This window comes from Heterodontus francisci, chromosome 30, assembly GCF_036365525.1.
Source record: "Heterodontus francisci isolate sHetFra1 chromosome 30, sHetFra1.hap1, whole genome shotgun sequence".
NCBI classification, from domain to species: domain Eukaryota; kingdom Metazoa; phylum Chordata; class Chondrichthyes; order Heterodontiformes; family Heterodontidae; genus Heterodontus; species Heterodontus francisci.
In genome coordinates, this window is record NC_090400.1 from 35,425,872 (window position 1) to 35,497,960 (window position 72,089).

Sequence of the window (72,089 nt, forward strand, 5' to 3'; positions counted from 1 at the left end):
CTCATGATGAAATATATCACGCCATCATGGGATTTATTGGGGGTGAGCAATGACCGAAGGTAACGGGTGGCCTAGATACAGCCATGCATCTGTCATATGAGGTTATAACCTCTCCGTCATCATGCTGGTAGTGACACCCTCACCATGTCACACACCCTGCCGTGTAGTCACACAAAAACCCCAAAAAGAGCATTGAAACAGAGCACTCACCTTGGCTAAACTCAAGGAGGTCACTGATCCTCTACCTGCCCTGGACCCAGTTGTGTCGAGTGACCCCACGGCTACTGACCTCTTCTGCAATCTCCACCCAGGCTTGCTTGGTCAGGCGGGAGGACCTCTTCTTGCCGTCATTGGGAAAGAGAACATCTAGCCTTCCCCTTGCAGCCTGGAGGAGAATCTGCAGGGAGGCATCACTGAAGCGTGGGGCCATCCTTTGTTTGGCTTGTCTTGGCCATCCTGTCCACTCTTCCAGGTGGGGGAGGGGGCAGTATAGGAAATAATGCTGTAAATTCTTATGCTTCAGAGTACACAGGGTGGAGTGATTTCAGGTTTGGCAGTCTTTTAAAGATGGCGGCAGAACCTGATCAGCTATCATCTGACACCGTAATCTGCATCGCACCTCCTGTCCCCACCACGTTATTGGGGGTGACCTGAGCCTCCATTATGCCAAATAGCTGCCCGCCACATAATCGTAGCGGCATAGCCGCATATGTGAGGTACAGGAATCCCGCCCATTTTCGAGTCCCGGCAGCGGGATCATTAAATTCAGCCCATACCTTCATGTATTAAACACAAAATGTTTTGTTCTTTTTTATAAATTTATCTACGTGAGCTCACACTTTCAAAGAATTATATGTTCGAACCCTTAGTCTCCCTGTACATTCATAAGCTTCCACTATCCATTATCAGAATATTCCTATTCAATTTTTTCCCCTGAATGTGTTATCTTACATTTCTCTGCATTACTTCTGTTGCCAGCCTGACCAGTAAGCAAGTCGATAATGGCCATATTTAGCAGTAAGTTGACAATCTCATTCAGAAAAGCTACAGCTATAGTCATCTGAGAAATGGAAAGTTCATACTGGAGTAATAAGGCTCAGAAATTTAGTGCCCTTCTGTGATTGAGACAAAAATACATTTTTGGTTGAGAGCTTTCTCTGGAAATAATCTGCACCACATTTGACCTGGGAGTGCCTGATGCTGATATTGTGAGTTCAATATGCATGAACCCTCCATTTTCCAGTAATGACATTCCTCACTTTGATAATCAGTAAAATGTGCTTCAAACATATTAAAATATGGAACACCTTCATAATTTATCTGAACAATGTGTTGCTAGATACCCTGAAATATCAAACATTTATCAATCTATATATAGCTGAATATTATGCTTTAACAGTGAAATGTTTGATAACAAAATATTAGTTCAAATTAATTTTTTGAAGGTGTAACAGTAATTTGAAAACCCTGATCTGTAATCACGTTGCTCAGACTTCTGCTCTTGATTTTTGAATGGCTTCTACTTAGGGAAGTAGGAGTTATATGGAAGCACTTATGTACAAATTAACCTAGGCACAAAATGTTCATGTTAAATGACTGAAGATTATTTTTGATAAGGCAGCAGGAATAATTAATGCCCTCACCTGAATGTCAACAAGGACTAGGAGTACATTGACTGTCACTGACAGTGTGACATAAAATCTGTACCAGTTTTCCCAGAACATTTGTCACAAAAGATTTTATTTCTTGGACTTCTATGTGCTTCAAAAAAAAGAAAAAAATGAAAAAAGGATTTTGCTCAGTGAAAGACATCAGCAAAAATAATTGGAATTCCTGCAATGTTTTGAAAGGAAGTTCAGAACAAGAGTTAAACTTTATGGGTGTTTTGAAAGGAAGTTAAACTTGTAAAAGGACAGGAAGGTCAGCAGTTTCAAGGAAATCACATGGGTTTGCCCTTTCAATGAGCAGCTTTTGAACCGGGAGAGACACTATATCTGGGCATGTGACCATGTTCAAGAAGGTTCTTTTTTCACTTTGGACCCTTTAAAAGCCTGTGAATTGGACAAAGGGCAGGCATTTAAAATCTTTGCTTGGCGTGCCTGGAGCAAGAGAAAAAGACCCAGAAAAGTGTTACCTCTCTCTGTAAAGGAGACTCGCACCTCTTGAAAAGGAATCCTGCATTTGATAGGTGGCAGATTCCTGTTGCCTCCGGTCTCTGAAGAATTTCTGCATCCAGTGAGATTCCTGCTGCCTCCTGTGTTCTAAGAAATACTGAAATCTGAAGAATTCTTCTACTGCTAGACTGCTGGAGAGACTTGGAGTGGCATCTGACTATTCAACTCTGGGACACCTCACCATACCAAAAACATTCCACCAAAATGTGAACCTCAATTTTTTTTTTATTATTCCTTCTATTCTTAAGAAATAGTTGTAATGCAAAACACCCTTTTGAAACCAGTTAACTGTTTCCCTTTGAATGTATGTGTGTGTGCATGAGGGTTAAGGGATTAAGTTTTCTCATACATATAGATTTATCTCATTAGTAGTTAAGACCTATTATTTCTTTTCTAATAAATAGTAAACATTGTTGTTGTTGTTTAAAGAAACCTGGTATGGTGTGCTTTATTCTGGGGAAAATACAGTGGGCTGAATTTTACTGGCCCCTCGACGTGGCATTCTGGATGGGAGGAGGAAGGGGAGGATATGCAGGGGTCTAACTCTGCCTTCTTAAAGGGAGGAGGGTGGGGGGATATTCAGGGATCTAACTCTGCATTCTTCAATGGAGGAGGGACTAGGATTACTGGAAGAAAGCTGTGCTGGTATGAAGGGAGGTACTGTGTACCATCCCTCCATTAACAGTGTATGCTCTGTGTTTGTGAGGGGGCAATGGCACACTAGGCACCCTGTGTGCGGTGAGGGTGCCAGAAAGGGCAGGAGCATTAAGGTTATATGGATGGTGGGAGCAATTGATTCAGCTGGTAGGATTTTGCTGTGCCACTCTGAGTGTTGGCCAAGATGGGCAATGCCGTGGCACACCACATAGTTGATCCAGGAAAGCAGCTGATGTACCCGTCAATACCAATCCCTGCCCTGTTAGGAACCTTCGAATACATGCAGGGTTCAACTTTATTTATTACATAGAAATAGGTATGGCTCATCTTACATTGTGTGATCCTCTGTACGTGAGGATCCGTATCCGCCAGAGGCAATACCAACAGGCAGGTGCGATCCACGTAGAGGCCCCAGATCGTGAGCAGCAACATCCAAGGGGAGCTCGCCATTATGTTTGCCATGCATCTGCTCAAGGATGACCTGCAGCCCATGGGCTCTGGTGGACACCCCATGCCTTTGTTCCTCATAGTGGCAACGGTTCTCAAGCCTGACGCCTCTGCAGCCTTTTAGAGGCCCAACAGAGACCTTTGTGGGGTCACACAGTCAGCAGTGCACCGCTGGATCAGGGAGGTCACCAATGCCCTGCATCGGAGGGCCAGTGAGGATGTCCACTTCAGGACGGACTCTCACAGCCAGGCCCAGAGGGCCATTGGTTCTGGCATCACCGCAGATGCTTGCTGCGAGTGTGTGATGGCTTCTCAGGCAGCTGCCATGACATCTGGGTCTTGTGCCAGTCCCAGCTGCCACTGCTGTTCACTGAACTGGCTCAAATGAAGGGGTGGCTTCTTGGAGATAAGGGCTATCCTTTGCGGACATGGCTCCCGACACCAGTAAGAGACCCCCCCCCCCCCAACCACTGCTGCAGAGGAGACATACAATGCCAGCCAATGAGCTACATGAGCCACCATTGAGCAGGGGATTGGCTTGCTTAAAGAGCGCCTCCAATGCCTGTATAGATAGGGTAAGGCCAGCTCCTTTCTTTGCTGCTCTGCACAACTATGCATCCAATAGGGGGCAGGCCTGGCAAGATGAGGAGAGACATCAACAGGAATCTTTCTCAGAATATGAGGACGCTGAGGACCTAAAACATGAAAGATGCTTGGGAGGGCAGATGGCATCCAGGCTCTGCACGCAGGGATAGCAGTGAGCTAGGGATGTACGGAAGTGGCTTATCAGACAAAGGCTGTCTGCTCCATAGGAACCGACATAAGCTCTGCAAGCCACACATCACCCTCACTCACCTGCTGTACACCAGTCTACATCTGCAGCATCCCTGTATAAACCATAAGAGGCAGCAGCTGACTGAGCCAATGTCCATGTCACTACATCCGTGGATATGCTCATGAGTAATTGTGGCATGGCAATGATGTTATTGCATATGTTGGCTCTCCTGAAGGGCTAACGGTGCAAAGGGATGTGACATTGGCGCTACATGCTGGCACACATCATTCGCACAGAGAAAAGAGCACACATGCTGGTGAAGAGTATTTAGTGAAAGACGTATTTACATTGTTGTAACACCCATGCATTTCCATTTGCTTCAGTGTGTAAACCTCTATAATACCTACTATGGTCTATTTAAGTCTCATGGGAATGTGCAAATGTACAATTATTCACCCAGAATAATTGGTACGCCTACAAGAAGGAATATTACACTTGAGTGGGAGAAGAGGATCACAACTTCACAGGACACTGGGACACAGCAGGGTCAGTATATGGCGGCAAAGCAGAAAGTGCTGGGGTCACTCAGCAGGTCAGGCAGCATCTGTGGAGAGAGAAGCAGAGTTAACTTTCAGGTCTGTGAACTTGGACAAGTTAACTCTCTCTCCACAGATGCTGCCTGACCTTCTGGATTTCTGCAGCACTTTCTGCTTTGCTGCCAGATTGACAGCAGCCCCACTCTTCAGCAGTCAGGTAAGTATTCTTTGACAGCTGTCAGGAACCAGGTGCTGAGACGCTTAAAATAGGGCCCCAGCTCCTGCTGCACAGCTGTCAAAACTCTCGCTGTGCCGAATGTCCCGCTTCTCCCCACGTAATATGGGGGGCTGGGCAGCGCATGGCCTCTATGGAATTGAGCCCCCTCGATTAATATCACGGGGGCTCGGCAGCGGCCGGCGAATGCGGGCGCACCACCGAATTCAAAGGGCGCTGCCGTGGAGCCCCAATAAAATTCAGCCCAGTGTTTAATTTGGTTGTTCTTCGGTAGGTGGGAAACTTTATTTGATATGCTATGTCCTATGGAGTAGTGGGACTGAATTAACTCTCACCTTGGTCATAACACATTTACAAACCCATAAAGGCTTACAGCTAATTTGCAAACCCTAGGAAATTTGTACAAGCACTTTACGACTTATCTTTCCACACAAACATAAAAACTAAAAAAAAGATAGGTAAAGTGTACATGATGAGTCAGTAATCCTAGTTGCCCATGGTGCACTCTCAGAGTTTAGCATTTTAAGGTGAACTCAATTAGATCACTTGTATTTTATACCAGGCATGTGGGCAGCACACTGTTGATTTATTTGAGGGGTTTATGCCTCCACTGAACCACCATCAAGGCTGCAGCAATCTTGACAGAGATTCAGTTTTTCTGAAAAACACTAACTATTCATATTTGTTACAAGGTCATCAACCTGAAAAGTTAACTCAATTTCTCTATCCACAGCGCTGCCTGACCTAATGCACGCTTCAACAACAACAGCTTATATTTATATAGCACCTTTAATGTAATTAAAATGTCCCAAAGCACTTCACGGGAGCATTATGAAACAAAATTTGACACCAAGCCACATTAGGCAATATTAGGGCAGATGGTCAAAAGTTTGGTCAAAGAGGTAGGATTTAAGGAGCGTGTTTAAAGAGGAGAGAGAGGCTGAGATGTTTAGGGAGAAACTTCCAGAGCTTAGGGCCTAGGCAGCTGAAGGCATGGCCACCAAGCGATTAAATTGGGGATGGTCCCCAATTAGAATTAATTGAGCACAGATATCTCTGAGGTTTGTGGGGTTGGAGGAGATTACTGAAATAGGGAGGGGTGAGGCTATGGAGAGACTTGAAAACAGGGATGAGAATTTTCAAATTGAGGCATTGCTTGACCAGGAACCAATGTAGGTCAGCAAGCACAAGGGTGATGGGTGAATGGGACTTAACACAAATAAGGACATGGTCAACAGAGTTTTGGATGACCTCAAGTATACAGATGGTGGAATGTGGGAGGCCAGCCAGGAGTGCATTGGAATAGTCAACTCTGAAGTTAACAAAGGCATGTTTCCAACATTTTCTGTTTCTACTTCAGATTTCCAGCATCTTCAGTAACTTTAACTTTACCATCTGTTTAATTTAAATCATTTTATTCACAACATATTTTAAATATATCCCTTTTTCTTACTGTTGGCTTTGGACTACTTTCCATGACGTCATTAAGTCTGTCCCTCCCCAGTCCCTTATTAGCTGCACTTGCAAGTCCACTTAAATCAGTGAAAATCTATATTTAAATTCCTAAAATATATTTTAACTCAAAAGTGATGTATGGATACCTGTTAGATAGTTAACATGAAAAATAAACCACGCCTTTACAGATTTAGTGCCATTAATTACCATGGACCACTTATGATAAATTATATATTCCAGAATTCTCTACATCAAACAAACAGTAAAACCTCTGCCTACTCCATCATTTTGAAGCATCGCCATGGTTTCACCCACAAAAACTCTTATCACTCAGCCTGAGGTTCATGTAATGGGAGTATTGGTTGCTTTGCACAGTAATCCCTGTGCTGTCATTTTTGCCCCTAAATCTTTTTTCACAATAACTATTAGTTTCTTAAACGGCTGGCAAATTTGCTTTCTAATCTGAAAAATAATCCTAGTTATATTCATCTGTGAAACGATAATCTTAAAATCATTTCAGAATAATCACTTAAAATCTCCAATCAATATTATTTCAGCACCACTTTGTGCAATCATTAGCATCGCTTGTGTTTTACAAAAACATAATTAAAAAAAATTAATAAATGGTTGAGAAGAAATTATAGGTTATAAATTAACCTCATGGTTCAAACAACATCCATAAATCGCCCAAGCTTTGCTGTTGTGATGTATGGCAACATGATTTCAGTTAAATAAGAGCCTTGTTATCCCTTAGCAAACATCAATAATCAATGTTTAGAAAAATGTAAATATATATTGTTTTCATTCTTTGGATGTTCAGTGAATTAACATTGTAACTGCTGCTGTTCATATACAGCAGCAATAAACATTACTCATTGCGACTCATTTTTCTGCTGTGGTCATGCTCTCAGACAAAAATAGAAGAAACAACAGTCTCCTATAATCATCTTCCTGCTTATTTCATACTCTCTAATTCAATCTGCCTCCCCTCTCTTTCTGTTGGAATTACAGTTTTCTCTCTTTTTCTTTGCATGGCTCTCACACACTTTCCCTCACTGTCATCTCTGTACACAACCTAAGCTCTTTCTCAATCTTATTGTAAGAAAAATAGGCACTAATACCTTTTTTAATCCATTGTAAAGGGACAGGGGGAGTGCCTGAAGAAACAGATGGGCAATTGGCAGCGAGCATTGTGTGGAGAAGAGGAAGTTGAATGGTCAGGAGTTGTGTTGAAGGGAACAGGTGGCTTCTTGGAGGAAATGGGCTGGGCTACAGATGGGAGAGAAGTTTTGAAGAAAGCTACACAGAAGGAAAAACTGCATAGTATAGAGGGAACTGGGGCTGTTTCAGGAGGCAGGCTAGTAGCATTGGGGGAGGGGAAAAGAGCAGACAGCCAGAGGGCAGCTTCAAGATTGAAACAGAAAGGTTGATGAGAATCAGAGGCGAGAATCAGAGATAGAGAAACCTGAAGAGGTGCTTACTGGTGGAGTTCCCCCTCAGTTCCCCCGAGTTCCCCCGAGAGTGCAGTACCACAGGACATGCGCGATGCCAATATCATCACCCTCCATAAGAACAAGGGTGACCGCGGTGACTGCAACAACTACCGTGGAATCTCCCTGCTCAGTATAGTGGGGAAAGTCTTTGCTCGTGTCGCCTTAAACAGGCTCCAGAAGCTGGCTGAGCGGGTCTATCCTGAGGCACAGTGTGGCTTTCGAGCAAAGAGATCCGCCATTGACATGCTGTTCTCCCTTCGCCAGCTACAGGAGAAATGCCGTGAACAACAGATGCCCCTCTACGTTGCTTTCATTGATCTCACCAAAACCTTTCATCTCGTCAGCAGACGTGGTCTCTTCAGACTACTAGAAAAGATTGGATGCCCACCAAAGCTACTAAGTATCATCACCTCATTCCATGACAATATGAAAGGCACAATTCAGCATAGCAGCGCCTCATCAGACACCTTTCCTATCCTGAGTGGCGTGAAACAGGGCTGTGTTCTCACACCTACACTGTTTGGGATCTTCTTCTCACTGCTGCTCTCACATGCGTTCAAGTCTTCAGAAGAAGGAATTTTCCTCCACACAAGATCAGGTGGCAGGTTGTTCAACCTTGCCCGTCTAAAAGCGAAGACCAAAGTACGGAAAGTCCTCATCAGGGAACTCCTCTTTGCTGACGATGCTGCTTTAACATCTCACACTGAAGAGTGTCTGCAGAGACTCATCGACAGGTTTGCGGCTGCCTGCAATGTATTTGGCCTAACCATCAGCCTCAAGAAAACGAACATCATGGGACAGGATGTCAGAAATGCCCCATCCATCAATATCGGCGACCACACTCTGGAAGTGGTTCAAGAGTTCACCTACCTAGGCTCAACTATCACCAGTAACCTGTCTCTCGATGCAGAATTAAACAAGCGCATGGGAAAGGCTTCCACTGCTATGTCCAGACTGGCCAAGAGAGTGTGGGAAAATGGCACACTGACACAGAACACAAAAGTCCGAGTGTATCAAGCCTGTGTCCTCAGTACCTTGCTCTACAACAGCGAGGCCTGGACAACGTACGTCAGCCAAGAGCGACGTCTCAATTCATTCCATCTTCGCTGCCTCCGGAGAATCCTTGGCATCAGGTGGCAGGACCATATCTCCAACACAGAAGTCCTCGAGGCGGCCAACATCCCCAGCATATACACCCTACTGAGCCAGCGGCGCTTAAGGTGGCTTGGCCATGTGAGCCGCATGGAAGATGGCAGGATCCCGAGGACACATTGTACAGCGAGCTCGTCACTGGTATCAGACCCACCGGCCGTCCATGTCTCCGCTTTAAAGACGTCTGCAAACGCGACATGAAATCCTGTGACATTGATCACAAGTCGTGGGAGTCAGTTGCCAGCGATCAGGGCAACCATAAAGGCGGGGCTAAAGTGTGGCGAGTCGAAGAGACTTAGCAGTTGGCAGGAAAAAAGACCCAAGTGCAAGGAGGGAGCCAACTGTGTAACAGCCCCGACAAACAATTTTATCTGCAGCACCTGTGGAAGAGCCTGTCACTCTAGTATTGGCCTTTATAGCCACTCCAGGCGCTGCTTCACAAACCACTGACCGCCTCCAGGCGCTTACCCATTGTCTCTCGAGACAAGGAGGCCAAAGAAGAAGAAGGAGGTCTCCTGACCCTCCAAATGATGCTGAGGTTTTAGAAGGATTTGATCACACAGAAATGTTATGCACGGTGGTCATGCCAGAACCCGTGATGAACGGCCAGTCCACTTGTAAGCCACATGCACTCTAGTCTTCAACCAATAGACTTCGGACCATGAAAGTAGCAGTTATACTGGTGCAGCATGAAGTGGGGGAAAACACAGTGTCTGTTGGGAACAAGGGCTTCAAATATAGAGGCAGGATTTAACAAAAAAAAACAGAAAATGCTTGAAACACTCAGCAGGTCAGACAGTTCTGCTGAAAGATCACCGACCCGAAACGTTAACACTGTTTCTCTCTACAGATGCAACTGCAAAGTTATTCTCTCGCACACATCATTTGTATATTTGGATATATTTTTAAAACAGCTCCTTTTCCAATGCAGTTCTGTCCTACAAATAGGATTCATTTCCAATGTTTCCTTGTTTCTGTAAAGCCTCTTTACACGCTAATGAATACGGGATAAAAGCGAATGAAGCTTCCACCGCCGAACACAGACTCGTTACATCTTATACCCCTTCTACCTTACAGACTCGGAGGAAAAGCTTGACTGGAACCAAATGCCCACAGATATCACTTAACTTTAATCAGCCACATACAGGTCAAAGTAAAGAAATCACTCCAGATGGGGATCACAGGTTAGGCTTTAACCCGGGGGCAGCACCTGTCCATATATGTCTTATCACAAGCTCTCAGCCGGGCGGATGATGAATGTCTGCAGACAGGGCTTGGTTCAAACAAAACGCCGGAGTTCAGCAAAAGACAGAACCCAAATAGAATCCTCCCTATAATTTGTTCAGTTCAGGGAGGGTGATGTGAGGAGCCAGAGGTTTAATAGGTTTTGGCAGTGGCGTTGCCATCTGCTTTATAAAGCGGCGATCGACAGTGAAACGTTACATAACCCGGAGAATCTTGACTTTCTGCACCTTGAAGGATTATTTCTTTTTTTTAAAAACGGTATTCTATTGGAAGTAGGTGAAGACAGCGGGTAAAGTGGGCAGACACAGCTCTTGGGAGCTGTGAGTGTAAAGGTTTGGTACAACAAGGCGAGAAATTGATTTTTTTTTAATTTGAAGGGACGAGATGTTCAGCGTCGAATAGGAACACGGTGCAATCGCATCAACTTCCTTCCTGGCTGCTTAATGGGTGCAGGCAAAAAGGGCTTTTTGCTTCTCGGTGCCTTTGAGGTCTTGGAGCAGAGCAGATGCATTTGTAAACTGTGGACTGGTGTCGCTCAGTTCAGTCATTCCGATTAATCCAAGGGTCCAATCTGCCAGTTGACATTTGCAGATTCTTTAGTAACTGTCCGCTTACCTGATTCCATTAAGGTTGGACCCTCTGTATTCGAAAGGAAGGAAAATCCGGCGAAAGGAGTAACTGAGAGCGTGTCTACTTTTTTGATTTGCTTTCCTGTCTTTGTAACTGCTTGGCAGTCGATTGGCATTTTGCAATGCCACTGTGGGCTCCCACTGTGTGCATAGTGTCCCTGGCCGTGCTCTACCTGTTAGCGAGGCTCTATTTCGGGCAGGGTTTCAGAGATCGATTCTACTGGAGAACTGGCTGCGCCCCGGGCGAGCGGGACAGCGATGTCCCGAAGCTGATCTGCAAACCTTCAGCGCTCGCAAAATACCTGCTCAAAACCTGCCTAACTTTCACCTCGGGATCCCAATCCCAGTGGATCTGGAGGAAACTCCCTCACCTGCAGACCATCTGGAATGTGATCTGGCCGCCGGCCGCGGTCCAATTCGTCCGGGATTACCTGCAGTTGGCCGACGAGGGGCTGGTGGCTCTGGACTGGGCTGTGGCCACCACTTCAAGCAGGAGAAGAGCGTCCAGTAACTCCCCAGCACCAATCGTCCTCGTTATCCCCAACTCCTTCGGGAAAATCACCAGGAATGTGGTAAAGGTGAGTGCCGAGCTCTCATTGTATCCGCACCCCACACATTCATCCTCCAAGTGCAGTTACAATTGTCAGCCGTGTTATAACCGTTCATTGCAGGGCTATGGGGCAAGGGCTCGGCGAACTGAGAGCTAGGACAGGCACGATGGGCCGAACAGCCCCCTGAATGCTCCTATGATTCGAAGAGGCCACGGGGTGGGGCATTGCAGAGTCCGGTGCCGCTGAAATTTGGATCTGCTGTTAAATCTTCAGTTGGTCTACCTTGAAACATGCCCAAATTTCACCTTCACCCACCTGACCCAGGTCTTTACACTGAACTTCAGGAAAAGTGTGTGTGTGTGTGTGGTTGTTGGGGGGGATGGGGTACTTTAGATATTCACCAAGGTGAGAAATCTGTCCACCCCCCCCCCCCCCCACACCTCCCCCAACTCCCATTCAATCCGCTAAACCCGATTTTATGCCGTTCTTTTCATTTGCATTCCGGGAGCGCTCCGTCTAAATGTCTGTCCCTGGGATTTAGAAATCGATTGAACTGCACCGATGTAGAGAACCAGCTTATCAAGTCGCGGTGCCAGAATCCAAATGACAAGTAAACGCCACATTAAAGTAGCTAAAAGCACGTTTATAAAGACGCTTGGATGGTTCACGGGAGAGCGGTATCTGCGTGACAGCTCCCTATTTTGACAAATCCCACCGACGGATTATGCTGTCGGATTAAGAAACTGGGATGATCTTGTTCTGCTCTCAGTACCATTCTAGCTGTGGTTATATCAGTGTTGTGATTGGTGTCTGTGAGCAATCCTCTGGTGTTTATATTGCTAAATCCAATTCTCTTATGTCAGACTTTTAGACCATTTGTTTAAGCGTTTCCTGCGCGGATGAAGGTGCAGAACTAGTAGTATAAACACTGACAACTAGATCCCGCATGCAGGGTTCTGAGAATCCAAATTAAATGGCAGTAGTATAAGAACAGCTGCTACCTAACTGTGCTAAACCAGCCATCGTGTTCACTCAATGTGGAGCATCAATTAACGAATGCTGGACTCCAATTCGGAGGAAATCAGCCTTTAAATTGTGCAATGCTTTGGTCAGAAGGCAGCTTGAGAATTGTGAACATTTTTACCCTCCAGGTCACAAGGGAGATATTCAATTCTTGGAAGTAGTACAGAGAAGAGCTACAATAGTGATTCCTGTCAGACTGGGATTTTTCACTTCAGCAGCCCTGTTGCTTGCTGGTAATGCATGTCAGGAAATGTGACACCCCCTGCCTGTGATTTTCTGACCATTAAAAGTGATGGCCAGTTGGCAAAGTGAGTCAAGATTCCCAATGTCTCCTCCCAGAAGGACTTTCCCCTGCTTTTACTGTGGCACACAGTGGGCGGCACAGTGGCGCAGTGGTTAGCACCGCAGCCTCACAGCTCCAGTGACCCGGGTTCAATTCTGGGTACTGCCTGTGTGGAGTTTGCAAGTTCTCCCTGTGTCTGCGTGGGTTTTCTCCACAAGCCAAAAGCCTTGCAGGTTGGTAGGTAAATTGGCCATTATAAATTGCCACTAGTAGAGGTAGGTGGTAGGGAAATATAGGGACAGGTGGGGATGTGGTAGGATTATGGGATAAGTGTAGGATTAGTATAAATGGGTGGTTGATGGTCGGCACAGACTGGTGGGCCGAAGGGCCTGTTTCAGTGCTGTATCTCTAAACTGTCAGCGTGAAGAAAGACTGGAGAAACATGAGCCTTTCAGCTTTTAAAAGAGGGCATCTGAGAGGTGATCTTACTGAAGCACATGAAATTCTAAACACCAAAGGAAAGGCAAATCTGGAACCTTATTCAAGGTAAACCATAACCATGAAATTGGTTCAAATTATCAACAGGCAAATTTATGCCAGTGTCAGGAAGTTCTTCCCACGGGAGGTGATCAACACATGGAATGGCCTTCCAGGTGTGTTGATGGAGCCAAAATGCAGGAAACGTTGAAGAAACAGCTGGATGCCATGTTGGAGAAACCGTAGCATCTTCTTGGATGGTTGAACTACTCTAATCCTCATCTACGTCTGTGTTTTGATTGTGGGAGATTTTTCTGCGTGTGTCTAATTCTTAGAATTGATGGTGAGAAACCAAAGCTAAACCCAAAACATCTGACTGTACCCTTTACCTCTACAGCACCACCTGTTCCCCCTGCACCTCCTCCCCCAACCAAACAGACCACCCCAGCCAGTGGACCTGTGCTAATCGAGTTATGTAATCAGTAGCTGAAGTTCGAACTGGTCTGCACATGTCATCATGGTTGAGTTACAAAGCATCACGTCCACTTTACTTAGACAGATAACTCACAAGTGTTCAGCTGGTAATTTATCAAATATTAAAGAATACCATCACACTGCACAAAAGGTGAGCAGACTCCAGAAGCATATTCCCAGGTGTGCTTCTGTTAGCAGGTGGCACAGAGTATAACATCGAACAAAAGGCTCACTATCACATCTGTCACTCCAGCTGGAGATGGGTTGCAAAAGCAAAAGAAAAAGTTAAAAAGGGAAAAGTATATTAAATTCAAATTACAAAGCTAAATTTAAAAAGTTAGAATCCTCTAGGTTCCTTTTAAGATGCTGCCCAGCATAATTATTTTCTCCATTGCTCGTCACAAGTTTCTTCTTCAAATTGAATCTATTTGAATCAGATTAATAGTATCACTCACTTGCAGTGATGATTTCACTGCCTCCTTCTCGGTCACAGCTTCCTGACAGTATAATTGACAGGAATATATAACTGAAGAGTGGATATAAGAGTTGTCAGTAAACTAATAGTGAATCACTGGTATGGACCCCAGCAAGAAAAACAGAACTTTCACACGGACTCATGTTTGGAAAGAAATTTGTAGACATGTACATTTCTTTACTTTGTACTTGTACATGGAAATCCTTTTTTTTAATAAAATGGGGTGACAGTTCAGTGCCCTTTGGCGAAGGAGGAGAAAAAGCAGCCAGCATCCCACTCCCAATCGTTATCCAATGAACAGTGCTGGAAATGTGCATGTTAGACATCTGATGAAAACAGAGTGAGGCTCAGCTATTAATTCTTACCAGCCCGCTGGGCACAGACATGAAGGGTGATCTTCCTGGTGAGATACAAGAGGGTTCCCAGCACCCATAGAACTGTAACTGCACAAGTATCAGTGCCTGTGTGAACAGAGGAGACAGATTTTGGGGGCAATGGGATAACAGCAGCCTTAGTTCCACCCAGCAACACAACATTTACAACAGGATGCAATTAAAAAAAAAAAATTCTCTTGATATGGGCGTTGGTGACAAGGGCAGCATTCATTGCCCAGCCTTAGTTTCTCTTAAGAAGGTGGCGGTGAGCCTTCTTCTTGAACCGCTGCCATTCATGCAGTGAAAGTGGTCCCACAGTACTGTTAGCTAGGGAGTTCCTGGATTTTAATCCAGGGAAGATGAGAAAAGGCGAAATAGGTCCAAATCAGGATGGTGTGCGACTTGGAGGGACATGTGGCGATGACGGTGTTCCCATGCACTTGCTGTTATTGTCCTTCTAGCTAATGGAGGATGCAGGTTTGGGAAGTGCTGTGGAAGAAACCTTAACAATTTGCTGCGGTGCTTCCTGTAGATGGTAAAGGCCACCTCCACACTGTGCTGGTGATGGAGGGAATGGATGTTTACGGCAATTAAACTAAGAATTGTTACCAATGAGAGTCAGTGCTTGGCTTGGATTATAGTGGTCTTGACTTGATTGCAATATAAATTCCATTCACATGAATATCTTGGACTAAGTTTTAAGTGTTTTACCCTCTACTGATGCCACAGATTAAGCTGTGGCCCTGATCAAACAAGGAGGATGTTCATAATTGTAAAATTATTTGATCTCTACTGCGGGTAGAAACAACAGCCAACATATTTCTACTACCCCATTTGGTTATGTAAATAGCTTGACCCAGGATTTCAGTTAATCAGACTTTCGGGTGTAACCTGAATGGAGACTACTGGGAAATTCTTCAGGAGCTGCTTTGCCAGTGACATAGGGTATATCAGACACCTGCCCAAAATCGGTAGCTGTACTTTAACCAGTTGTAAATGAGAGGAGTACATCAGTGTATTTCTAGTGCTTAAGCGGTACTGGTTGCCGTGGACATATCTGTATCCCCAGCATCCAATATTGCATGGGTGACCTGGGGGGGGTGGGGGGGGAATTTAAATTTTAAAATTGATGAAAGGAATTGAACTGATTGCTGGGTAATTGATTAAACTTGCCAGTCGTGTGATGTGGAAAAGTAAAAAAAAAATTCAGCCCCCCCCAGGGCCTGCCAACCGTGCTACACTTCGACCAGCCTTAGGAAGCAGGCCTCATTCTCAGGCCACTCCTAGGTGGGCACTTCAACAGAGACTGGGGAGCTGCCAAACTTATTTAAATGACCCTGACCCTGGAAATTCAACCAGAGGCAAGAAGGCACCTTGTGGCAGGCGGGCCAGTGTTATTGCGGAGCAGCAGATCTAGTTTCAGGCGGCAGAAGCTGTGTACTTATACCATTGATCTTTGTACTTTATCCCAGGGACTGTCTGGTCATGGAGCCAGAACCCAGGTCGGTTAAGAGATCAGTTGCACAAGCACGCTAATGCAAGATCCTGCAATTAACCTCTGTCGTCATAAATTAATTGTTTCAGTAAGCAAGATCTTTTAAACTGAAAAAATTCTTTTGCTGTTACTGAGATAGCAGAGAGTAAATCATTATTGGAACTCTATGGGCCAAGTATGCAACTTTACAGAAGTTGTAAGTCACTGGTGATTTGAATCACATCCATACAAACTGCTAGATTCAGCTCCCTGTATAATACAGAATATCCAACAGGCAATAATCAAATACTGTCCAACTCATTCATTGTGGGATGAGGTGCCTTTGGCATCCAAATAATCAGTTTGACTTCAGTTTCATCTGCTGTGCAAACAAAATCTGATTTCAATGATGAATTCTAATTTTCAGATCAAACAAAGTTTTTTTTAACCACTATACATTTGGACAGCTCCAAACATTAGGGAAAACAGTCCTCAGAATTAAGTTGAGTTCAAATCCCTCGATTCACATTCGATTCACATCAGAGACATGAATTTAAATGAGATTGCACTGTTCTGAATTGATTGGGATTTTTGGCTTTTATAATATTTGATAATTTGAAAGAGACCATGAAGCTGTTAGATTGTTGTTGAAAGCTCAACTAGTTCACTACTGGCCTTTAGGGAAGGAACCGTTCCATCTTTACTTGATCTGGTCTTTATGTAACTCCAGTCCCCATGCCAATGTGGTCGACTTTTAACAGCCTAGCAAGCCACTCAATTGTATCAAACCACTACAGACATGGGGCTGAATTTTTTTGGAGCCTTGGAGATGGGAACGGAGGTGGGAGGTGGCAACATAAAATTGAGAAGAGAGATGTCAGACGGGAGGTCTGACGTCGTGACGTCCCATCCCAATTTTATTGATGGCAGCAAACATGGAGGGTGGAGAGCTGACATCAACATGGTGGGCAGGCAATTAAGGTACTAAGAGGCCTATTGACAGAGATTTTACTTTCAGGTTTAAATTTTATTAACGGCACTCAGAAATCACAAGGCTTCAGAGCCTTGCCTGGTAGAGGGAGGTGACTTGGATGTGGGAGCTCATTGCTGACTGCAAAGGGAGGCCATCAGGAAAGGCAGCATCAATTGCAAGGCAGGGTGGAAAAGGGAGGGCATTGGAAATCATCTGAAGAGTGGGGCCAAAGGTTCCAGCACTGCAGGAGAGCCATACCAGGGGGGCAACTGGCAAGTGCCACCTCATCATGACAAGTGGTGGGAAGGAAGTGGGGGGGGGGTGGGTACCATTGGCAGTGAAGGCCCCCTCTCATGGGCCTCATTCATTCAAGCTTTGGGGCCTCCACTGAAAAGTAGGTGCAGCAGAGTGGGAGGGAGGTCCAAGCACCAGCAGCAGAACCACAGCAACCTGTGAGTCCACAGAAGGGTCAGCACGGCTGCCAGATGATGGAGAAGGATGCAGGGGGAAAAGCCAGCAGCCTCCTCTGCATAGAAGTAGCTACCCTCCAGACAGGGTTTACCGGTTGAGGCTCAACTACCTACAGATGTTTGAGGGGAAGTGCCACTTCTCCAGGGAGGTGATCACTGACCTATGAGCTTTGATGTAGGACAAGCTGAGCCACAGGGGAATTGGTGGAAATCCAATGCCAGTGGTGCTGAAGGACACCACGGCACTGAACCTCTATGCCTCTGGATCATTCGAGGGATCCACTGAGGACATGTGTGGGATCTCACCGTTAGTGGCCTATCTGTGCATCAAGGAGGTCACCAATGCCTTTTTCAAGAGGGCCGGTGATTATGTGCGCTTCCATGCGGATCCCAGCTCTGAAGCTGAGAGGTCCATCGGATTCGGGGCCATTGTTGGATTCCCCCAGGTGCAGGGTGTCATCGACGGCATGCATGTGGCCATCAAGGCTCCTGCACACCAGCCAGCAGCCTTCATCAACAGGAAGGGCTTCCACTCCTTCAATGTACAACTGGTCTGAGATCACCATAAATAGATCCTGCAGGTCTATGCACACTTCCTGGAAAGTTGCCACGATGCCTACATTTTAAGGCAGTCTCCTGTGTCAGAACTTTTTCTAGCCTCCCTCCCTCCTTTAGGAATGAATCCATGGAGAGAAGGGCTACCCACTGAAGACATGTCTACTGATGCCTATGAGGCGCCCATGCACAGATGCAGAGGAAAGGTACAACACCTGCCATGACAACCATCGAGCAGGCCATTGGCCTACTCAAGATGAAATTCAGGTGCCTGGATCCCTTCAGCATGCCCCGGTGAGGGCCTTACATATCGTGGTGGTCAGCTGGTGCACTGCACAACCTGTCACTACAAAGGGGGGAGGCATTGAACAGGGGGGAGGTTATCAAGGAGCGTGATGCCTCCTCGAACAATGAGGATGCAGAGGAGGAAGCTGGACAAGCATCTCCAGGATGAAGGACCCCAGGGACAACAGGAAAACACCATGAGATACACGCAAGGGAGGCTCGCAATGCTCTTATACATTTCCATCTCCTTTGATCCTTACTACCAGTTGTAGTTTGACCTATAAAGACTTACCTTTATGCAGCCCTGATGTCACCTTCCTTCCTTCAGCAAGCTATTGCCCAGTGCCCAGGTGCAATGCTCAGCTGGCAAGGTTGCAAACTTGACCCCTCTCAGCATGATCCCTTGCCTTGAGACCCTTGGCTGAGGCAGGGTTGAAATGAAGCACCAAAGGCTATAAAGAAGAGGAAGGAGATCTTGTGAGATATAAGCTTATCTTTATTATCCCTGACAACAAATGCTACCCATTCTATTTACATTAGACATTCATCTGCAAATCCCACATGCCTCTAGGTGTTCTTCTTTATTCTTTTGGGCCAATCCTATGTGGTGCTCCACCTGTGCTGTCAGCAGAAGTGGAGGCAGGCTGCTGATCTTGCTGCTCCTTGGCTAAGATGACCTTGGCAGTCGACCTCTGGTTGCCTTAGGCCAGAAGGTTCCTGGCATGCAGAGGGCCTCCTGCACAGAAGCAGTACCATCCTCTGTCATCAGAGATGAAGGAGGATCTGGCGTCACTGACTGAGGGGCTGAGGACTTGTTGCCTGCACCAGGAGCACCCTGAGATGAGCCCCCAGCTGCACGGGGCAGTGACTCCTCCTCCCTTGCAAGGTACACTTGTGCCTCCCAACTGACCTGAGAGGGTAGAGGACCTGGTGGTGACTCCAGGGCCCTTGCCCCTCTCGCGCCCTGCCATTGCTATCTTGAGCTTATGATCAGGATGAGGGTATGCAGGGCTACACGAATCTCTTGCAGACACTGAGTGCTCTTCTGAATGTCCTCACTTGGACATCCACAATCACTCAATGGAGGACACCACTTGTGCACCATTCAGAGACAGAGACTCCTTCCTCATCCATGCTTGGGTTGGCAGAGCCTCTAGCATCTCTACCAGATGTTGCCTTACCTTTCTCTGCAGCTACAGCATTTCCCATGATGCTGGCGACACCAGAGGCATGTCATGAGCCTGGAGCTCAGCAGGGGTTCGGCCTCCCACAGTCCTCCGACTGTCAGAGGCCTGGACTGTCACATCTATCAGCTGCTTGGGTGTGCATGTGCTGTCTTCACCAGGTTGTGTGCCCAAACAGCGAGCGCATATCCACAGAGTATCTGTGCTGGTGGAGGTTCAGGGATATGAGGAGATGATGCACCCTCTGAGGCTCTGTCCAACCCCTTCAGAGGCAGCAGCTCTCCCACAGTCTCTGCGGCTCTTTGTTGATGTTCTGTGTGACCTGCATGAGAGAACAGAGACATTGAAAGGTCAAGGGCCTCCCTCCCCTCCTGACATAGGAAAAACTCTTACATTGGATATCCCTGTAGGCACCAGATGCCTCATGAACAGCATGGCTGCATTGCTGCAGATGCACCCTTGTGCTCCATGATGACTTTACTCATTGTCTGGGGAAGCGCCCTGTCTCTCCATCCACAACGCAATGTCCATCCTTTGGCCATGACAACTCCATGGCCTCCTTCTCCATCGGGCTCAGGACATGGATATGTGGCTACGGCCAGTCTTCGCCCACTCTCTGTGATTGTGTGCTATCTTCTCCTGCAGACACAAAGATGAATGTTGTTGGTCTTCCAGTGAGGACAAGCCCAAAACACAGGTTGGTGGTAGTCCAGCAATTACTGATGGGGGCATGCAGATGCCTCCTGCAGGCAACCCCTTTCCAGGGACTTCGTGGGGGTTTTCAATGACAACGGGCTGCCTTCCAACACCATTTAGCCATGCCTCAGGCAGCTTGTCTTTATGCCCTAACCCTTTGCCCACCACTGAGTGGACACTCCCTCTCCATCTAATGCACCCACCTGCTGTGACACATGCAAGGCCTAAGAGGTCGAGGGTGTATGAGGTACTCATTTTCACAGCCTGAATGAGGTCATTGAGCTGCTTGCAACGCTGGATCCAGATCCTTGGGGTGACCCCACGGTAGCTGACTTCCTCCACTATCTGCAGCAAGGCTTGCATCGTCAGGCACATGGTTCTCCTCCTCCTGTCCCTGGGGAAGAGGACCTCCTGCCTTTCCCTGGCAACCTGTAAGAGAACCTGGAGGGAGGCATCACTAAAGTGTGGAGGCACCCAGGGTCTTCGTTCTGCCATCATTGTGCTGTCTCTCTCCCTGAAGAAATACTTACAGTTGGCAAGGTAGACAAAGAAAACCTGTTCCCAATAGCTGATGGGGCTTAGGAGACACAGATTTAAGGTTTAGGACAGAAATCTGCAGGGGGGATATGAGGAAGAACTTTTTTACACAGCAAGTGGTAATGACCTGGAACTCGCTGCCTACAAGGGTGATGGAAACGGAGGCAATGAATGATTTCAAAAGGAAATTTGTTGGGCATTTGAGAGAAATAAATGTGCAGGGCTATGGGGATAGAACAGGGGAATGGGACTGACTGGATTGCTCTACAGAGAGCTGGCATAGACTCTATGGGCTGAATGGCCTCCTTCTGTGCTATTATGACTCTGTGACTATAAATTGAGGGTGGATTTTCATTGTCCTGTTTTTACAACCTTGATTGATGCTGAATGAAGATAATCAGAATGATTCTGAAACTGTCAGGTAGAGGTTAAGGTAACTCACATTGTATTGTCAGTGCTTTAGAAATCAATGCATTTCAAGTTGTAGCATAAATGATGTTAAAATCAAAGGATTAAAGAAATTTAATCCACCTCAAATCTGAAAAATATCTACCTTCACTGTTACAAGTACGGTCTGAATTAAATTAATTTAGGTTAAACAAACAAATCCTTGTTTCAGATTCATGGTAGAGTTAATGCTTTTCAATACATCATGCATGATACTTGTGATATAAATACAGACCACATGTGCCTTCAGATTCATTTATTTGTGAGATTTAGGCAATGGGAATTTTCTATTTTCCCCGTGTAAAATCTTTGGGCAGAATTTCCAAATGCTGAATTCGGCTATTATAATACCATTAAAGAAAAATTTATGCCCACCAGTGGTCAGGAAAGGCATTTACATGAGGGTTTCCTGGAGCAGTGGTTGGTGTAAATCCCATGTAAAATGATGTTAGCTGCTGCAGTGCAGAGAGAGTGAGGTGCAGCTTTTAAAAAGACAGTTCAGACTGAACACCTCAGCATTAGACTGGGGAAAGCCAGGTAAGGAAGCAGGAGTGTTTGACTCACCCACTTGAGTCCCACATAACTTCACTGCATGTCTCATGAATCTTTTTCCCTAACTTTTCAAGAATGTCCACAGCAGAAGTCTTTGCAGTAAGCAGCCAAATAAGGCAGCTGGGCATGGCCTCCAGACCCAGAAGAAGTGCCCTTTCTTTTAATTCAGACTGCCAAGATTTTCTTGAGGAAATTGAAATATGGAGGCACAGATGCCATGCCCTAGCAGGATTGCACTTTTGCCCCCCAAAGGGAGATGGCAGTGGCATTTTGTCAACTTTCTCAACCGCAGGAGTGCTGACCAATGCCACAAGAAGTTCAATGACCACAACTTTCCCACTTTGGACTTCAGCACATACTTGTACAATTAACCTTCAGGACAGCAGTGCATAACAGGCCTCTGGCCTTCACCCTCAGAACACCATGTCATTGGAATGTGAGAAGCATTAAAATCCGACAAGACAAGCTTCAGACATGCAGCAAGGAAGCAGCTTCCTGCCAGGAGCAAGCTGTCCTGAGATGAATGTCACCTCAGTCTCATGACTGTTTTGTAGAGCATGATTCGCCAACCACCTTTCATGATCCTGGCCCACAGGTTGAACTTAGGAGAAGCACTGGAATAGATGAAAGAAAGGAATGTGTTGGCACTCAGGGAAACATGGTGTTAAAGTAGAATTTGGCTTCTTCTGTTTACTTTAGACTTTATTGTATTAAAATGGACATGGAACTGACATGGTACTTTGTTAGTCATGGAGGCTATGATCATACAGGAAAGGGCACACTTGTTTGGTGCAGAATTATTCACACAGATGATGATTACTAGCACGCTGATTGAGGGTCAAAGAGTGCAGATGTATTGTCATGTTGTAGGATGGATAGTGGATTGAGGAAATATCCCTAATGGGGGAGAAGAAGGGGAGATGGTGATGTCAGATGCTCTACTCTGCAGAAGAGAAAACTTGAATTATGAGACGTGGTCTGATGCCTTATGTAGCAGTCACTGATTGAATGTCGATCATCGTGATGCTCTCTTCCATATCTTCTTGATCCAATGGAGTCTCAGCCTCCTTGCCAGCCATGTCAGAGTCCAGCCCTTTTTGAATGGCAAAGTCATGAAGTTGTGAAGTTGTAAATAATCATGATATACTGCAGAGTCCCTCTCAACCTGTCCAGGCAGTGAAAACATAAGATCTCTGTAGCCTTCTTGATGACTAATCTTGTGGAGACATGTGCCTTGCACTAGCTCACAAAGAAAACCACTGCAGGTGTCTGCAAACAGAATGACGAAAAAATGCAAAAACTATTGCTTCTCAGTTGCAGAAATCCCTAGTCAAACTCCCCAGATACTTCAGGTTCGGAAATTCCTAACTTCTGCTTATATCAGCTGATCCTGGCAACTGCTGTGCCATGTAAATATCAGTCTGTGTTTACCCAGAGTATATTATGAGTGTAAAACCAAGAAACCTGGAGCTGCAGAACAACAGGCCCCTCACGTTAACATGTGCGAATGACAACAGTCGGGACTTTCTGAGTGATGGCAAGAAGATTAGATAGTGCAAGGGAACTCAGAAGAAGTGATTTATTGGAGGAAATCTGACCTATTTTTCTGCCCAAAATAAAATGGCCATCTCGGTTTTTGTGCTACTGTTATTATCTGCTGGATGACTTCATTCCATCCCAGTAGGGAGAGTAAAATTGGCCCCCACCTCCTCCCCCACCCCTCACACCAGACATCCAATTACTCCTCTGTCCTCAAGGCAATGTAGGTTGATAATCCAGATAGGGAAAAACAGAAATCAAGGTTAACCTTGAAAGTCCCTCCTCTGCAAAAAAGACATGATCAAAACATTTTGTGCTTATGTTGTATTACAATGCAAAATGCCTTGTGTGTAATATTTCAAGGTTGAATCCTGTACCCTGGGGGTGGAGCTCTCAGTACTTTTCCAGTGCTAATGTACACCAGCTAATGTAGAAATGTCTGCAATTTTATGCACAATATTAGAAGGATTAGTGAGGTCACAAGGAAGCATAAAAAGGCAACGCAACTGATTCAATCTAATTACATTTTTGTAATGTTATACCTTTTTATTACATGCTCTGCAAAACAATAAGCTTTTTTTAATATGACCTGAAGAAGTGCACTCTTTTGTTCTGCTTAGTTTCTAAGAAACTGAGTTGGTGAAAGATAATAAATTTCTATAGGGATTGTATAAGATTGATACAACTTTTTAATCATTTCCCCCATGAGTTAATCAATGTCTCACTCCTGCCATGTAGATGGTTATTGTACATCACGCTCTCTATTCGACAAGAAACAGCTGTGTGCAAGACAGCTTTTTTACTGATCAGCTGAGTTCTTCATTTCTTACCATAGAACTTCCTCTTAACCCCTAACTATTGGAATTCATCAAAGCCAACCCACCAAATGAAGAATGCTATTCATTCTTACCATATTAAAAAAGAGACAACTACAATTAATTCTAATGTTAGGTATTCATTTCAGTCAATTCTGAATCCAGAAGTGGAGGTGCACAGATTAACAGTGTAAAAACCAATGGTATAAGTTGGTAGTGGTAAAATGAGTATAATTTGCCTTAAACTGGTGTGGGCAGGTCCTAGAATGAATAGTACATTGTTTGGGACCCCCCACAGTCCTTGTTGCATGAAGGTTATAAAGTGACAGTGTACCTAATCTATTATCCCATCCAATCATGCACTATGAGCTGCTTAAAGAAATACGAGTACATAATATTCTACTTTCAGGACTATATAAAACTCCCACATCAGTGACACAGCAGCAGCAAAACCACATCAACCCGAGAAACAAATAGTGTGCTCACAGCAGGCATACCTAGCAGCTGCACCATGGCTACTTAGCAATAACTACATTTTTCAACCACAGAAAGCTACTTATGCCCACACACATCTAATCACATGAGCAACCCCAAGAATACACTTTAAAAACACGTTTAGTTAATGTCCCAACACAGAAATAGCAGTTTATTTTCTTTACTGTAAGGTGAAACAACGTGTGACAGGATCTGTGAAAATATAGTGTTGGTCTAATATGCGTCATCCATTATTGAAGTAACCCCATTAAATGTTAATTGTTGACAGATTGATGGTTATCAGAGGATGTGCAGTTCATCAGCACTGACAGCCAGACAAATACTTGAGGAACTAGACCACATGAAACACTTATTGTGAGTGTCATGCATTTCAGGTGACAGAAAGGACTAGACTGAGCCTTATGGCTTTTTTTGGTGCAATTCTATTTCATTAGAGATTTGCATTGGTTATCTTTGACATAGTTGATTAGATTACACATTTTTATGTTGCATTGGTTACACAGCTGATTGTACAAGTGAAATAGATGAATTTAATGGAACTGTGCTGGCCTTTTGGTTTGTTTTGCATGTTGGCTCATTTGTAGTCTAGTTACCTCAGAGAGCAGGCATAATTGGTGTACTGCAGCCATGTTTGAAATTTGGAACTGTTACATGATTAGCATAATTTGTATTGCAAGCAGAAAATTCACAAAACGGCTTAATTTAATAATTAGTTTGAACTAGATCGCAAAACCAAAACCACTGCAAAATAATTCATTTGATACTGCATAGTTTATTTTCTTAAGGTTTATTCGTTTCTGTAACTGTAGCACATATTCCATAACCTTTATTAGCCCTCAACTCTAGAATGCTTTAGCCATTTGTATCTAAACTGCTGATTGTATCTCTTTTGAATTTAAATATTCCTGGAAAAGCTGTGTTAGAGTGCAGGGTATTAGTGTCTGCGCTCCAAACAATATATAATCCATTTCCCAGTAGAAATTTCATGCCTAGGAAACTCGAATTGATTACCATTATTCTTACATTGTTACTCGAGGCTAAGATTTGTCTTATTGTCTGAGATTTTAATAGCCCCAGCCAACAGGCCATTACTGCTCTACCTTTTTCACAATGCAATTGAGAATATCCAACAATATTGTAGGCTCACATTATCCACCTGTGACTAATGCCTACATTACTTTGTAACAACTTATTTATTAGTTTATTTTAGGAAGGGCAAAATTGTCATTTTAATTGGTATTACGGATTGATAAAGGTCTATGAAATTAAAGGAACAAGGGCTTGGCTTTATTTCTTTGATTTTATGTTGAAGTGCAGCTATTCAATGTTATCATTACTGCAGTGGGAGGGAAAGAAAGATGTCCAAGGCTCAGAGCCCTCAAGCATTCAGACTCTTCTGTTAACACATTATCCGCATGGAAAGGAGAAAGTTAGGATTGAAGGAACACACAAATATAGGCACCAAGAGAGAAGCATGTTGGCAAGAAACATAGAAGTGTCCAAAAATTTTATTTATCAGTGATACGGTATGAATGGCAAGAACTGGGTCAAGGTGGAGGAATGTCTGTGAGAATCTTTAGCGGAGTATTTTCAAAATGGGAGCCTTGGTAAGTGTGGAGGAGAGCTACAAGTCAGTTCATTATTGAGTTGCTGTTTTAACCGAAGGGGTTCCATGACTGCACAGTGGAGCTTTTCTTGGTGAAGCTGTTTTTTTTATTAGATGTACACACAGATGTCCTGTCAATGGGTTCTCTTTGGTGACCACTTCCCACAATGGGCCTTCAGCTGTCTGTACATCCTGTTGTCTTTCCTCTAATACCTCTTCCTCCTCCAGACTATCAATCCTGTGTAAAGTCTGAAACTGTGCAGTATACAGGAAATGAGAAGAAGGCATGAGGACCTAGGCTGGTCTGGACTGGAGTGCTTCCCCAGATCTGTCATGACTTGAGGCCTATCGCGACCGGTGGGCACCGCAGGGGCTGGAGTGCATCATCGATGCCGAGAATGGCATTTTAATTTGAGTTTTGTTTCATTTATCTGTTTTTAATAAAGTTATTTTTATAAAGTGCATATAAAGGGGGCCTGGGGCATAAAGGCCCCCTCAACCAAAATACATAAAAGGGGCCTGAGGTATAAAGGCTTCCTTAAAAAAAAAGCTGGACATTCATTGAGTGAAAACCCTTTCTATTCACACAAGTTGATGGTGTTCTCAACTGGGGCATTAATGGTAATGTGGGCTTAGTCAATATTCAATGCTCTTGGAGAAATGTTGCCAACCAGTAAAATTCATCACCCTCTCATGCTGCCGTACAAGATTCTCTGGGAAAATGATTAAATAGGAGCTCGGACAAACACGATTTATTCATCAGTGGAGAGTTGCTGGCTGATGCTGCAGATGTTCCCTGCTGCCCTCTGTCCACAGCTGCTTTTACACTGCAGCCTTGGCCTTGGGAGAGTAACCTGTTATCTTTCTACCTTTACCAATTGATAGTGTAGTTAGTCTTCCTGTAAGCCAGCTGCTCGATGGGGATGGTTATTTTGCATGTATATTATCTGGCTGTGATGACTTGACCAGTGCATTTACATGAAATGTTGACATCTTAACATTGCATCATGATGTTACTATGTAGTGTCATTATATCATGGCCAGTACATAAGCTGCTGCAACCAGAACAGTGTATTTATTGGCCTCAGTCGCTGGACTTAAGAAGTGTGGTAAGTTGTTCTTTATGCTGTTACTACCTGTGAGAGCTGATGGCTGAAGAGCAACACAAAATCTTAGAGGATGCATATCCGGGCACCAATACAGAATGCACCCACCCACCCAGATTCTTCACTGAGGATCCCACCAAACTGCACATGGCCAAGGAGCAGTCCCTTTACTTGAATAGGAATGGCAGATGCCTGCACCTTTAGGGACACAATGATGGCGCTCACCCACCAAAGGTGCTACAAATTGTGGTGGGAGTGGCAGACCAACGGGTGGGGGAGGGTGTCGTGTCCCCTTTATGGCCCCCAGAAAAAACTTTGATCTGCCTCAAGAACCCATCTTTTAAAGGATGCAATAATTAAAATAATTAATGAAAAATAATTTGTTGGTACTCAGGCCACAATCTCAGCCTGGAACCCCAGTTGAGGCCCATTCGGCTACTCAGCAGGCTCGGATATCAGGGCTGACAAAGTGCACCACCACCAATGATATGCCAGGACCCTCTGAGAGCCGAGACCATGGGAACTCTGGATATTAGGAGTTCCCAGCCTCTTCCCCTCCTGCACCAGTAAGAAAATAATTTAAAAAAAGATATAAATAATACAAAAAAAACACTGAAAAGTTAAGCTCTGATACACAGCGAGAGATTGTATAATTGTGAAAGGCCACTATATGACACCGTTCGGAGTGTGCTCAGTAACAATAGGAGTGAACCTTAACTGTAGAATCTTGACTAACTTTGTGCCGGGGAAGGATTCTAAGCTTTTTTCTAAAATTGTACAAAACTTACAAAAGTGAATAGCAAGCATGAAATTCAAATGCTGTCACAGCAACCCAGCAATTTAAATAACCATGAAAAATCTTGTGAACTCAGGGCATTTGCTAAATTGTACTGCATTCTGTCCATATGGTACATAAGAGGCTGAATTTTATGAGACCCCTGCGTTGGGGGTCGTGGAAAGGGGGCCTGGGAAATTCTTCCGGGAGAGACCCCCGCGCCAAGAAGGCCCCGCCGCATTTTACTGGCGGTGGCAAGGCCTTGGTGCGGCCCACCCCCTGCCGCCAAGCAGCGGGGCCTTCATTTGTGTTGATAAATCTAGGCAAATAAATGTAAATAAACATACCTAGACTGGGCGGCCGTTCCCATGCCGATATTCTGGCCGATGGCCGGAAGCGCCGTGTCTTCTGATCCCCATTTGGGGATTTAAGGCAAGACACTGGTGGGGAGGGGGTAGGAGTTTAATTTTCAGGTCGTTGGGGGGGGCGTGGGGGTGGGGGAATGGAGGAATCTTACTCGATTGGCTTGGGGGGATGGTGGGAAGGGGTTGAAGGGCAAAGGTAACGAGGCTCAGGGGTGGGGTGGGGGGGGCGGGGAAGGTTCGGGTTGGGAATTAAGTTCATTTTGGATGGGATTGGCCCAAAAACAAACATTGGGGGGGGGGGAGAGGAGATATGTGCTTTTATTCCGTTTTCTACACAAATTTCAAATTAACGTCCCTTTAAAATTTCAATTGTTACTGCAGGACTTGAAGCCCTTTAAAAATGGCGCCGCGCCTGCGCAATGGCGCCAGACACCGTTGCCGAGGACGGAGCGGCTGCCCCCCTCTACATTTAAATGAGCCCTCGTGTGAAATATCGCGGGTGCTCAGCAACGGCGCGCGCATCTGTGCCTGAAGACAGCAGAGCCTGCCGCCACGATTTGCAGCGTACTCATAAATTTCAGCCCAATATATCAAGGCTTTTTGACAATTTCCAGTTTCCTGGTCCCAACCGCCTCCTCTTCACTATGGACGTCCAATCGCTCTACACCTCCATCCCCCACCAGGATGGTTTGAGGGCTCTCCGCTTCGTCCTGGAACAGAGGCCCAACCAGTCCCCATCCACCAACACCCTCCTCCGCCTGGCTGAACTGGTTCTCACATTGAACAACTTCTCCTTCAACTCCATGCATTTCCTTCAAGTAAAAGGTGTCGCTATGGGTACCCGCATGGGTCCTAGTTATGCCTGTCTTTTTGTGGGATATGTCGAGCATTCTTTGTTACAGTCCTACTCAGGCCCCCTCCCCCAACTCTTTTTCCGGTACACTGATGACTGTATCGGTGCCGTTTCCTGCTCCCGCCCCGAACTAGAAAACTTTATCAACTTTGCTTCCAATTTCCACCCTTCTCTCACCTTTACATGGTCCATCTCTGACACTTCCCTTCCCTTCCTCGACTTCTCTGTCTCCATCTCTGGGGATAGGTTGTCTACCAATATCCATTATAAGCCCACTGACTCCCACAGCTACCTCGACTACACTTCTTCACACCCTACCTCCTGTAAGGACTCCATTCCATTCTCCCAGTTTCTCCGTCTCCGACGCATCTGCTCTGATGATGCTACCTTCCATGACAGTGCTTCTGATATGACCTCCTTTTTCCTCAACCGAGGATTTCCCCCCACTGTGGTTGACAGAGCCCTCAACCGTGTCCGACCCATTCCCCGCACCTCTACCCTCACCCCTTCCCCTCCCTCCCAGAACCGTGACAGGGTTCCCCTTGTCCTCACTTTTCATCCCACCAGCCTCCATATCCAAAGGATCATCCTCCGCCATTTTCGCCACCTCCAGCGTGATGCCACTACCAGTCGCATCTTCCCCTCCCTTGCCCTGTCAGCATTCCGAAGGGATCGTTCCCTCCGCGACACCCCGGTCCACTCCTCCATTACCCCCACCATCTCGTCCCCGTCCCAGGGCACCTTCCCTTGCAATCGCAGGAGGTGTAATACCTGCCCATTTACCTCCTCTCTCCTCACTATCCCAGGCCCCAAACACTCCTTTCAGGTGAAGCAGCGATTTACTTGTACTTCTTTCAATGTAGTATACTGTATTCGCTGCTCACAGTGTGGTCTCCTCTACATTGGGGAGACCAAGCGCAGACTGGGTGACCGCTTTGCGGAACATCTCCGCTCAGTCCGCAAGCAGGACCCTGAGCTTCCGGTTGCTTGCCATTTCAACACTGCCCCCTGCTGTCATGCTCACATCTCTGTCCTGGGATTGCTGCAGTGTTCCAGTGAACATCAATGCAAGCTCGAGGAACAGCATCTCATCTACCGATTAGGCACACTACAGCCTGCCGGACTGAACATCGAGTTCAATAATTTCAGAGCATGACAGCCCCCCACTTTACTTTCATTTTTAGTCATTTTTAGTTATTTTTTCTTCCTTTTTTTTGCATTCCTTTTTACATTTTTTACAATCTTTTTTTGCATTTATTTCATTTCATCTTAGTTTGTTCAGTTTGCTTACCCACTGTTTTTTTCAGGTTGTTCTTCTTCAGGTTTGCACTTGCTGATGTTCAATATTCAGTATATTCACACCTAATCTGTACTAATGCTTTGTCTTTCAACACACCATTAACATATTGTTTGCCTTTGCTCCGTGACCTTTTGGTCAGCTATGTGGCCTGGTCCAATCTGCACCTTCTCCTTTGTTATCTCTTGCCCAACCCCCACCTCACTTGTTTATAATCTGTGACTTTTCTAATATTTGTCAGTTCCGAAGAAGGGTCACTGACCCGAAACGTTAACTGTGCTTCTCTTTCCACAGATGCTGCCAGACCTGCTGAGTGAATCCGGCATTTCTTGTTTTTGTTTCAGATTTCCAGCATCCGCAGTATTTTGCTTTTATATCAAGGCTTTTGTCTGAAACTAAATATCTCATTTGATGAGAATGTTCTACATCTTAATCATCACAGAAGTACGCATTATAATGTCACAGAAACATGTAATTCTTTGAGAATTTATACTTAGCAAAACTGCATGGAATGCCATAATTGTGGGAGAGGATGTGGCATTCAATTCACACATGTTCACTTATGAGTGAAATTAGCGATTCTGCATCGCTTCCTGTGTACCCTGTGATTCTCAACATCATCAGTAAAAGAATCTGGAAGTTGTAAAGTTTCCTCAGAGGCTCCTGGAACGTGTCTAGTCTGTGTTGGTAGTGACTCATTTCCCCTCTGATTTTTACACACTCTCTTTCATTTGAGATGGTGTAATGTGGCATTTCCTAAGACATTTAATTTAAAAAGCTGACTATCAGGTGGGGAGTGCTGCAGAGCAGTGTATTCACAATAGCCCTTCTTAACTGATTGGCAGTGGCAAAATGTTTTGCCAACATTTTCTTAAAAGTTGATAGCATGGGTTTAAAGTGAAAATAGTTGATATATTCCTAAAGTTGAGATATGAGAGCAAAGCTTGAATATTTTTCCTTTTTTCATTCTTTCATGGGACATGGGTGTCGCAGGCAAGGCCAGCATTTGTTGCCCATCCCAAACTGACTTTGAGAAGGTTGTGGTGAACTGCCTTCTTGAACCACTACATCCATCTGGTGCAGTATACCCACACTGCTGTCAGGAGGGGAGTTCCAGGATTTTGAACCAGCAACAGTGAAGGAATGGCGATATCTGAAAGAACGGTGATATCGTTTCAAGTCAGCTTGGTGTGTGGCTTGGAGGGGAACTTGTAGGTGGTGATGCTCCCATGCATCTGCTGCCTTTGTCCTTCTAGGGGGTTAGAGGTCGCAGGTTTGGAAGGTACTGTCGAAGGAGCCTTGGTGGGTTGCTGCAGTGCATCTTGTATATGGTACACACTGCTGCCACTGTGCATCGGTGCTTGAGGGAGTGAATGTTTATGTTGGTGAATGGGGTGGCGATCAAGCAGACTGCTTTGTCCTAGATGGTGTCGAGCTTCTTGAGTGTTGTTGGAGCTGCACCCATCCAGGTAAATGGAGAGAATTCTATCACACTCCTAACTTGTGCCTTGTAGATGGTGAACAGGCTTTGGGGAGTCAGGAGGTGAGTTACTCACCTCAGAATTCCCAGTCTCTGACCTGTCTTAGAGTCATAGTGATCCAGCACTCAAACAGGCCCTTTGGTCCACCGAGTCTGTGCCGAACAACAACCACCCATTTATACTAATCCTACATTAATCCCATATTCCCTACCACATCCCCACCATTCTGCTACCACCTACCTACACTAGGGGCAATTTACAATGGCCAATTTACAATGGCCAATTTACCTATCAACCTGCAAGTCTTTGGCTGTGGGAAGAAACCGGAGCACCCGGCAGAAACCCACACGGTCACAGGGAGAACTTGCAAACTCCACACAGGCAGTACCCAGAACTGAACCCGGGTCGCTGGAGCTGTGAGGCTGCAGTGCGAACCACTGTGCCGTCTTGTAGCCACAGTATTTATATGGCTGGTCCAGTTCATTTTCTGGCCAATGGTAACCCCCAGGATGTTGGTAGTGGGGGATTCAGCGATGGTAACACCATTGAATGTCAAGGGGTGATGGTTAGATTCTCTCTTGTTGGAGATGGTCATTGCCTGGCACTTGGGTGGCACGAATGTTAATTGTCACTTATCAGCCCAAGTCTGAATGTTGTCTAGGCCTTGCTGCATGTGGACAGCTTCAGTATCTGAGGGGTCGCGAATGGTGCTGAACATTGTGCAATCATCGGCAAACATCCACACTTCTGACCTTATGATTGAAGGATGAAGCAGCTGAGGATAGTTAGGCCTAGGACATTACCCTGAGGAACTCCTGCAGCGATATCCTATATCTGAGATGATTGGCCTCCAACAACCACAACCATCTTCCTTTATGCTTGGCATGACTCCAATCAGTGCAGAGTTTTCCCCCTGATTCCCATTGACTTCAATTTTGCCAGGTCTCCTTGATGCCACACTCAGTCAAATGTTGCTTTGATGTCAAGGCAGTCATTCGCACCTCCCCTGTTGAGCTCAGCTCTTTTGTCCATGTTTGGACGAAGGCTGTAATGAGGTCAGGAGCCGAGTGGCCCTGGTGGAGCAAAGCATCAGTGAGCAGGTTATTGCTGTGTAAGTGCTGCTAGTTAGCACTGTCGACGACATCTTCCATCACTTTGCTGCTGATTGAGAGTAGACTGATGTAATTGGTCAGATTGGATTTGTCCTGCTTTTTGTGTACAGGACATACCTGGGCAATTTTCCACATTGCCGGGTAGATGCCAGTGTTGTAGCTGTATTGGAACAGTTTGGCTAGGGGTGTGGCTAGTTCTGGAGCACAGGTCTTCTGTACTATTTCTGGGATGTTGTCAGGGCCCATAGCCTTTGCAGTATCCAGTGCCTTCAGCCATTTCTTGATATCACGTGGAGTGAATCGAATTGGCTGAAGATTGGCATCTGATGCTGGGGACATCAGGAGGAGGCAGAGATGGATCATCCACTTGGCACTTCTGGCTGAAGATTGTTGCAAATGTTTCATACTGGTCTTTTGCACTGATGTGCTGGGCTCCCCCATCATTGAGAATGGGGATATATGTAGAGCCTCCTCTTCCTGTTAGTTGTTTAATTGTCCACTACCATTCATGTCTAGATGTGGCAGGACTGCAGAGCTTTGATCTGATCCATTGGTTGTGAGATTACTTAGCTTTGTCTATTGCATGCTGCTTCCGCTATTTGGCACGCAAGTAGTCCTGGTTATAGCTTCACCAGAGTAACACCTCATTTTTAGGCATTCTTCATTGAACCAGAGTTGATCCCTTGGCTTAATGGTAATGGTAGAGTGAGGGATATGTCAGGCCATGGCGTTACAACATGAGAATACAATTCTGCTGTTGCTGATGGCCCACAGCACCTCATGGATTCCCAGTTTTGAGCTGCTAGATCTGTTGTGAATCTATCCAATTTGGCACAGTGGTAGTGTCACACAACACGATGGAGAGTCTTTGTCTTCACAAGGACTGTGCGGTGGTCACTCCTATGTATACTGTCATTTTCAGTAGATTAGTGAGGAGAAGGTCTAGTAGATTTTTCCCTCCTTTTGGTACCCTAACCACCTGCCGCAGGCTTAGTCTGGCAGATATGTCCTTCAGGACATGGCCAGCTCCCTCAGTAGTGGTGCTACCGAACACTCTTGGTGATGGACATTTAAGTCCCCCACCCAGAATACATTCTGTGCCCTTGCCACCCTCAGTGCTTGCTCCGAGTGGTGTTCAACGTGGAGGAGTACTGATTTATCAGCTAAGGGAGGGCATTAGGTGATAATCAGCAGAAGGTTTCCTTATCCATATTTGACCTGATGCCATGAGACTTCATGGGATCCAGAATCAATGTTGAGGACTCCCAAAGCAACTCCCTCCCACCTGTACACCACTTTGTCACCACCTCTGTTGGGTCTGCTGCCGGTGGGACAGCACATACCCAGAAATAGTGATGGCGGTGTCCAGGACGTTGGCTGTAAGGTATGATTCTGTGAATATGACTATGTCAGGCTGTTGCTTGACTAGTCTGTAGGACAGCTTTTCCAATTTTGGCACAAGCCCCCAGATGTTAGTAAGGAGGACTTTGCAGGGTTGGGTGTACCGTTGTCATTTCCGGTGCCCAGCTCGATGGCAGGTGGTCCATCCGGTTTTATTCCTTTTTGACTTTTCTGTAATGGTTTGGTACAACTGAGTGGCTTGCTAGACCATTACTGTGACTAGCTTTCAATTCCGGATTTTTCTTAATTAATTGAATTTAAATTCCACCAGTGGTGGGATTTGAACCCATGTCCCCAGCCCAGGGCATTAGCCTGGCCCTCTAGATTATTAGTCCAGTGACATTACAACTATGCCACCATCTCCCTTTTATTGGTTTTCAAGCTATGAAAGATATATTTGAAATTATTTATTAAATCTTTAGAAGTGTCATGTCCCACATCCTGGATGAAGTTATACATGCCACAGGGAATTGTTGGGCTTGTAGTGTAAAAATATTAAAGGTTGGTTTCCCCAAGTCAGTTCAGGCCCTGATATAAAGTAATCCTGATGACAATCGAGAGGTGGAACATTCTCAGGAGGATAACCAGTAAAATAAATGAACCTAAGAAAGGGGTAGGTGTGTTCAGCTGCTTACTGATGGGAGCTGCAGCTGCTTTATGTGAAAACATTAGTTGGACACCATGCATTTAGGACAGCTGATTCACTTCACCTCAATATACCACTCTGAAAAAGTAGAATTATTACATTATTTGTGTCCTGTGGCAGTGTAGAATAGAATGCGTTAATAATATTCTTTGGTGAAGGCTATTAGAGCTACAATTGCTGAATCCTCTCCGCTCAAGCAAACACCACAAGTCATAAGACATTCCTGCCTATACCACTTCCGTTTAATCACAGTCTGGGTGTAGCTAAAGGATGTCTATGTGTTACTGAGTTTGCAAGCATAAATGGTAAAACATTTAGCCATTGGTATATTGCTTTGTTTGGAGATCACCATACAGTCAATGATCATAAGGGAAGTATAGTATTATTACTATGACACAATGCGCAATAAAAGCCAGGCTTTCAGTATTTGAAGAACTATCCATCTGAAGCAGCTGATTAATGCAATACTTCTTCCCCCTTACAAATTGGTCAATCATTTATCTGAACATGACAGTAACTCATTTAAGAACAACATTACTTTGTGATTCATTTCAGCCTGATTAGTGTTATACTAGTTTTGTGGAATTTCCATCGGAATCCTTGTAAATTCAACATAAATTCATAGCATGATATTGCCAAGTTGTAAATTAGCTCCCACACATACCGACAGTCAATGGTGAACTGACTGCAGATTCATGTTAGATTGACTCCAGTATACCACAGCCAGTAGGCACAATATTGGCACACTAGCTGCAGTCCATGACAAAGAAGGAAATGTTTTATTAAAGCTTCTTAAATGTATTTATTTCTTTAATCCTCACATTGACCCCACACTATTACATTTTATTCAGGCTAGGGATTTAATCAGATTGCTATTAAGAATAATACCAACCAATAAAGGAAGCTAAAGGCCTCTCTGAAAATCAAAATGATAACTAGTTCACAGTGCTATTAATTACATAAACATTTTAACTGACTATAGTTGCTTACATTTAAATGCAATGCTTGTTAATTGTTCGTTATTGCTGAATTATTTGACACTTAAACATACCCCTGCGTTACAAACTGGTGGATAACAAATCGCTAAAGATGCAAACAGTATGACACATATTAAGTTGCAATTTGTATTCTCTCTCCATTTTTATATATAATGTGTGTATTTCACATTCTACCCTTCATGATTGCTATAAAACAAGAGTGATGTTATAGAGCGAGCATAGCACTGTTTTGACTTAGTGAAGTATAGCTAACAGTTTTATTACAACTATTCTAGTTATATAAATCTATTTATAATCTCCTTTAAGAACTCATAAACTGTCAAAATGTTGTCAGGCCCATATCTGCTCACCTCACTTTTTGATGGACACGAACCTGAATCCCTACTCTTCTTGCCCCTTCTCTCAACCTCCTGGGAAAGACAAAAGGTGAGACCAAAGACAATTGGGAATTGCTATCAACATGTCCTCAAACCTCAAAATTCCACAAACCCTAATAGGAGTCATGCCCAGGAGATCCAAACCCATCAGTTATTAAACAAAATCTTAGATTACGTCTGTTGTGATCTCACAGGTTTCCAGAAATCCATCTCGAAGCACTCTAAGGAGTCAGTCCTCATTATCACCTATGAAATGCCATTCCACAGGTCAATTGCCCTCTTTGAAAACAGAACCTTCCACACATTCAACATACATTCAATTTCACTCCCTGCTTCCACTATTTAAATGGATGGTTCATAGTTTAGGATTGAATTATCAATGAGGACATTAAAAATTATGATAAATTAAACAATGTTTCCTATGATGATGATTTTGCTATCTTCTTGATTCTTTCTTTTTGCCCTTATGCAATTTCAACAAGGTAATCACACCAGCACAGCAATTGTGTGGCAAAGATTGAATGAATCCTCTCCTTTTTACACTGCAAATCAGCCTAATAACTCCTATACAATACAACTGGTGGAGAAGAAAATTAAGTGAAAACATGTCAAATGAGGGAAGTGTAGGAGACCTCATTTCAACTAAGACTTGTCATTGAATACAATAGCAAAAATGACATTTTTGTTAAACTCCTTGAAACCACCTTAATATTAAAATTATAAAAGTGACTTTTTCTGAATAAAAGCAACATGTAGTGCTTGATAGCTCATGGTCGAGGAAAGTTGAGTTCAGAGTAGTTCTCTGTAATTCTTTGTCTGTTGTCATGCAGGCCCCCATCTGCCGAGAATGAGGCACATTACTTTTGCCACATGGACATTAAATTTCAAATTGATGCTGGGAAGAAGGGAAGGCCTGTGACAAGAACTGCCAGACCTTGGCTGAAAAAAAAATTACATATTAACAGAAAGTACTTGTAGACAAAGGAGCTATTCCCTGCTCCAATTCAATCCACAAACAGACGTGGTTAGACCAGTTAGTCACATGACTAACTGGCTGTTGCAGAGTTTGAATTGAGAGTCTGCAGAAAGCTCTTTGCTTCTGGATTGAAAAGACCTCCTCTCCTGTCTGCTCCCATCTCTTTCTCATGGAACTCCAAAAACCAACTGAAGACACATGAACCCCAAGAGAGAAAAGTCTCCTACAGTGAACAAGGTTTAAGAAGACTGGGCCCCAACAAAACGCAAGATCTACCTACAAAAGGACTCTATAGTGAGCCTGAAGAACTGTAACAATAACTCTTCAGATACTGCCTCAAACTTTTCCCCTTTATTTTTTCTTCTGCTCTTTCTGTTCCTATCTGCATGTGTGTATCGCGTATGCATGTTAGCGTGGGCGCGTCGTGTATCCGTAGGTGTTAACCGAATTAGAGGTTAAGTTTAAGTTTAATAAATTTAAATCTTTCTTCTTTAAACCTGAGAAAACCTGAGTGTTTGTGCTGGTTTCTTTGCCTTATAATTAGAAAACGGTGAACAAGGATTCACCAAGGGGGAGCTAAAACACAGCGTGTTTAAGAAATAAAACCCTGTTACAGTAAGATCAGGTGAAGGCTGAAAGGGACCCCTAGGCCTCTTTCTCACCTAGTCGTAACACTGTAATGTATTTCCATGCATGAAGAAAGAACACTAGTTGAACCAATATAGTATGCTACTAGGCTGTTTCTAAATTATTAGAATTCTTGGCTGGCATTCAATACTGGATGAGCAGAAATTTCCTACAACTAAAAATTGGAAGACCAAAACCATTGATTTCAGCCCCCACCACAAACTCTGTTCCCTCGCCACTTACTTCATCCCTCACCCTGGCAACTGCCTGAGACTGAACCAGACTGCTCACAACTTTGGTGTCGTATTTGACACGAGATGAGGTTCCAATCACATATCTGCACCATCATTAAGACCGCCTATTTTCACCTCCATAATATCACCTGACTCTGCCCTGCCTTAGCTCATCTGCTGTTGAAACTGTCATTCACGCTTTTGATAACTTTAGACTTGACTATTCTTGTTCTAAATTTTACTATTTGTTTATTTTGTCTTTGAAGTTTTGCGCTTCAGCCCTGGATTGTGGCCATCGTCCAGTGATTTTTAATAGAAGATGCCAGAATGGAAGTCTTTTAACTACACTGAAGCTGCAACAGTTTGGGGACCCATCTGATCTGAGAGAAGCCATTAGATACATTCGATACAAGCATCCAAATGCCAGACTTTTCACTGTAAGTGAGAGCACAGGAGCTGGGCTTTTGCTCTCCTATCTTGGTGAGTGTGGATCCTCCAGTTATGTGACATGTGCTGCCTGTATCTCGCCTGTCTTCAGGTATCAGGAGTGGTTTGAAACGGGACCTCCCTGGCTTTATCACTGGTTCCTACTCCTTTACCAAAAAACTTGGCTTAGCAGGTGAGTTTAACCAGATCAGTAATGTGAAGGGTGCTTGTTACTACATCGAGAACTGTGTAAGGTAGAAGCAGACGGTGTCTCATAATTATTGTTCTATGTGGTACACTCTCTTGTGTTGCTGGAGCTCTACTACCCTGCAGATGAGGTCAGTTCTTAATCTGTTGTAGGCCCTCCTTCAGATTGCTTTGCTCCATTTTCTATTAAATGCCTGTTTCTCCTGCATTGACACATTAAACATTCATGAATCTATGCAGCGCTTGGACACCCCAAAACATTTGCTCATCCTTTTTCCTTTGCTTAGAGAATGGGTAGCAGTGAATGTGTGTCACTGCTTTTGCACACATTACATCCTTGCAGTGATTTCTGTGCACTTCCTGTGCCATGTGACCTGACATAGTTTCCTTGGCGGTATGAGACTGCACCAAACAAAATATGTCATCAAACAATGAACAGTGTGTGACAGGATGTTTTGCATGGGTGTAGCCACAGGGCAAAGCATTTTACTTCTGTGCAAAGGTTTTCACGTATTTACCCGTCCTGTTAAACACACTAAACCGTATCCAGCACTGCATCCATGTTCTTGGCATAACGTAAGTGCTGCCAATGGTTTCCGCCACCTCTTGCCTTTCCTTTGCATGCCACTACCTTTAAAACCTTCTTTCCAGCAACTATTCAATGGCTCCATGATCAAAGCAGACTGCCCTAATGTGAGCTACCTTCTTGACTGGCATTCTGAATGATTTCACACTGCTTTTCCGACTATTTTGTCTTTGGCACTGCCAGTAGTAAAATTATCTGCTGGCATAAGTAAGTTCCCAAAATATTTCCTTGCCATGTAGGCTTGATACATTTTCACAGGCTCAGGGTTCACTATTTCCTCTGTATGCTCTCCCAAGGCCCCAGGATGCGCCTAACCTCTAAAACATGTGCAGCCTTTTAAGGCCACTTTTATTTCCTGGGCTGTCATCACTACACTCAAGAGGAGGCCTTCATGCTCCTGCAAGTAATATCCAGGAGATCTAATTGAGGCCTGAGACAAAATCCAGGCACATAGCACTGATGTCAAACAGCATTATTTTTATGTGCTGCCCACATGTTGCATTCATTTTTCTGGACTCCAGGAAAATCAGCCCATATAGCCCATCTGTGCAATGACAGTGAAAGATATGGAAGGTACAGGAATTTTAAGAGTTTAAAACAAAGAAAGGTAATACAAAACACTTAAAATAAATCATTTAAAATTAAGCTGGTCCAAAGTAAAATCATATTGCAACTTCAGTGATGAGCAATTATTAACAATTTGTGAGAGTTTATTTGATATAAACACACAGGGCAAGTGACCCAAATAATGCCTGTTTAATAACTGTATGGATAGAGACTAATATTCTTTATGGACCAAAGTTCGAATAACCGCCTTGCTTTGTTGTTTCCAATATTGATTTAAACAATCACTGCATGAAAGAGTTGGAGAAATGTTGATGTAGTAAGGCTCTATATAAATGTAAGTACCAGCAGCCATGCTGACTATTGTTTCTGAAGGGAGGTGGAATTAATGCTAAATGACACTTGCTCCAGTATTTCTGGTTAACTAACCACTGATTCAAATCATATCATACTGTGCCCAAGAATTCTCTTTCACAGTTTAACATTGTAGGTTATAGACTATGCAATAGATAACAACATTTATATAGCGCCTTTAACATAATTTAATGTCCTAAACATCTTTAAAGGCTTTACAGGAGTGTAATCAGACAAAAATTAACACAAAGCCAAAGAAGGAACCATTAAGGCAGGTGACAGGCGAAGAGTTTGGTTTTAAGAAGTGTTCTTAAAGGAAGAGAGAGAGGCGATATGGAATAGAGGTTTAGGGAGGAAATTTCAGAACATTGAGCATAGACAGCTCAAGGCATCACCTCCAATGTTAGGGAAAAGAGAGTGGGAGATGCACAAGAGGCCAAAGTTGGAGGAATGCAAAGTACTCAGGGAACTGCAGGGCTGGAGAAGGTGAGTTGAACCTTATGGAAGGTAGAGGATGGGAGCCTATCCAGGAGAGCATTGGAATAGTTGAATCTAGAAGTGATGAAGGCATTGATGAGGGTTTTGCCAGCAGATGCTCTGATGCAGGGATGGAATTAGGCAGTCTTTGCAGTCTTTGTGATGGAGAAGATATGGGTTTGGAAGCTCAACTCAGAGGTAAATAGCAAGTCATGGTTATGAACAATCTGGCTCAACCTTTGGCAGGATGGTGTGGTCGACTGTGTCAAGTGCTGCAGAGTTTGAGAAAGATGAGGACAGCTAATATTCCATGGTCACAGTCAGAGAGGATGTAATTTGTGACTTTCATTAGTGCCGATTCTGTGCTGAGGCAAGGGATTGGAGAGATTCAAATATGAAGTTGTGGGAAAGAGGGGCTCAGATTTGGAAGACAGCAAGATATTCAAGGACAGAGAAAAGGAAGGTTGGAGATGGGTCAGTAGTTTGCTGTTCTGTAATCATTGGGCGAATTAATTTGATGCAGGGACACTTCTACTTAGGGATCAAATCCAACTGACATTCTTCCAACTGAATATTGGATCTTAGAAATAGAGTTACCAGAGAATTTTCACAACTCTATAACATGAAGTTTGAATTAATTATAGAGTTATAAGCATAATTATTAATGATCTTGTCAACTCTAGGTATGCCACTGTGCTGGGAGACATCATTGACATGGATAAGTTGTTTGCCACGCGGACACTGAGGGAGGTGGAAGAGGTACTGTTCTGTCAAACAAAGAGCAACCCATGCTGGGACTTATACTGGGAAAAGAATGATCCTTTACGGGATGTGGATGAGGTTGCAGTGCCAGTGCTGTGTATTTGCAGCCAGGACGACCTATTCAGAGGGGACCCAGACACAACCTTGCCATTTGAGCTCTTTGAAACCAACCCCCATTTTTTTCTATTGTTAACTAAACACGGTGGCCATTGTGGCTTCTTGAAAAGCAGATCCTCTGTATGGAGTCATGAGGTATTACTGGAGTATTTTAAATCTGTCAGTGAGTTTTTCATGACTGAGGAAAGGACGAAAAGTTTTTCAAAAAGAAAATGTGCAGGGTCTGGAAACTCTACGGCTTATAAATGTGGCAGAGGCAACAGCTTCAAAAGAGATTCATTTTGCTCTCACAATATCCATGACATTTTCAACTGGCAGCGATCCTATACCAGGTGATTACAAATTAGGACCATTCAGGAAATGATTGTTCTTATTGACTTTAAAGGTCAAGTGAATGCAGCTCTTTCTTATGTGGATCATAAAGTGGAACTTCATTAACATGGACATGGGTCTTTCATACCGGGGGCTCATGTTTGTTGACATTTGAACCCCTTGCCTGACTACTTAATTTCCAGGCAGCTAGAAAAAAAACTTTTTTGACTGTTAGTGAAAATGGATCTACAAATTTTTTTAAATATTAAATAGTCCCTATGATTTTAAGTCATAAATTAAATTATAACAGGGCTAGGATGGTCACAAGCCACATAGTGGGACCTGCCAATGTGTTTGAGTCTTATCTGTGATTTAAGATTTCCTATAAGGACCTGGTGGAGGTCAGTTAGCTAGACAGCTAGTGTGAAATGCAGAAAGACGCCAACAGCGTGGCTCCAATCCCTGTACTGGCTGTGGTAGTTCATGGAGGTCTGCCTCCTTGCCTTGCCCAATGCTTGAGGAATGGTGACCCTCAAGCTGTACATCACCAACTGTCTCTCTCTAATGGGGGGAGTTGCCTATGGTCCTTTAGGACTATGGCTAGAGCCTAAGGACCTGGTAAAGTTTGCTATAGCAACTGCAGCTGTGTTAACAGTGTGTTGTAATCAAGTTTGGCTTTTATACTCTATCCCAGGGTGAAAACACTTTAGTTGACAATTAACCTCTTACTCTTCTGACAATGAATAACACTGCCAAAACCCGAAAGTCAAGTTGGACCTAGCTTTTATAATATCTCCAACCTATTTATTAAAACAAAAGTAAGGTTACTAATTACTGTTTCATGGCTCAATATGGTTGGGACAAATTTATGTTTTCAGTGATCTATTTTTGTGATTTAAAATATTTTACCAATGTTCAAGATTGCGTTTGGCATTGTTCAATTGAAATAAAAACTTGATAAGGGGAAGTTTAGTGACAAAATATGTATGATTGTTGACAATGAAACATGACAATTAGTGTTGTACAGATGTATGCAGTTTAAGTGATAGATGTCTTGTTTCATAGTTTTTCAACTTCTATATTTATTGTATCTGTTCAATGTGCTTTAACATTAATCTGCTCCTAGACATGAAACCTACCCATTTGAACCAAAAGCCCCCCCATCAGGAAATCTCCTTTATCTTTTAGCTTTCATTTTTGAAATAAAATATTCAGTATCACCAGCCTCTGTCAGTAACTACATAAGGAGCAGATGGAATTCATTCAATAGCAGACAAAATATGGCCAAAATATTTCAGATTAACTGACAAGTGGTAATATTCTTCATTTCATACTGGAGTATCTGACTTTAACTCCCACTTAAAGCTATAAGATAACATTTTTCAAGCTCTCGTATGAAAGATGTGTATATTTTTAAGGTTTGGAGCAGTAACCAAATTGAGCAGCAGAACTGTCCAAAGCCTCCCTGGATTTCAATTTGGACAGACTTCCTTCTTTTCCTTTAAGCTCCGTGAAGTCTCTTTACCTAATGGGATTCACCACTGAGCCTTCCCATTACAACTGAGAAGGTACTTCAATACGAGACCGGAGACAGAGACAGAGCCAGAGAGAGAGGAGCACAGCAGGAGCGGAGAGAGAGGGAGGATCATGGCGGGAGTGGAGAGCGAGAGATGAGCACGGCGGGAGCGGAGACAGAGAGATGAGCATGGCGGGAGCAGAGAGAGAGAGAGGAGCACGGCGGGAGCGGAGAGAGAGATGAGCATGGCGGGAGCAGAGAGAGAGAGATGAGCACGGCGGGAGCAGAGAGAGAGAGATGAGCACGGCGGGAGCGGAGAGAGAGAGAGATGAGCATGGCGGGAGCGGAGAGAGAGAGAGATGAGCACGGCGGGAGCAGAGAGAGAGAGATGAGCACGGCGGGAGCGGAGAGAGAGAGATGAGCACGGCGGGAGCAGAGAGAGAGAGATGAGCATGGCGGGAGCGGAGAGAGAGAGATGAGCACGGCGGGAGCAGCAGGAGTGGAGAAGGGAAAAATCGAAAAGTAACATCAGAGTGACGTCACAATCAACAGAGAGAGCAGGGAAACAGAGAGCCGCCGGGGTAAGTATACTGGTAAACTTTTAATTTAATTTAAATCAAACGTAGCATCAAACATCACAGGCCAGCAGGTAGGTGATTGGTTTGGGAAGAAGCTACCTGTTTGGTGAGTATCTGGTAACTGATAGCAGTCCATTCTAATTCTAACATTTAAAATAGTAAAGGAATAAAATATATAAATAAAAGGAAAATAAAATAAATAATTGAATAAGATAATTAAGTAGTTAATTAAAACATATTCAGGATGGCAGGACAGGTGATGTGTCAAGGCTGCAGCATGTGGGAGCTCCTGGATGCCGGTGTGATTCAGGGCAAACACGTCTGCAGTAAGTGTTTGTGGCTCGCACAGTTTCGGCTCAGAGTCATTGAACTGGAGTCTGAGCTTCAGACACTGCAACACATCAGGGAGGGGGAAAGTTACCTGGATATTTTGTACCAGGAGGCGGTCACACCCCTTAGGATAGGGTCTTCTGATTTGGTCAGTGGTCGGGGACAGGAAAGTGTGGCTGCAGCTGAGGCAGGTAAGGGGACCCAGAGGGCAGGAGTCTCTTGTGATTGTCCAACAGGTTTGAGGTTTTCAGCTTGTTTGAATGAGAGTGGGGGCTGCAGGGTGGATGAGCAACCTGACCATGGCACTGTGGTACAAGAAGCCATTGAAGTGGAGGGAGAATAAAGGAATGTAGTGGTACTAAGGGACAGTATAGTTAGGGAGATTGACACTGTTCTCTGCAGCAAGAGTCCAGATGGCTGTGTTGCCTGCCTGGTGCCAGGGTTCGGGACATCTGCTCAGGGCTGGAGAGGAACTTACAGTGGCAGGAGGAGGATCCAGTCATCGTGGTCCATGTAGATACCAACATAGGCAGGACAAGGAAAGAGGTTCTGCATAGTCAGTATGATGAACTGGGCACCAAATTAAGAAGCAGAACCTCAAAGGTAATAATCTCTGGATTATTAACTGAGCCACGTGCAAATTGGCATAGGGCAAATAAGATTAGAGAAATTAATGCGTGGCTCAAAGACAGGTGTGGTAGAAGTGGGTTCCAGTTCATGGGGCACTGGCACCAGTACTGGGGAAAGTGGTGGCTGTACCGTTGGGACGCTCTACACCTGAACCATGCTGGGGCTGGTGTTCTTGTGAGCTGAACAATTAGGGAAGTAGAGAGGATTTTAAACTGAATAGTGGGGGCAAGGGATCAAATTTGGGAAGATATGGTAAATCAAGGAGTAGAGACAAGGCAAGAGAGAAAGATATTAATATGGGAAATGATAAACAGACTGTGACAGGAAGGGATAGAGTATACAAATCTAAGAGTAAATCAACAGATAAGGCTAGAGGTTACAAAAATAACAAAAAGGACAAAACTAAAGGCTCTGTATCTGAATGCATGTGGCATTCGAAACAAAACTGATGAACTGAGAGCGCAAATAGAAATAAATAAGTATGATCTGATAGCCATTACAGAGACATGGCTGGAGGACAACATAGATTGGGATCTGAATATTGAAGGGTACGTGGCATTTAGGAAGGACAGGGAGCTAGGAAAAGGTGGAGGGGTAGCTCTGTTAATTAATGATGGTATTAGCGCAATAGAGAGGGATGACCTAAGTTCAGGAGACCAGGATGCAGAAGCAGTTTGGGTAGAGATAAGAAATCATAAAGGCAAGAAGTCACTTGTGGGAGCGGTGTACAGGCCACCTAATATTAACCACACTGTAGGACGGTGTATAAAGGAAGAAATAATGGCATAAAAACAAGAAATGCTGGAATCACTCAGCAGGTCTGGCAGCATCTGTGGAAAGAGAAGCAGAGTTAACGTTTCGGGTCAGTGACCCTTCTTCGGAACCGAAGAAGGGTCACTGACCCGAAACGTTAACTCTGCTTCTCTTTCCACAGATGCTGCCAGACTTGCTGAGTGATTCCAGCATTTCTTGTTTTTATTTCAGATTTCCAGCATCTGCAGTATTTTGCTTTTAAGAAATAATGGCAGTTTGTCAGAAAGGTACAACGATAATTATGGGGGATTTTAACCTACATATAGACTGGAAAAATCAGATGGGCAGAGGTAGCCTAGATGAGGAGTATATAGAATGTATTGGGGATAATTTCGTGGAACAATATGTTCTGGAGCCAATCAGAGAGCAGGCTATACTGGACCTGGTATTGTGCAATGAGATAGCGTTAACTAATGACCTCATAGTTAAGGAGCCCCTAGGTAGCAGTGATCATAATATGGGTCCAAGACTAGTATTTTAAACTTAAATAAGGGCAATTATGAGGACATGAAAGCAGAGCTAGCTAAAGTGAACTAGCAAATCAGGTTAGGGGATAGGTCAATAGAGATGCAGTGGCAGACATTTAGGGGGCTATTTCAGAATACACAGAATAGATACATTCCAATGAGAAAGAAAATTCCAAGGGTAGAACCCACCATCCGTGGTTAACTAAAATAGTTAAAGATAATATCAAACTTAAAGCAAAAGCCTATAATTGCGCAAAGATGGAAGGCAGGGCAGAAGATTGAACAGAATATAAAAAACAGTAAAGAATGACTAAAAGATTGATAAAGAAGGTAAAATTAGAATACACGAGAAAGCTAGCTAGAAATATAAAGACAGATAGTAAGAGTTTCTATAGATAATTAAAAAAAGAAAAGTGTTAACAATGTGAACTTTGGTCCAATAGAAAGTGAGTCTGGGGAATTAATAATAGATAATAAGGAGATGGCAGATGAATTGAACAGATATTTTGCATCTCTCTTCACTATTGAGGATACAAGTAACATCCAAGTATTAGCTGTAAGTCAGGAAATGGAAGGGAGGGAGGAACTCAATAAAATTACAATCACCAGGGAAATGGTACTGAACAAACTGTTGGAGCTGCAGGCTGACAAGTCCCCGGGTCCTGATGGACTTCGTCTGAGGGCATTAAAATTAGTGGCGAGTGAGATTGTTGATGCATTAGTTTTAATTTTCCAAAATTCCCTAGATTCGGGGAAGGTCCATTAGATTGGAAAATACTGAATGTAACTCCTTTATTCAAAAAGGGAGGGAGACAGAAAGCAGGAAACTACAGATTAGTTAGCTTAGCATCTGTCTTAGGGAAAATGTTAGAAGCTATTATTAAAGATGTTATAGCATGGCATTTAGAAAAATTCAAGGTAATCAGGCAGAGTCAACATGGTTTTGTGAAAGGGAAATCAAATTTAACCAATATATTGGAGTTCTTTGAGGGAGTTACATGTGCTGTGGATAAAGGGGAACTGGTGAATGTATTGTATTTAGATTTCCAGAAGGCATTTAATAAGGTGCCACATCAAAGGTTATTGCAGAAAATAAAAGCTCATGGTGTTGGGGGTAACATATTGGCATGGATAGAAGATTGGTTAGCTAACAGGAAACAGAGAGTAGGCATAAATGGGTCATTTTCTGGTTGGCAAGATGGAACAAGTGGTGTGCCACAGGGATCTGTGCTGGGGCCTCAACTTTTTACAATTTATATAAATGACTTAGATGAAGGGACCGAAGGTATGGTTGCTAAATTTGCTGATGACACAAAGATAGTAGTCATAGAGGAAGTTCGGAAAGTAACATGAGAGGACATAAGGGGGCTACAAAGGGATATAGATAGGTTAGGTGTATAATGTGGGAAAGTGTCAAGTTTGGCAGGAAGAATAAAAAAGAAGGATATTATCTAAATGGTGAGAGATGCTCTGAGATACAAAGGAATCTGGGTGTCCGAGTGCATGAATCGCAAAAGGTTAGTATGCAGGTACAGCAAGTAATTAAAAAGCTAGTAGAATGTTATCGTTTATCACGAGGGGAATTGAATACAAAAGTAGGGAGGTTATGCTTCAGCTATACAGGGCATTGGTGAGACCAAATCTGGCGTACTGTGTACAGTACTGGTCTCCTTATTTAAGGAAGGATTTAAATGTGTTGGAGGCAGTACAGAAGTGGTTTACTAAACTAATACCTGGAATGGGCGGGCTCTCTTACGAGGAAAGATTGGATAGGCTGGGCTTGTAATCGCTGGAATTTAGAAGAGTAAGAGGTGACTTCATTGAAACATATAAGATCCTGAGGGGTCTTGACAGGGTGGATGTGGAAAGGATGTTTTCCCTTGTGGGAGAATCTAGAATCAGGGGTCACTGTTTAAAAATAAGAGGTCGCCCATTTAAGACAGAGATGATGAGAAATTGTTTGTCTCAGAGGGTCGTGAGTCTTTGGGATTCTCTTCCTCCAAAGGTGATGAAAGCAGAGTCTTTGAATATTTTTAAGGCAGAGGTAGACAGATTCTTGATAAACAAGGGGGTGGAAGGTTATTGGTGGTAGGTGGAAATATGGAATAATCAGTTCAGCCACGAACATATTGAATGACGGAGCAGGCTTGAAGGGCCGAGTGGCCTATTCTTCCTATTTCGTATGTTCGTACATATGTTCATATGTTTGTACTTTCTTAATTAGTGTCAGCTGATTGGATACTGTTGTTACACATTTTAAACAAGGCTTGAAAAAACCCATTGCTAATATATATTTAGAATTATCATATTCTAGTGTACACTAAAAGTACCATTTGCTTCCTGTCACTCTTTCTGCCACTTCAGTCACTCTTAATCATTGTCAAACAAGTACAATAACTCCTGATTAGTTGATTCTAGCACATAGAACTGGCCTCCTGCCTTCAGCTCCAGAATCTATCTCTCAGCCCAGTCCTGTGGTCCTCTTAGTTCCCTCCAGAATCATCTTTTAATATTTTTTAAATATTGTAATACCTTCATTTTTATATTGTGTAACCTTTTTTTATCTGTGCAAAGTGGCCATTGTTACTATGCCAATTTAGGCTGCTTTTTAAAACTTAAAGATCAGGCTTGCGCTTTATTCTGCCCTTCTCCAATACCTCTGGACTGAGCCCCTGCTAAATCTACAGCCACAGTATTCCTAAGGCCTTTTTTTACCCACTAAGAAGCAGCTACAGGTAGCATGGAATCTCATCCCCCATCACCGACATGACTCTTTTTCTGCCACATGCACTCCACTTTCTCTGTCTGGCCTTTCCAGCTGATTTTCCCACCTTCTCCAGAGCTCTCCATTTTTCCAACCCATCTGTGTCAGCCTTCACTTCTGCTTCTCCTGATACCTTTACTGTCTCTACCCTCTCATGTCAACCTTCCTTCCTGTAGCACAGCCCTAACTCTGGAATACTCTTCTAAATGTGCTCCGTGCTTCCTTCTTTCATGGCTCCATGCCCCGTTTTTGCTCCAAGACTGGATCCAGGACACTTAAAAAGAAACTCACATATAAAGAAACAAGAGTGCCCTACCAATTCCAGCCTGAGATATGCACAGACACGTGCATAAAGAGACACACATTCATAGAGAAAGACAAAAAATAGAAAGACTCCCAGGTTCCTATACAAATATGAGATGCAAAGAAACAAAGCAAAGCAAGCTTACACAAGAGGTAGCTAGAATAACAAAAGCAGCTAAAGACAAGCAGCAAGATCCTAAGAAAGCCTTTCACCATAAATTTAACTGGATCAGCCAATAAATACTGTGACTACAAGAGCAGGTCAGAGGCTGGGAATGCTGTGGCAAGTAACTCACCTCCTGTCTCCCTAAAGCCTGTCCACCATCCTCAAAGCACAAGTCAGGACTGTGATGGAATACTCTCCACTTGCCTAGATGGGTGCAGCTCCAACAACACTCAAGAAGCTCAACACCAGCCAGGACAAAGCTGCCCACTTGAATGGCACCCCATCCCCCACATTCAGCATTCCCTCCACCACTGGTACACAGTAGCAGCACAGTGTACCATCTACAAGATACATTGCAGCAACTTGCCAAGGTTTCCTCTATAGCACCTTTCAAACCCATAAAGTCTACCTTCTAGAAGAACAAGGGCAGCAGATGCATAGGAACACCACCACCTGCAAGTTCCCCTCCAAGTCACACACCATCCTGACTTGGAAATATGTTGCCACTCCTTCATTGTTGCTGGGTCATAATCCTGGAATTCCCTCCCTAACGGCACTGTGATTGTACTTACACTACAGAGACTGTAGCAGTTCAAGGAGGTGGCTCACCACCACCTTCTCAATAATTGTTGTCCTAGCCAGCAACACCCACATCCCATGAACAAATAAAAAAACAAAGAATCTCGGAGCCACACACAGGGAAAGAAAGATGCATAAATGATTCAAGGGAAACAAAAACAGGGAGAGAAAAGATGAAAAAATTGCAGAATGGGACACAAGCAACAACATCAGCTAAGGCATGAGCAATGCACCAGGAATTCAACTAACATAATGGGCTGAAATTGATGGTGCCACCGCCATAATCGGCGGCGGATGTAAACAATGGCAGTCTGCCCGTGTGGACCGCACGTCGCGGAGCTGCCACGATATTCAGCGCAGCGGCTCATTTAAATGGCTGGGGCAGACCTCCCAGCCCAATGATGAGGAGGGAGCGGGCTGACTGTCCCCGGCAATGGCGTCAGTAGCCTTTGTGCAGGTGCTGACACCATTTTTAAAGGGATTCGAGCCCGTCCATTTAATTTAAATACTTAAAGAGAGATGTTACAAAAAACTTTAAAAACATTTAATTTGCCCTTCTCCCACCCCCTCAATAACCATGCAATGCATTACTTGCCCTCTCTCCCCCAAAACACATCCTCTGCCCACCTGACCTTCCCCCCCCTCCACAAAGTTCATAAACTATGCACTGTAACCCCACCATCCGCTACACCAATCAGATGAATTTGACCCCGCTCCCCCATCCCCTCCTGCACTGGAAGTCTTACCCACCAATATAGGTATTTACATAAATTTATGTAATGAAATTGGGCTCCCATCACTGAGCGGCTGGGAGTTGGGGGGGGGGGTGGGGGGGTGGGGGGTGCGGTGCCACAAGGCCTTGCAGCTGCTGACAATATGGGGCAGGGCCTTCCTAGCATTGAGGCCCATGGCAGGCTCTCCCGGGGGCATTTTCTGGCCCCCACTGCCATGACCCCGAAGTCGGGGGGATCTGTAAAATTTAGCCCAATGTTTCAGCTCTGTTACAGACCTGAAACATTAACTCTGGCTGGAATCTTGTCCTGCAGCGGGCGAAGGAAGTGGCACCCAGCCCACACCAGCCCCATGTCGGTGAGCCACCGCAATCTTCAGTGCAGCAGCTCATTTGAATAGACGGGGCGGCCCGCAGCCCTCACCACCCCCCACACTGATCACGTGGAGGGGGCGACCCATCTATCACTGGCAATGGCGCAGCTGCCTGTGCACAGGCGCCGACGCCATTTTTAAAGGGCTTGGAGCCCACCGGGATTTTTAAAGAAATCACTAAACATTTTTATAAACAATTAAAACAGGTATTTTTGGATCTCTTGCACCACTCCACTCAATACCCACAATGCTAGATACTTTCCCTCTCCACCCGAAGACACTTACGTTTTCCAACTGACCTTTCCCCCCCAACAGTGTGAAGACTATGAGCTTTACCCCTTCCCACCATCCCCTCCACCAATGAGGGACCTTTATCACTGCTACCCACCCAACCACCTGCACAGGAAAAATGACCTGCTCCCCTCTCCCAACCAGTGTTTCACCTCGATTCCCCGGACAGGGATCAGAAGGCACGGGAGCGCCGGCCAGCAGCACGAAGATCGCACTGGGACCAGAGGCGGCGGCAGGCTTGCAATTATGCCAGGTATTTAAATTTATTTAAATATGTAAATGCCGGGCCCATCACCAAGCAGCGGGGGCGCTGGGGGGCGGCCACGAGGTCTCTCCGCCTCCGTGAAGATCAGGCCGGGCCCTCACATCGTCAGGGTCGGGGACGGGCCTCCTCCGGAGAGATCTTCAGGCCCTCCTCCCCCCACCATGGACCCTGACCCCTGTGGGGGAACTAAATTCAGCCCTCCGTTTCGCTCTCCATAGGTGCTGCCAGACCTACTCAGTATTTCCAGCACTTCCTGTTTTTATTTCCGATTTCCAGCATCCACAGTATTTTGCTTTTATTTTAAGAATTCAACTAATACTGAAATAAAAACAGAAAATGGTGGACTGCGAAGCTGATTGAGCAGCAAATGAATGTAAATGGTGTATTAATGTTTTCAATGGAATCCTTTGTCAAACTTTGTAGTTTTGCTTTTTATCGCCCCTGCATTCAAACATCTCCATGAAATAGAAACTCTAAATATACTACATAAATTTTAAGTAAAGACTCAAATATCTACCTGTATCTTCAAGTTCCTTATAACTCTCAAAAGAACCAGAAGGGTAATAATGAGATAAATACAGGAATCTTTATCCAAGTAAAAAGCCACGTCATCTCTGGTAACATACTGGCATAATGTTTTTGTACAGAAACTAAAGAGGGTCATGTTTCCAATGTCACAGCTCCTCTATCATTATTCACAAACCACTTTGTCCTCTGTATAAACCACACCCTGTTTCTGTAAGAAGATAAGTGCACACACCCTGTACACATTACAACTAACTAGGGGATAAGTAGTGAATAATGTCCCAAGCTGGGTTTGTATTTAATTTGCAGAAGGGATGGTCTAAAATGAGTTCAATGCACCCACCTTTTTCATTGCAGCCCAAAATTTTAGGTGTACACCATACACTATGAAGATTTTGTTCACAGTTAAAAACTCTGGGCCTGCCATTCTGCAAAGTGCAGCAGAGGAGAACTGTTGTCTATCTGTGCAGCATGTTTTAAATTCAACAATGCATTAGATTATGAATACGTCTAAAGAAAGGTTCGGATTGCTCTGCATCTTAATATCTTCAATTATATCATATCTCTTTCACCACCTCAATGGATTTCAGTGGAAATGAAAAATGTGAAATGAATGTAACAATAACTGATCCAAAATCGCTCATTTTACATTATCATCCAAAGCCAGTCACCTGCAAAAAGTAATTTTGATACACACAGTTTTGTAGCAACCAGAATTTCAGACCCTATTAAGTGCATTATTTGTAAATGAGAGATATATATGAAGACTGAAAGGAGTGCCTTGTCAGATTAAAGATGTGTTTCTGAAATGCAATCTGACCATTTTCCTTCTGTTTGACTGATTTAAAATTACATTTAGAAGAACGTAAGAAATAAGACCAGCAGTAGGTGTTATGATCCCTCGAGCCTACTTCGCAATTCAATAAGATCGTGGCTGATCTTCTATATCAACTCCACTTTTCTATCCTATCCCATATCCCTTGATTCCTTTAGTGCCCTATCTGATGCCCTCTATTGATTTCTTTTGGGCCTCCTTATCTCGAGAGACAATGGATACGCGCCTGGAGGTGGTCAGTGGTTTGTGAAGCCTATGGAGTGACCTCTCCATGGCGCATGCCTGGGCAAATTTATGGAGGTTGAGAGTTGCCCAGTCGTCAAAACCCCCCTCTCGGCCTTTCTGGTGGGGTCCAAAGGAGTGCAGGACACGACGTTTGGCACCAGTATGGCTGCAGGAACTGCCGGAAACATGCCAAAGGTGACACATGACCGCCTACGGGGTTCCGCTCCGGATTTTCTGTTAGGGTTTACTCCCTTAGCCTTGGTCTCTCCCGAGACGCCCACAAGGCAGTGGGGTTGTTGGGGCCCCTACACAGGTGTAGGATGGTGCCGGTGGGAGGAGGGGATGCAAGGGGGAGGGGTAGAGGGAGGAGGGGGGGGTGCAGGGGAAGGGGGTGCGGGGTGAAGATGGTGCGAGGGGGGGGCGGGCTGGGACGGGGTTGTGAGGGGGTGAGCTGAGAGGGTGGAGCAGGGAAGGGGAGGGGGGTGGAAGGGGGGTAAAGGGGGGGGAGGGGGGGTGGAATCTGGTGCAGGTAATAAGCCATTTCCTCAGTGCCCACCATCGACGTCCGGAAAGCTCATCCACGTCCTTCGGGAGGTGAAGCATCATTTGGCAGACTTACAGAGGTGATTACATTCACTAAGGGTTTTTTTTCCAGTGGTTTAAATAAAGGCATGCAGCATTGCCGACAGTGCGCTGCAGATGCTCTCCGAGCCATCTCCCGCGGGCGCTTTGAAGTTGCGGCCGGGGGGGCCGTTCGTGGATGTTTTGGGTGTTCGGGGCACCTTTTCACAGGACTTCTCTCGGGTCCCGCAGCTCCTTCTTCAACTCAATGGACTTACCGCATGCCGTGTTTAGTGTATGTTACCTGGGCCCACTGCCCTCTCCCAGCCACACCTGCTCTTTGTTTTCTCAATGAAATTGATCCGGATGAAACTGACGAGAACAGCTGCCGATACTTTAATCTCCGATCCTGCTGTCTTCACAGTCCAGAGTGTCTGCAGCCACGGCATGCGGTAAGTCCTCTATTGATTGCAGTCTAGAATATACTCAACAACTGAGCATCCACAGCCCTCTGGGGTAGAGAATTTCAGTTGGGCCTATATTCTCTGGCGAATGAGAGGTGATCTCATTGAAACATGTAACATTCTTGGAGGCTTGACAGAGTAGATGCTGAGAGGGTCTGAGTGAAGAAACTTCATCTCATCTCAGTCCTAAATGGTCAGTTCCTTATCCTGAGGCTATGACCTCTAGTCTTAGGCTCTCCAGCCAGAGGAAACGGCCTTCCAGCATCTACCCTGTCAAGCGCTCTAAGAATTTTATACGTCCTAATGAGATCATGTCTCATTCTTCTCAAGTCTAGGGAATATAGGCCCATTCTACTTAATCTCTCCTCATAGGACAGCCCCCCATATTCGGAATCAATGTAGTGAACCTTCATTGCATCCCCCCACCCAGGCAAGGCTTCCTTAGGTAAGGAGGCCAAAATTGTACACATGACTCCAGGTGTAGTCTCACCAAAGCCCTATATAATTGCAGAAAGACTTACTTACTCATACTCCAACCCCCTCCATCCCACTCCATGCATCATGCTTTTCATTTCCATTAAAGTTCACTTGGTAGCTGAGAGAGTCAATGTTATTTATATCTGTAATACCAGAGCCTGATGCTCTTTCACTGGGCTGAATTTTGCCAGCCCTCGAGGGATGGGCTGAGAGGTGGCGGGAAGGCCTGTAAAAGGGTGAGGGAAGACGGGGGGATGGAATGCCTGTCGTCTGCCTTCTTGCCATGCCATCTTGCCAGCGGTGGGGGAGGTGGCAGACGACCCTCCACTCAGAGGCCAATTGAGCCACTTAAGTGACCAATTAAGTATCTCTTCCCGCCTCCGCTGTCATTTTACCAGTGGCGGGTTGGAGGGGGGGCCTCCACCATATGGAGAAACCACCAGGTAATCCTTGGCAGCCTCCCTGTGGGCTTGGGTGGGGGGACCTCCGATTCAGATACTCTTTGGCCCAATGGGGGAACCCTGTGGTAACGCTGCCACCTGCCCTCGTCAAACCTCTACAGCCTCCACCGCTGGGGCCTGCATGACTGGCCCCGCACCCCCAGACCGCACTTAGGTGTGAGGGTGCCGTCCATCAGTGGTGTCTTCCTTCCAGTTGCAGCCCCAGCAGTGGCCACCATTCCCGGTGGTGCTGCTGAGGCTGCTGAGCTGCTGGTACTCCGATTGGCCGGCAGCTCCTAGGGCTTTAATAGGGATGGCGTCTCCGGTGGTAGCCAATTAATTGCCTGCTGCTGACAAGATGCATCCCTGGATCCCCTGGACCACCAAAGCGGAAAATAGGAGCAGGAGTAGGCCATTTGGCCTGTCGAGCCTGCTGCACCATTCAAACAGATCATGGCTGATCATCTACCTCTATGCCATTTTCCTCCACTATGCCTTGATGGCATGGTATCCCTGACAACTTTTCAGTCACTGGAGACAACTGTCGTAAATGATTCACCAATGGTTAGCCCTCAGTCAAGGCATCTTTGCTGGCAGTCAAACTGCTTCAACCAACTGCTTTGTAGTCTGATTCTCTAGAAGCCCAGAAACGTTCAGCTCTCAGCCTGTCTCCTTAAAACAATCTGGCTGATTTTCCATCCACTGTAAAGTCCTTCTCAACTCTCCAAAAGTCTTCTTTTTACAAAACATTAAGCCTCCTTGCAGCTGGCTTCCACCTTTTTCAAAAGACTTCTGGTCAAACAGCACACCCAGCTTTCCTTTTAGCTAGATTAACACTCTGTACAGAGTTTTCTTAACAAACTGAAACCAACACCTCCAGTCACATGTCTTTGGTTAAAAAAAAAACTGCTTGTTTGTTCTCAGCCACAGGACTGTTTTTCTAACCTGGCTTTGACTTCCAGAACCTGGAAACTGCACGCCACCCCCCAAACCTCAAATCAGGGACTGTCTCTAAAAAACAAACACAAGCTGTACTGCATCACACACCCTCAGCCTCCATATTTAATTTTGGGATTTTTTTCAATAACTTATTCTAATTTATTTTCCTTCTAGGTTATTCCATTCTTGTGGTTATGTAATTTTCCATTTTCGAATGATGTTTCTCTGTGTTGTACAAGTGTTAATAATGGGACTGGTTGATACAAAACCTTTTTTTCTCAGGTTAGTCTCCTGTGATGTTGTACACAAGGCAGAGGCAATTGTTATCTTTGGAACAAGCAGGGGGAATAGAATTGGACCAAATGAGGTGGGAGGGTAGGGGGTGTGGGGGAAGAAGGGAGAGGGTAAGGGAAGGAAGGGTAAAGGGTCCGATGTCAGAAGGAGCAAGGGGAGAAGTTAGAAGAGGTAGGAAGGGGAGGCTCAGAAGAAGAAGGGGAAGGAAGGCAATGTGAAGGAGAAGGGGAAGGGAGATAATAGTGGGACAGGGGGATGGTGATCCAGTGGTAGGTTAGTACCTCAATGGAGGAAGGGGGTCTGTTGGAAAAATAGTGCAGCAGGGAGCAGGGGGTGCACACCTTGACAGGCTGGGGGATGGGTGCAGTTGGAAGAATTTGGAGAGTTGGTGCACAGGTCTTTTTATAAGGTAGCAGGGGAACAATGAAAACGAATTTATCGGGAATGGGGTTAAATATTTTCATGATCAATATATGCTAACCCAAAAAGTAGCACAATTATTTTTAAGAGAGCAATTGCTTACTGTAGTGCCATTCTGCTAATGGGGGCATGGGACAGCCAGGCCAGTACAAAGAACAATGGTTGGGGATACTGTTACGAGATTTCCAATTTTTTGTTAAAATGTGAGAATCTATCTTTTGAAAAAACGGAAAAGGATTTCAATGGACATTGAAACATCTGGAGATAGCTGAACTTTATGGATGCTTTTTAAAAAAAGCAAGGCCAACAAAAGGTTCCTGGGTTTGACCAGTTAACAAATAACAAATAATTTCAAGAAAACCAGCAGGGGGTTTGACCTAAGAGCTACCCTTTGTGTGACAAGAGAGAATTTATGACTTAACATGTGACAGGCAATTGGAATTTGATTTGGACCTGCCTGGAGATTAGAAGAAAACTCAGATAACTGTTATCTCTCTGTAAAGAATCCTTGCTCTTGAAAAGCAAAATCTTGTATGAAGTGGTACTGTTGCCTCCAGCATTTTTGAAGAAACCCTGAATTTATGGAAACCTTACATCTTTAAAAGGACTTTTGCATCAAATGTGAGAACTGATACCTGTTGCTACACCCCTGATGGAAGACCTATGTGAAGCCTTCTACAGTTGAATTTCTTTGACCACCTGCCCAACACAGACTGTTCATCAACCTCACCTGGAAAGACTTCGAGTGGCATCCAACTATTTGACTTTGGGACACCTCACCAAACAAAGAACTTCCTTCAAGATCACTGTAGTCTAAGTTTCTTTATTTTATTCCTTTTATTCCTTTGTAACCGCTGTAAACAAAAATCCCTTTTCTGCCGGTTAGCCGGTTTTTGGATGTATGTGCGTGTGCGTGAGGGCTAGGGAAAAAATAAGGAGTTTTAATATTTCAATTCGTATATACATTTACTTCATTATTGGATAAGACTTGGTTTTACAATAAATGGATAATTTTGTTCTTTTTTAAAGAAACCTGGTTGGTGTGCTTTATTCTGGGGACAAATAGAGTATCTAATTGGCTGTTTCTGTAAGTGGGAAAATTTATTGATATACTGTGACCTGTGGAGAAGTGGGACTGAATTAACAGTGCACTCCTCCCACCTCCGTCGTAACAATACCAAGTATTGGCATTGGATAGTGCTTAGCAAGGTTCCATTTTAGTTTATGGGAAGCCATCATGGCAGAGCTGAAGACAGGAAAAGAGTACTGAGATTGTGCTGAAATAGAGAGGATGTATAGGATTTGATGAAAAATGAAGTGTGGCCCAGAAAATCTGCTAGAGGAGAGTGGCGAGACCTGTAGACAGGATGAAAGAAAAGGGTACAGTAAAATTTCCATGAAACATAGGAGCAGAAGTAGGCCACTTGACCACTGAAGCCTGTTCTGCCATACAGTTAGATCATGGCTGATCTGTACCTTAATTCCATTTACCCACCTTTGATCGCTATCACCTAATAAAAATTTGTCCATCCCTCAATCTTGGAAAATTTCAATTGATCCAGCACTCACAGCCTTTTGTGGAAAAGCATACCCCATTTCCAATACTCATTGCATGAGAAAGTGTGAGATTGTGCCCCCTTGTTCCAGATTCTCCCACCAAAAGAAATAGCTTCTCTGTATCTAGTCTACCAACCTCTCAATTAGGTCACCCTTCAACCTTCTAAACTTAAGGGAAATACAAGCCAAGTTTGTGCAGGGAATACATTCACACATTCACCAGAAGGATTAAATTATGTGGCCAACATTTAATACTAGGATATTAAAATGAAAATGTTGACATACAAGTATAAATTGTGAAGGAAATGCAGTTGAAGTATCCACATCCAGAACAAGGTCTCTCTAATGAATATAAACTAGGCCATATCAATAGGAAAGGAGACACGTACTGGAATCAGCAGCTTGAAAGCAACTTCATCATTATTTCTGTAAAGTGCTCAGAGACTAATCTCCCTAGCCTGTGCAGACTGTGAACTTCACTTTATTGTACTTGACACAATAACTGTCTACACAGATGTGAAAGTCACGCACTTCACTAAGTCACTCAGTGGGAAGGATTCGCTTTGTATTACTTTTAACGATTTTACTGCTGGTATCACCAGTTTTGTTAATTTTTTCTCTGAAATTTATTTAACGGCACAAACTTGATGTACCTGCTCCATTGGAAGTCTAAGGATTAAGAAAACTCACACAGACATACATATAAATATGTATTACATATATCAGAGTTTTTGAAAAATTGAAATGGGCAGGTATTGGTTGCTGATATGAAATTAGAATCCATTTTTTTTAGGTTCAACAGATGGGTCAAAATGCTATCAAAACATGACCAGTCTTTATCTCTAACTGTTATCAAAATCTACAAATGCATAGGGCATCCAGATTCAAATATTGGAAGTCATAACACTAAGAATGGAGCACACAAATAGCAGAAACCATGGCACTCAAAGCACTGGTGTTTGCAAATGCAGTATTAGCCATTAAATAAATCATTATGATGCACCACATGAATGCCTATTAAATGAAATTGGATTCAAGTACAACTAATTTGTGACCAATTAGGAAGTAAAGAATGATTTGGACTAAGTACAGAAACTCATACCATATCACACCCTATTGCTTTTCTGGATCTCTATCATCTGTAAGCAGACGTACAGTGAAAAGGATTTGAGCTGACAGCAGTTCTCTAACCCCTATTCTTTTAAACAACATTTAACATCAGCATGAACCACCAGTTGAATGAAAAATTATGAAGAGGAAAAGAAAAATCAGCCAATGTTTCCACTATACTGTCAACTGCAAGTGCATTTATGAGTTATTGAAGGACAAGACTAGGCTTCCCGACAGAGTCAACGGGCAGACCATGCTTATTTCAGAAGGATGGTCACTTGGGTGAGGTATCAACAGGCTGTGGACATTCAGGAAATCCCATTAAAGATGAGCTAGATCCTTTCAGGAAGAGGGAGAAAAAAAGGGAATAAACAGGAATAAAATTTCACTAGGATTTGGGCTGCTGATATTTATGGGGGTTGGGGCGGTGGGGGGTGGGGTGGGGGAGGGGTGGGAGGTGAGTGCGGAGGGTGGGTGGGAATCAGCAATTGATTGTTTCGTCCACAGTGACCTGTCTGCCATATCTTGAAAGATGCTACTGAAACCTGGCACAGTTTGAGTAGGTTCAGTTTTCTTGTTTAGTTTACCTCCCCTCATTTCCTCTCAGCAAACTAATTTTTAACCAAAATTGATCTGATCAGGGACTGAATTTTGTGCTGTTATTAATTAACCTAAAACAAGCATACGACTCTTCAATGGGAAGTTTGTTCTACTTTGGAGCATAATCTTAAATATTAAAACAGCTATCTGAATGCTTATCATCACTGTCCTTCACCTTTCCTGCTTCCAAATGATCAGTGTGAAGCAGCCTGGGGCCATGCGTCAATTCCCATTGATGTGACATTATTATATTTTGCCTGTCTAATACACAGTTTTAAAGCGCAAACAAATGCCAGATAGCACCATTCAATCCACTAAAAATCACAGATAAATGAAAGGGAACAAGACGAAGACTTCTGGCCTATGCTGTCCACCAGCAATGGTAATATCAAACAATAATGCAGCAATACTGGCCATGATCCCTCAGCAACAGGAGAAACAAGGTTGTGATTTTGGTCACCCAGCATGAAATGGGTGTGAGGTGGAAGATGGAGGAGCAGCAGCTACCTGGAGGAGTCAGCGGGAGTCCTGCCTCAGTTTCCAGGTCACTTCATATTTTCAAGGTGAAAATGAGCTGCCAGCATGAAATGTGCTCCTCATATGCAGCCCGCTGATAGAGAGGTGGGAAATTGAATGTTGCTGCAGGTTCTTAAGGGTCTGCAGCAACTTAAAGGAGTGTTTTATTTTTGGTGTGCAAAACAGGGAAGCTACAAGGTGGAGCTGTGGGACGATGCTTGTGTTTCCAGCAGAGATTCAAGATGTTTTGACGTAGCTGTGGAGATGCTGGTGGATGGTAAATGGGTAAATTGGTTAACAGGCATAGTGAGAAAAGGCACAACACATGCATGTCATCAGGATTATCACCAACATCTAGCAGCAGTGCCAAAGGAAATTTAATGGTCTCACCAAGAATGCCAAGGTAGGAATTACCTCATTCTTTCACCACAGCCTGTCAAGGACCTTGGCATTGTCTCAGTCTTATCAATCCTTCTCTCCCTGCTTGCCATGGGGATCTCTAAGTCAGCATTGAAGAGCTCACTGCATATCCTTTCTGCTTGTAGTCACACTCACAAAAACTGATAGTGCTCTCATAACTACTTTTCCTTCTTGGCCACATTTGCTGCTTCTATGGTAAACTGGCTAATACATGGGCAGGATTTAAAGCCATTTCCCAAGGCACATATTAATCCACGTCCATTCTTCTTGCAGGAGAACCTGGTGTTCAACAGGAGGAAGACAACCAACACTGCAGGAGGTCCCACTATATTGCAAGCACTGACACTCATGGAAGAGACTACCATTGATATAATTGGAGACCACACGTCAATGTACCACTAGCATATGTTACTGGACTAGTAATCCAGAGGTCTGGACTAATGAATGGGGTTCTGCAGGGCTCAGTACTAGATCCCTTGCTGTTCATGGTATATATCAATGATTTAGACATAAATGTAGGGGGCAGGATTAAGAAGTTTGCAGATGATACGAAAATAGCCATGTGGTTAATAGTGAGGAAGAAAACGGTTGACTGCAGGAAGATATCAATGGACTGGTCAGGTGGGTAGAAAAGTGGCAAATGAAATTCAATCCGGAGAAGTGTGAGGTAATGCATTTGGGGGGGTGGGGACAAGGCAAGGGAATATGCAATAAATGGTAGAATACTGAGAAGTGTAGAGGAATAGAAGGACCTTGGAGTGCATGTCCACAGATCCCTGAAGGTAGCACAAAAGGTAGATAAGGTGGTTAAAAAGACATACTGGATAATTTCCTTTATTGGCTGAAGCATAGGGTAAAAGAGAACTGTACAAAATACTGGTTAGATTGCAGTTAAAGTGCTCCGTACAGTTCTGGTCACTGCATTACAGGAAGGTTGTAATCACACTAGGGAGGGTACAGAGAAGATTCACAAGGATGCTGCCAAGAATGGAGAATTTTAGCTATGAGGAATGATTGGATCAGCTGGCGCAATTATCCACAAGTCTGACCCTGAGCTTCCAGTTGCCTGTCATTTTAATTCTCCATCTTGCTCCCACTCTGACCTTTCAGTCCTTGGCCTCCTACAGTGTTCCAATGAATCTCAATGCAAGCTCGAAGAACAGGACCTTGTCTTTCGACAGCCTTCTGGACTCAACACTGCGATCAACAATTTTAGATCACAGCCTCTGCCCTATTTTGTTTCTTTTCTCTTTGCTTTTTTTGTGTCTTCTTGCTTTCTATTGGCAGCTGTACATGATCCTACAATTCACACCTCCTCTAGACACATCTGTTGTTTCTTTACTTGTCCCATTACCACTCATTTTGGCCTTGCACCATGAACTGTTTTGTCATTTAATCTCTCCTGCCCTCCACCCTATCACAGACCTTCCCTTTTGTTCTTTATCCCACCCTCCCCCATTTCACTTGCTAAAAACCTATTACATTTCTAACTTTTCCTAGTTCTGATGAAAGGTCACAGATGTGTAATGCTAGCTCTGTTTCTCTCTCCACAGGTGCTGCCAGACTTGCTGAGTATTTCCAGCATTTTCTGATTTTATGTCAGCTTTCCAGCATACGCAGTATTTTGAGTTTGTATAGGCTAGGGTTGTTTTCTTTGCAACAGAGGAGGCTGAGTGGATATTTAATTGAAGTGTATAAAATTATGAGGGATCTAGATAGAATGGATAGAAAGGACCTAGTTCCCTTAGCAGAAAGGTCAATAACCAGGGGACATAGATTTAAAGTAATTGGTAAAAGGATTAGAATGGGGTTGAGGAGAAAATCTTTTCACCCAGAGAATGGCTAGGGTCTGGACCTCACTGCCTGAAAGAGTGGTAAAGACAGAAACCCTCATCACGTTTAAAAAATACTTGGATTTGCACTTGAAGTGCCATAACCTACAGGGTTATGGATCAAAAGCTGGAAACGGGTATTTAGTTGAGTAGCTTGTTTTCAGCTAGCACAGACATAATGGGCAGAATGGCCTCCTTCTGTGCTGTAAATTTTCTATGTTTCTATGTTATGATAACCTGGTGGTGTATTGTGCTGCCACTCATCTGCCAGTGCTTACCCTTGTAACTACAGCCCAATAATTGTCTCTCTCCAATCAGGCCGATCAGATGATTTGGTCACTCATGCTAAGCAGATGGGTGAGGACAACTCTGAAGACAATGAACCATCACTCACTCTTCCCAGTCAGGCATTCCACGTGACTTATAGTGAGTTCAAGGGACTGCAGTGGGGAAATTCACAAGTTGAGCAAGAGCAGGTAGAAGTGGGAATGAAAGCTCAGGAAACAGTGAATAGAAGGGCCAGCTCATGCCCTATCTCTGCTGAACAGGAGAGATATATAGAATCCAGGGGCCTGACATTTAAAAGACAGATGATTTCTGCATGTTAACCATAGTTCTATGTATTGGACTGCCTGTTTGGTTGCAGTTCCTCCAGTCGTTTCCTGGAATTTGCAAAGCATGTGTGAAGTGCATTATTTTGTGATGCATTATTTTGAGTTGGCCTTCATGGATTTTACTGCAGTTGGTGATTGATTGTTAGGATCTGACTTTTAAACATTCCTCACACTTAATGGACAATCCAGGTCATATTCCCAAGTTTATTTCTAACTCTTTCTTCCTATGGTCAAAGTGATAGGAATGGCACACAAAGGGAAGATGCATCAATATGAGGCTGTTGAGAAGTAGTGGCAAAGTTCCAAGGGATTGGTTTATGGTGGAGTTTGCAAAAGGATTGCAGAATTTTGGAAGAAGTGTTTACATGTAAGACATTTAAAGAACGTTAAGACTCAAAGAATTAACAGCAAACTAGCAAGCTGGTTTGAAAACGGACTTGACAATAGGAAGCAGAAGATGATAGATGGAAATATATATTTGATAAGCAAGAGCAAAAAAACATTGATGCATGGGACATCATTCAGGCATGAAGATAATTCCAAGATTGAGGGCCGATGATCAACTAACTGAAACTTTGCAGGTACCATATACAAACAGAAAGTTTGTGTATAGTACCTGCAAAGTAGCCAAGTGAGTTAAAATTGTCGTTGTGCATTGTGGGGACTAACCTTAAAACATTACACAGGCAGAAATTATAAATCATCGTTACAAAACATTGTGAACAATTCCTTTTTGATAATTTCCCACACCCTTATTTATATATAATATTCTCACCTTCCTTCGCTCCCCGCCCCCAATCATCCATGTACACTTGCTCCACCTCCTCTGCCAATTGTGCTGTTGAACCAGTTGTTCGTAGGTGTATGATGAGAAGCTGAGCCAACTTGCCTGTTGCCATTAATAACTTACACTTCCCCCTGATGGCGTGACTAAGTTCAAACATGCTGAGTGGGTGGTCACAGAAACCTGTACATCCTGGCACTCCATGACAAGTTGGTTGAATCACTTTTGCTTCACTTCAGTATCTGACGATTTATGATTTCCTTTAAAAAATAATATATAAATGAACGTAATATTACGCAAGCAGACGGCCTGTCAGCAGCTCGATCTGAAAGCGGCAGCCTCACATCTTTTCCATTGCCTTGGCTAGTGACTGCTGTGATAATTATGCTCCTCGTATTCATTGTGATGTGGCATGGAGGAGCTCTGATTGTTTCTGTACTTTTCTTAAAATCAAATCTAAAATTTAAATTGGACTAGAGGATCGTGATAAATAACAGGAGTTCATTTGTTCGTCACATTATAGTCCTAGAACAATGTTGTTAGACAGTCTGCAGCAGTTGCTGAAATGCAGTCAATGCTTTCTGGTTTAACTTTGAGCTGATTTTTAAATGATCCACATCAGAAGAATAATTTGCCCTGAAATGGTGTTGATTTCAGTCAGGCAGTGCCACCTAAAGAAGTTCTCCTGCCCTGCAAGTGAGAAGCTGCAAATAAATTAATCGGCTAACTACACCAAAACAATCAATGCAAAGTTGTTTCAACAACTGGGATTTGTATAGCACCTTTAAAATACCAGAACATGCACTTGACAGAAGCATAATCAGACATAAATTGACACTGAATCAAAGCAATGTTAGCAATATTAGATGAGGCAACTCAAAGCTTAGCAATAAAGGTAGGTTATCGGCAAACAATATCACTACATATCACTTCGGCTCATTGCTAGGTGCAGTGCCTGTGAACTTTCAACCTCAGTTTTAATGTAATCAAAAGTTTGGCTGTCTTGTCGGCTCACAGCTGATATAAAACTCCACCACTATTCAGTTGCCAAGAATTGGAGCTCTGTCCTGAACTCTGTTTCCCTTGGCTACTGAGCAATGGAAGCACCTTTGGATGTGTGCGGTATGTTTAAGAGTGTGAAAGACTGTGAAGACTGTGTTGACTTTTACGGGTAACTATTCAGTTACCTGGCACTGAGAGTTAATTGCCCCTAGAGATTCTGCCACTGCACGTACTTCAGTTCTATTAATATTGTTTCTTTATAATCAACAAAAAAGCAGCTGCCAAAAGTTTTTCTTTGCAGCAGTTTAACTTCTAAGTGGTTTACCGATGGTGAAATTCACTTTTTTTTAAAGGTAGTAGTTTGGTGTTTTGTTATCTGCTCTTGAGATCAGTCCGTGCAGCAGGCTTTCTTGGAAGACGCAGCTGTAATAAGCATTGTCCACTAGATGGAGCATTTGAACAGGCCCAACACCAGCTGAATTAGAAGGAAAGACAAACTGGCCGTGATATTCCCTGGAATTTACAAAACATTTCTTTTTTTTTTAGCAATTGTTAATTTGTTTTTAAATAAGAAAAACTGGACTTACTGTTCTGATATTATCGAAATGACTGCTGAGCAAATCACAGTACAACAATGTTATTGTCAATAACTCCCATTCCTACATTTACATTTTCTGGCAGTGCTTAATCAAATCTTTTAATGAGCAGAATATTTAATAAGAAATGCTATTATTGTTAGACAAGTAAATGTAACTGTTGGTAAAGGTGGTAAAAACTGATGAATGTTATTTATGTTATTTGTGTATTTTCCAATTCCCCCCCCCCCCCCCCCCCTCTGAGTCCCACTGAGGGATGATTCCATGGATAGTGGATATCCTTTGGTTCCTCTGCTGAGTAGTTGTTCTTCATATGTGACTCCATCATGCTATTTAACCATTGTGCATTTTGGCCAAGCCTGATCTTTGTCCTCATCCAATCTTCATTTTCAAATACAGATCACTGGTTAGAAGATAGAAGCAGGCTGATACCTCCTTGTTCTTTAGACCAATTCAAGCTCCATTACTAGTAAGACCAGTGAAGTAAACACAAACCAAGGAGCAAACCATGGACCATTCTGGTCTGTATTGCTCTGTTCCATAATGGGAAGTGAGCATTATCAAATTGAGCCATCAAGCTATTTGTGTTAATGCTTCCATCTGTTCACAAGATAGATTTTTGAGAACTATCATTTAGGAATTTTTATCATTGAGATTGCTAAGGAAAAATCCCCTCAGTTTTGAAGAAATATCTATTTTTTTCTGCAGACTTTCCTTAAAGTTTCTGGAAAATGTCACCAAAAAGTTTTGTAGTGATGAACTGTACACCCTTGGACTAAATGGTTCAAGCTCCCTGTCTTATTTATGCTTAGTGTTTTATGGTCCAGAACTATAGCTGGAAGGACTGGTGAGTTTTAAGGTCCTTGTTTAACGGAGTTGTTATACATTTGTAAATTAAAGTTTGATCCATTATAGTGCTAAAAATGAGAGATTACAAAGAGTTCACATCTCAAAAATGTACAATGCAATGCAGAGCAAGAAGAAAGTGATGAAATTCGCGTTTTTCTCTCTCTGGGGCTCCCCAGATTGTCCAATCAGTTTATCAAGTGAGTAGCTGAGCTATACAGGTCAGGAAGAGTACATGCCTGACTCCAAGTCTGTTCTATGCTCAGTTATCACAATCAGGAATGTGATAGGAGCTTTAGCGGCTTGGGATTAGGGAAGGGAGAATTGGCTAGAGGCCCTACTGCTGATTGCTGAAACTTGTGGGATCTGTGCATGTGTTAGGTGAGCACAAAATTAGGCTCAATTCTAATTCCCTCCATGATGGAATAGACTTTCAACAGTCACTGCCAAGATCCCAACATGAGTAATGGCTGTTTATATAAGGTAACACAAGGCCACTGATGCCAATAGATTTGTACGTCAACAAGAAATCAATACCTTCAAGAAGGGAGCAGAGAATATTCCGAAAAAGAATTACAGTGCTACTTCTTTGTAATACAAAGCAGTGTTACATATTTCAGACCATGAGTAATACTTTCCATACTCATGGTATATATTGGTAATTTAGTGGTGAATTCTTCATAATGTGATGATTCACATTACACCTACAAGTATCAACCACTGAAGTTACTGATAGTGAGTCATGTAGCTGCCCTCACTCTGTTGCTCATGACACACAAATCACAACTAACAATGCATTATTCAGTGCCCTCTGCACTTGCCATTCAGAGCAGAGCTAACTGTTGTTTTCATGTTTTCTGAACCTTTTGTTCAGTACAAAATGGAATATGGTGCATGGGTAGAGGCAGGGAGCATAATTGTGGCTTGAATTCTGATTTATTGATTTCATTATATACAGATTTAAGTATAGAAATGGGCCTATACTAAAAAAAACCCCAATATTAACTCTGTGTCAGTGAATGGGTTTTGACTGAGTTAAAATCTCACCACAAGGTGTCCACTTTACAACTTAGAGACTTCCAGACCACCTACAACATGATCTGATCCAAAAAATGAATGGGTGGTAACATCACTTGAAAGTTCAGTTACTGGTAACATCCATTTTACGTGCCTTTTCATTATTCCTTTTGTTTTGCCAAATTTATTGGTGTCAGACAGACGAGGAGTCAGGGACACAGCAAACAGTGAACGGCTTGACACATGGCTCAGTGACCTTCATCTCAGTTTATTCCTGGCAGCCTGAACAGTTTTAGGTTTATTATACATTAAAAGGAACAGACCATTGAGATGGCATCCTTTTATTCTATAATATATAGCTTGCAAACAGAATGAGGGAAAGGCTTGGCAATATTGTCTGTGGATGGTAACAGATCACGGCTGAAGACTGGAGATGTGAAGATGGATGAATAGTCTAGTGTTTTGCTTGATTAGCTTTAAAGTTCAGAGAACGTTTATACAAAACTTTCCCTCAGCAAGTTAAATGAGTGGATTATAATTCACGATATAAAACAGATAGTTCATGGACTGTGGAAGTAGAAACCTTAATGGGCTGAATGGCTTTTTGTTTCCTCCAACAGTCATGAAGCACAAACCCTATTATTTCAGAGGCTAATGTGTTTTATAAGCTATTGCTGTTTAGTGCCTTCCAAATGGATCGATAATATACTAGTTGCTGCTACAAGCCCAACGTAACAATTTGTCGGACTTAAGTCGATAAATATTTTAAAGAGTAAGAGAAGAAATTCTCTACTTTTAAAAATCCCGTCAGGCTGGAATTGAAATATCTGCTTAAGGAATAGCTTGAGAAAAATTCCTAGACATTACTGAGAAAAATGACAATCAAAAATGAGTTTCCAGGTTTCCATTTTGTTTTTATTTTCATTTACCACAGCTACAATAATGAATATTTTACATTTAGTCGTGGAGTCACACAGCACAGAAACAGGCCCTTCAGCCCATCGTGTCCGCGCTGGCCACCAAGCCTATCTATTCTAATCCCATTTTCCAGCACTTGGCCCATAGCCTTGTATGCTATGGCATTTCAAGTGCTCATCTAAATACTTCTTAAATGTTGAGAGGGTTCCTGCCTCTACCACCCCTTCAGGCAGTGTGTTCCAGATTCCAACCACCCTCTGGGTGAAAATTTTTTTCCTCAAATCCCCTCTAAACCTCCTGCCCCTTACCTTAAATCTATGCCCCCTGGTTATTGACACCTCCACTAAGGGAAAACGTTTCTTCCTATCTACCCTATGTCCGTCATAATTTTGTATACCTCAACCAGGTTCCCCCTCAGCCTTCTCTGCTCGAAGGAAATCAACCCTATCCAGTCTCTTTTCATAGCTGAAATGCTCCAGCCCAGGCAACATCCTGGTGGATCTTCTTTGCACCCTTTCCAGTGCAATCACATCCTTCCTATAGTGTGGCGACCAGAACTGTACACAGTACTCCAGCTGCAACCCAACTAACGTTTTATACAGCTCCATCATAACCTCCTGCTCTTACATTCTATGCCTCGGCTAATAAAGGCAAGTATCCCCTATGCTTTCTTAACCACCTTATCTACCTGTGCTGCTGCCTTCAGTTATCTATGGACAAATACACCAAGGTCCCTCTGACCCTCTGTACTTCCTAGGGTCCTACCATCCATTGTATATTCCCTTGCCTTGTTAGTCCTCCCAAAATGCATCACTTCACACTTCTCAGGATTAAATTCCATTTGCCACTGCTCTGCCCATCTTACCAGCCCATCTATATCGCCCTGTAAATCTAAGACTTTTCTCCTCACTATTTACGACACCACCAATTTTCGTGTCTTCTGTGAACTTACTGATCATACCTCCTATATTCACATCTAAATCATTCATGTACACTACAAACAGCAAGGGCCCCAGCACCGATCCCTGTGGTACACAACTAGTCACAGGCTTCCAATCGCAAAAACAACCTTCAACCATTACACTCTGCCTCCTGCCACTAAGCCAATTTGGATCCAATTAGCCAAATTGCCCTGGATCCCATGGGCCCTTACCTTCTTGATCAATCTTCTATGTGGGACCTTGTCAAAAGCCTTACTGAAGTCCATGTAGCATACATCAACTGCTTTACCCTCATCTACACACCTAGTCACCTCCTCGAAGAATTCAATCAGATTTGTTAGACATGATCTCCCCCTGACAAAGTCATGTTGACTATCCTTGATTAATCCCTACCTCTCCAAGTGGAGATTAATCCTGTCCCTCAGAATTTTTTCCAATAGTTTCCCTACCACTGATGTTAGATGCACTGGCCTGTAATTACCTGGTTTATCCCTACTACCATTCTGGAATAATGGTACCACATTCTCTGTCCTCCAGTCCTCTGGCACTTAACCTGTGTCCAGAGAGGATTTGAAAATTTGTATCAGAATTCCCGTAATCTCCTCCCTTGTCTCACAAAGCAGCCCAGATACCTCTCATCTGGGCCTGGGGATTTATTCACTTTTCTTTCTTTCTTTTGGGCCTCCTTATCTCGAGAGACAATGGATACGCGCCTGGAGGTGGTCAGTGGTTTGTGAAGCAGCGCCTGGAGTGGCTATAAAGGCCAATTCTGGAGTGACAGGCTCTTCCACAGGTGCTGCAGAGAAATTTGTTTGTTGGGGCTGTTGCACAGTTGGCTCTCCCCTTGCGCCTCTGTCTTTTTTCCTGCCAACTACTAAGTCTCTTCGACTCGCCACAATTTAGCCCTGTCTTTATGGCTGCCCGCCAGCTCTGGCGAATGCTGGCAACTGACTCCCACGACTTGTGATCAATGTCACACGATTTCATGTCGCGTTTGCAGACGTCTTTATAACGGAGACATGGACGGCCGGTGGGTCTGATACCAGTGGCGAGCTCGCTGTACAATGTGTCTTTGGGGATCCTGCCATCTTCCATGCGGCTCACATGGCCAAGCCATCTCAAGCGCCGCTGACTCAGTAGTGTGTATAAGCTGGGGGTGTTGGCCGCTTCAAGGACTTCTGTGTTGGAGATATAGTCCTGCCACCTGATGCCAAGTATTCTCCGAAGGCAGCGAAGATGGAATGAATTGAGACGTCGCTCTTGGCTGGCATACGTTGTCCAGGCCTCGCTGCCGTAGAGCAAGGTACTGAGGACACAGGCCTGATACACTCGGACTTTTGTGTTCCGTGTCAGTGCGCCATTTTCCCACACTCTCTTGGCCAGTCTGGACATAGCAGTGGAAGCCTTACCCATTTATCCACTTTTAAGCCCGCTAAAACCGTTAATACCTCCTTCCTTTCAATGCTAACTTGTTCAAATATATCACAATCTCCCTCCCTGATCTCTACATCTATGTAGTCCTTCTCCATAGTGACCACAGTTGAAAAGTAAAACCTCAAAAAAAACCGAAAAGTAAAATCCTCCAGCTCCAAACACAGATTGCCACTTTGGTCATTAACGGGCCCTACTCCTTCCTTGGTTATCCTCTTGCCCTTAATATACTTATAAAAGGCCTTGGGATGTTCCTTTATCTTGCCCGTCAGTGTTTTGTCATGCCCCCTCTTCGATCTCCTAATTACTTTTTAAAGTATCCCCCTACTGTACTCCTCTGGGGCCTCTCCTGTTTTCAGCACTCTGAATCCGCCATAAGCCTCCTTTTTTTTCCTTATCCAATCCTCTATATCCCTTGACATCCAGGGTTCCCTGGACTTGTTAGTCCTACCCTTCATCTTTACGGGAACGTGTTGGCCCTGAACTCTCTCTATTTCCTTTTTGAATGACTCCCACTGGTCTGATGTCGACTTTCTTACAAATAGCTGCTCCCAGTCCACTTTGGCCAGATCCTGTTTTATCATATTGAAATCAGCCTTCCCCCAATTCAGTACCTTTATTTCCGGTCCATCTTTGTCCTTTTCCATAACTACCTTAAATTTTACAGTGTTATGGTCACTATCCCCGAAATGCTCCCCCACTGACACTTCTACCACTTGTCCAGCTTCATTCCCTAAGATTAGGTCCAGTTCCATCCCTTCTCTTGTAGGACTTTCTACATGCT

General features: G+C 43.9%; 1 protein-coding gene across 1 annotated transcript; it reads left to right on the top strand.

Moving 5' to 3' along the window:
• Positions 1–10,163: 10,163 nt before the first annotated feature.
• LOC137346680 (protein ABHD15-like) lies at positions 10,164–43,358 on the top strand. Its single transcript, XM_068010363.1, has 3 exons — positions 10,164–11,376; positions 38,597–38,949; positions 41,628–43,358. Exons 1-3 carry the CDS (start codon positions 10,921–10,923, stop codon positions 42,157–42,159), a joined length of 1,341 nt encoding a protein of 446 aa, XP_067866464.1. The 5' UTR covers positions 10,164–10,920; the 3' UTR covers positions 42,160–43,358.
• The last annotated feature ends 28,731 nt before the right edge of the window (positions 43,359–72,089 follow it).

Bases quoted from the DNA above. Each gene is read 5' to 3' on its own strand.
- LOC137346680 (XM_068010363.1), top strand. From the start codon at position 10,921: ATGCCACTGTGGGCTCCCACTGTGTGCATAGTGTCCCTGGCCGTGCTC. The intron at 11,377-38,596 runs GTGAGTGCCGAG...TTGTCTTTGAAG, and splicing joins TCACCAGGAATGTGGTAAAG to TTTTGCGCTTCAGCCCTGGA. The intron at 38,950-41,627 runs GTGAGTTTAACC...TGTCAACTCTAG, and splicing joins CAAAAAACTTGGCTTAGCAG to GTATGCCACTGTGCTGGGAG.